Below are 71740 nucleotides of genomic sequence, written 5' to 3' on the forward strand. Positions count from 1 at the left end.
ATTTCTACCTGCAAACCCCAAGCCCAATGTTTTCTTCTTGCACCCACCCAATGTTTTCTTCCTGCATTTCATAGGTGAAATGACTTATTACCCTTTATTAAAAAATATGTAAAATCCTAATTTCATTTCAAGTTTTTCTAGGTCATTGTGCACGTCTATAGGTTTCATCGTGTGTGAGAAGCACCAACTTCTTCACCTCCATTGCGTCCATCCTAATACAAAATTATATTATGAATTGTATAATTTATAATATAAAACTATATTAATGATTATGTAATTTGGAATTCAACCTGGATTGTGGATTGTATTCAAAATTTGCATTATATATTGTACAATCTGAAATGTAGTTTTATTTCAGATTATCTTCTAAATTTGTATTATAGATTGTACAATCAAAAATATAATTTTGTATTACAGATTATACAATCCATAATGTAATTTGTTTTCTACATTGTCTTCTAAATTTACATTACGAATTATACAATCTGATATGTAAACTTGCATTATAAATTATACAATCTAAAATGTAATTTACATTTTGGATTTTCTTCTAAATTTGCATTACAAATGTAATATGTAAATTTGCTTTATGAATTGTACAATTTAAAATGTATATTTACATTTTGAATTGTACAATCCATAATGTATCTTTGCATTATGAAATCCAAAATGTATCTTTGCATTTTGAATTGTACAATCCATTATGCAAATTTACATTCCAGATTGGACAATATGGAATGTGTAAAATTTAAATTTTTGAATTTCGTATTGTGTAATCCGTAATGGAGTTCTAAGGAGCAACTTTGAGTTAAAAGGTTTTTTACCTCAAGTAAAGGAAGATAGTAATTTTAGAGTTTGTTATCTTGTTCATTTGTGTGTATGTTGATCTTGGATGGAATGGTTGGATTGTTTGCTTTTAAATTTCTTGATTTAGTTTAATATGTAGTAAACATTGTTGAGTTAAAATTTGGATATGAATTGTGAAACATTGAGGGTGGATATATGAGTTTGTATGATTGGCTTTTAACTAGCCATTTTAAACTAAGTTAGTAATGATTTTGATTGAGATAATGGATAAAAATGCTCATTAAAGCGAATGGTATAATATGATATTCATATTTCTTTTATGGTTTTACGTAGATTTGTTGGCAAGCCAAACCTCCATTAAACTAGCATTAAAAATAGGATCATAGAGAGCTTCAAATCCTTTCAATCACTAGGTCAGTCAGATCTTACATGGTGAGTTTAATTTAAACAATCTCCTAGAACCTAAGTCACTGGACGAGTGAATGAATCATGGAGCGAGAGTAAATTTCGGAAATGGTAGAGAGGCAAGAGAGGTTTGGTCATTGAGCGAGTCTGATTTTGCTGGAAAAATTTATATGTTTTTGGTTCTAGGCCTTGACTCATTGGACAAGTCACCTATTCGTTGAGCAAGTATATCCCCAATGGTAACTCGCTAAACGAGCAAGTGAATTTGCTGAGTGAGTTTGTGATTATTTAAAAAGAGGTATGTTTGAAATATAGAAATTTTAATGAGAATTATCAATGTTATGGAATGGTTATGGTTTTAAGTGGTTGAAAGTATATTGAAACAATGAAATAATTGGTATTTAGATGTTGGGTGCATTGTATGGATATGGTACTTCCTAAGGAGGAATGTCATATTGGTTAGTCTAGTGTTATGCATTGAGCAGTGGTCCATATCGTGAAGTCAAGATAACTTTACTAAACACACCGCCTTATATAGAGAATAGAGTTTATGTAATGAGAGTTAAAGGAGATTCCTATAGCAGAATTTAGGGTGAGGGACACCACTTATGACAATGCTATAAGTGAGTTAACCTCGTCATGAAAGTTTGAGACCTAGTAAATTTGGATTGATCTTAACATTTTATTTCATGATCACATGACAAGTGTATAACTTCATGAATATTCGGTTCAATGCATAAATATTTTTGAAATTGAGTCTATAATATATAATATATTATAGTAAGAGTTATAAAATTGAGAATGTATGTTATATGAATAAAGTGAGAATTGATATTTTTGTTTAAATATTATGGTTTTATAACATGTGGTATTATTAGTAGTTTTATATGTATATAGATGTTTTATGTGGTGTGACACATTCACACCGAAATTTGTGATATCCACCTAGAAACAACGTAGTCTAAATTAGGATATTACATAATAATACATTAGGATGTTACATTATACATTTGTGACAATTCATTTATCTAAATCAGCTTAATTAACTAATTAAAATTAATTAGGTCTCTTTCATCTTAATTTATGAGATAATTTAATAATTAGAGAAAATTAAGAAAGTCTAAATTATTGTTAAGATGTTTATTTCAAATAAAATATATTTATACAATCTTATATTAATCACAAATACACAAAATATCATATGGAAGTCTTAAAACGAAATAGATAACATGTTATAAAAGAAAATAAAGCTTATTCAAAAACTACTTCATTAAAGAAAGTACGTAAAATACTCTTAACATTTTTTTGAAAAGAATAATACAAATATAACTGAAAGATTTTTTTATGAAATAAATTACTTAGTAATTAAAATTAAAATTTATATACTAGCAATAAATTTTAGCACTTTTAAAAATTATCTTTCCTAAACATTTTGTATTACCTTTATTATCATAAACTAGGTTCTAAGATAAATATAGTATCATAAATATAATATCATATGAAATAAAAATATTATATTAAGATACATTTTAATTAGTTTTAAACCATTCAAAATGAAATACAATAAAATTTGTAGTTTTTATGAAATTATTAGTGTTTGGTTGACCAGTCGTTGGTCCAATTTCCAATAGATTCTCTTTCCAACTACAGTACTATACTAGCATAATAATTTTCTGCACTTCAAAATTAAAATCATTAAATCTCGCAGGAAATAAATGCATATTCGGAATAAATTCGAAGCAAATTTTTAAAGTATATTTAGCTTAAATTGAATTAAGGAATGACAATATTGTATAAATAAATTAACTTTATTTTGGTATGATAATTTTTTGTTAAATTTAATAATAAATTATATAGAATTGTAGATTATCATAAAAATAATTATTATAGTCATATGTATAATTTTTTTAAAGGTTTAATAAAAATATTTTTTTGAAAAAAGTATTTGTTATAATTGGAATAATCCCTTTAAATTAATTCAGAATCCGTATTCAATTATTTCAATAAGTTAAACAATTGAATATAAATTTTGAAATATTAAATTTAAATTATATATGATTGATTGAATTAGGCCTAATACTACTCATTCTTTTCTTGTGAGAACTTTTCTCTTTTTCTTTTCAATTACAAAGATTTTTTCTTATATTTACTCAAAAAATACTAATTTTTTTCTCGGCCTAAATAATATTTTTCTTCATGTAATCTAACACCTTTTGCTATTTTCTTTTTTCTTTTTTGTAATTTTTAGCCTTACTTCTTAATATTGTCAAATGTTTATTTTAAGAAAACATTTAATAACTTTACTAATAACAATATGCTACTAATTTAAATCTTAAAATCTACACTTTGTTAACACTCTAGAAGATATTTTAACAATAACTAATGTAAAGGAACAAAATAAAATAATTAAAAAGATGACATTTGTGACGTCCCATTTTTAATAGATTAATCTACCAAATAAAGCGTCATAAAATTTTGATAACGGGAGCCAATCGAATAAACATGAAACGTAAGAAGGGTAACTATTACAGTCATCTGGAGTATATTGTGAAAACAGATTTAGGCATGCCACCATGCCATAAACAAAAACAAATCTAAAGTTTAACAGTTGGGCAAAAGAAATGCTCTAAGAGCATGGAACTACAAGGCACTAGGGCCATAGAACTTCTTCGAAACCCATATCAACGGGCCCACTAGACTGCGCCGCTACCACCATCAGGCCTACCTCCAGAAGTATTCCCATCTGCTCCCACCAGTGGTGATCATCGCAAAAGAGGAAACACAACAGGACACAAACAGAAATGCAAGGGTAAGCTAGTGTAACTTGAGACTTATCATATTGTCATAAACATTCACAGGCATACAACACAGTGACACATAAGTCATGTTATGGCAAACAAGCAAGACACTATGACTCAATTATCCGGATACATATACTAAGATCGGATTCACTGGACGCTTGCACTTGTGGTGGCCTCTACTGCTCTGCAGAGCCATTGCCAATGGGTTTCACCCTACCACACACAAGGTTAGCCTTGAAGCGTCTAAGGCCATTATCCTGCCAGAGACTAGGGCCTCCCGCTACTCTCACCACTTGGGTCAGCTTGCTCTACCTGAGACTCACTTACCCTTTAGAGTTTCGGGATGCGATCCTTACTTGAATCCATATCTTAATATATACATTACACGCCACCATGAGGTCTCCCCACGAGACTCATGGAATTACGCCTACCACACCAAATTCATATTTCATACCATATACACCACCTTTGGCTTGAAACATCCAATTCTCATGCAAGTTCTCAACCAACCAACTAACCCAAATCCATGTGTTATTCATGCCAACATACCAATTTTTAGTTCATAAGATTCAAACCACCACATAAACATATCCTCATGCTTTAGGTTTTGAAAGAAAGGGGTAAATAAATAAATCACAAAATTCACTCATCAAACAAGGAGAGAAAACAGAATTGGAACCACCCGCCGTAGCAGCCTCGCTCAAGCTAGGAGTAGTCGCCCAGGCGAGAGAAGTTGTCTCGCTCAAGCGACTGGCTCTCGCTTAGGCGAGTCTACTACGTTGGGTCCTGGAAGGTTTCACGATTTCTCGCTCAGGCGACGCTGTCTCGCCTGAGCGAGCTGACCTGTCGCCCAAAAATGCAGCCCCTCGCCTGGGCGAGTGCTTGAGGCAGAACCAGGGTGAGCATTCTGATACTCTCGCCTAGGCGAGGCGAGCTCGCTTGGGCGAGAATAGCAGAGCTCACCACTGTCAACCCACATGCAGTGGCGGAAATCGCCCAGATCCACTCCCAAACACACATGCAAGGTAGGAAAATGACACAGAGCAACATCCAGAACATAGCCAACCATTTATTTTCACGATTCAACACCATTCAAGCACTCACAACATGGAACAGAACATAAGCATGCCACGATAACTTTAAACTTAAACACATAGCTCCCCTTACCTCTGTTTTGGAGTACCAAAAGCAAGTAGACTCTAACTAAGGGGATATCACAGATCCAGAAACTCGAGTACGGCTGAAACATGGAAAAAGAGGATAAAAAGAAGTCAAGAACTCAACCCCAACTTGACCCACGCGTTTTAAACGGAGAGGAAAAGGAAATGAACGGACCAGAAGCCCCGAAGTTCACTTACTTGGAAAAGAAAGGGCCTTGGTAGCTCGGAGGCGTGTGGCTGGTGTGCCCCAGCAGAGGACAAGAGAGCAGAGGGAACTGTTTTCTGAGAAGGGAGACAAGAGCAAATGAGTGAACACTGCAGGGTATAGGGTCCTACTGTAGGGCTGGCCTTGGGCCTCCGAAAAAGAAAGGCCAGGCCCAAGGTTCTAAAGCACTGGAAAAGAAGAGCTTACAACATTAAATAAAAGAGCAGACTAAAATAAGGAAATGTTATTTTACATAGATAAAAAGATATTTAAGATTTAAACACAGTACATAAATTCAAATAAAATAAAACATTTTGATCTAAAAATAAAAACGAATATAATTCAAATAAGTTTAAAAAAAAACTATCTCATTTAAAATTGAAGTTATTTGATTATGTTGAACAAATTACATTGCTCTTCATTTAGTTGATAAAATGACTCAGGTTGTGATGTTATTTGAAAAATATAAATACATAATAATATTATAATATAAAGTTCAATTACTCAATTATTGATTATAAATTTGTTTGGAAAACATTAATTGATGAATTTTGAAACTTAAAATCGGTGAGGTGTGAAGAAAACTTTGATGTTTGTGCCATTGACAACTTTAACTGCAGGTGTTTTGATTTACAGCATGTGAAGATACAGAGCCAAGTGAATAAGACAAAATGAAAATTGCACTATACTGCATTAAACTATTACCATTGATTCTGCCATGAAAAGAAATAATAGTATTGAAATACTACACCATACTTGTTTTCATTAATTGTTATGTGTGCATTTGTTTTGGCAGAGAAAACAATATTATATGATCAATTCAAACTTGGGAGAATCAACCCCCATGTTAGATACTCTGCACATCTTCATAAAGGAGAGAGAAAAGGGTACCCTGGACTTTGACAAGGGCCATTACTTCTCTTCCTTTCAAAGGGTACCCTGAAGTTGAAGTTGAAGTTCAAGCAGAGACACAGAGAAGTAAAGGGCATTGAAAGTTTTGTTTTTTCAGCAAAAAAATGGTAGAAAAATGAGGTAACTTCATTGTTTTCAGAGCAGAAGTGTTAGCATTATCATACAAAAAAATGATTGGCTTAGTGATGTGAGAGTGACTTACATTTTCTGTGCTGATATTGTTGCTGTTTCCTTGCCACAACAGTAGTTGCGTGGCCAAACTGGAAGCTGAAACTCATCTCCCCACTTTCACATTCAAGCAAACACCTTGGATGCTTCACACATCACACCACAACAATCAGTACAACTGCTATTGTTGTAGTACAACACACAGCTTCAGATGCTAAAATCCAAGTGATGAGTTTGTTTACCACATGCAGAACTCTTGTGTCTTAGCCTTTTACTGTTGGATTGCATTTATGTTTCCAGGACCAAACAAATGCTGTAGGGTCACAATCAGTGCCACACAGATACATTATTCAGGTCTTGGGTACTCTAGCAGCAAATAATAGGTTTTTTAAGACCTACCATGCCCCACATAAACAATAGAAGAGCCTTTGCTAATTATTAAGAAACAAATGTTGCAGAGTGTAGAGTGTAGAGTAATATGCTATGTATATCCATGGTGAGATCTAGCCTAAAGGTCACTGCAACTGCCTTTGTTAGCCATCTTTGAAGAGTTTTTATTCATGGAAAGTGAAAGAGAGGACAACAACAAAGGCACTGATTCAACACACGCTGCCATCTCTAGCACACTTAAAATTAAGATTGTGAGCTGCAGCAAAAGTGGGGAGAGTTTAGACAACTCAAACTTACCCTCACCAAACATAAGCAATGGCATAGAGTCATCACCTTATGGTTCTCCTCTTGTGTCACCACCTTCATCAGCATTTGTTTCTGCATTGCAGTCTCCATATATATCTCCAAGGGCCATTATTCCAGACCCACCTAATGGATCTCCTTTGGAAAACCAACCAGAACTACTAACAATAGCCACTTCCACCACCAACCCTTCCACCCCTGAAGATGTGCCTAGCAGTTCCTACACTCCCCCTTCTGATCAATATGAGTTCTCTGATGACGCTGCTGACACAAGGCTCAAGTATGTGACATGTGTTCCTGAACCGGCTCCTCCACGCATTTCATTCTCATTTCCAGTCCCTAGAATTTCCTTTGCAAAAGGCCCTATCTCACCTGCAACCAATGCCAAACTCAGAAGCTGTGATGTCTATATTGGGTTTCATGGCCAGAATCCCAACTTGGTGCGCTTCTGCAGGTGGCTTAAGTCTGAGCTTGAGCTTCAAGGGATCGATTGCATGCTTGCTGATAGAGCAAAGTACTCAGACAGTCAGAGTCATGAGATTGCTGATGGAGTCATTTGCTCAGTGGCTTTTGGAGTGGTGGTTGTTACAAGTTCCAGCTTCCTCAACCATTTTAGCATGGAGGAGGTGAGATTCTTTGCTCAAAAGAAGAACTTGATTCCCCTCTTGTTTGACACGGGACCTGCAGAAATTATGGCTCTTCTCAACTGCAAATCAATTGACAAAGAATGTAAAGAGGCAATAGATGGACTTATGAAGTGCAATGAATTCAATCTAGAAGCCAATGATGGTAATTGGCGAAGCTGCATAGCGAAAGCTGCCGGTATTTTAAGAGCAAGACTTGGTAGGAAGAATGCTGAGCAGAAGGATAATGTACAAGGACTTGAGAACTTACCCTTTCCAAGGAACACGTACTTTGTAGGAAGAGAGAAGGAGATTATGGAGATTGAGGGTCTTTTTTTCGGTCGAGGGAATGGCATGGAACAAGTCCAAGATCATTGTAAGGCATTCACCAAAGGAGAAGCTAGTGGAAGTGGACAATCTGAAGGCCTTGCAGATGAGGAAAGTGAACCAGTGATAGCTAGGTGTGGGAGGTATATCAGTCTAGAAATGGGGAGAAGCAAAGAACCAACTTTAGAGGCTTGGGTTGAACCGATCATGGGAAACAACTCTTTGAAGAGGTTGAAGAATAAGAAATCAAAGAGTGGAAACTACAAGAGCGTGTGCAGCAGTGTGATTTGCATTAATGGGGTTTCTGGGATTGGAAAGTCAGAGCTGGCACTAGAATTTGCTCATAGATATCACCAGAGGTACAAAATGGTCTTGTGGGTTGGTGGTGAAGCCAGGTATCTGAGGCAGAACTTATTGAACTTGTCTCTCAATTTGGGATTGGATGTTGGTGCTGATTCTGAAATGGAAAGGGGTAGGATTCGTAGCTTTGAGGATCAAGAATTTGAGGCATTCAAGAGAGTGAAGAGGGAACTGTTTGGTGAGACTCCTTACTTGCTGATAATTGACAATCTTGAGACAGAAGAGGAATGGTGGGAAGGGAAGGATCTGTATGACTTGATACCAAGAAACACAGGAGGAACACATGTGATCGTTACTACAAGATTGTCCAAAGTAATGAGCTATGATACAATTCAGCTTCCACCTTTGCCATTATCTGATGCAATGATTCTGATGATAGGAAGAAAGAGGAAAGAGTATTCGGCAGATGAGATAGACCTGCTTGAAAAAATCAATGAGAAACTTGGAAGGTTGAGCTTTGGTTTGTGGATGATTGGTTCACTGCTGGCTGAACTTTCAATAGGCCCTTCTTGTCTCTATGAGGCCATTAACCAGGTGCCACTGGATGAAGATTCAAACTCCTGCTATATGAGCATTGCAGAAGGGCAATGGTGCAAGAGCAACCCTTTTCTCATGAAGACCCTTCTCTTTTGTTTGGAAACTTTGGAGAAAACTAAAGCTAAAGGGAACCTCTTGGCCATAAGAATGCTCCTTGTAAGTGGCTGGTTTTCCCCTTCTCCCATTTCAGCCAGTTTATTAGCCAATGCAGCAAAGAGTATTCCTACAGTGGAAAACCGTCTCAAAAAGTGGACCAAATCTCTGAGCCTAACAAGTTGTTTATCACCACGGACATGGAAAAATGAAGAAGAATCAGCAATGATTCTTGTGAAAATGGGACTGGCTAGAAGGGCTAATCACCATGATGGATGTTGGCTTCATTTCCACCCCATAACACAAGCATTTGCCAAAAGAAAAGGTGGTTTGCAATATGCCAAAGCTGCAATTCAAGGAGTGAGGAAAATGGGAAGCCAAGTTAACTCAGATCATTTGTGGACCTCAGCTTTTCTTGTTTTTGGGTTCAAATCTGAGCCTCCTCTGGTGCAGCTGAAGGCAATTGACATGGTTTTGTACATCAAGAGAACAGCTCTTCCTCTAGCAATTCAAGCCTTCACCACTTTCTCAAGATGCAACTCATCCTTGGAGCTCTTGAGGGTGTGCACCAATGCTCTTGAGGAAGTTGAGAAATCTTTTGTGTCTCAAATCCAAGATTGGTCTTCCCATGGTTCAGTTTGTTGGAAAAGGAGACTCCAAAGAGGCCAAAAAGTAGATGAATATGTGTGGCAGGATGTGACCTTGTTGAAGGCAACACTGCTGGAGACAAGAGCAAAGTTGCTAGCAAGAGGGGGGCATCTAGACAGTGCCAAGGAACTGTGCAGAACATGCATCAGTATCAGAACTGTGATGCTTGGCCATAACCATGCACAGACCTTGGCTGCTCAAGACACATTGGCAAGGTTGGTGAGAATGAGGAATAAGATATGATGATGAGAGTGTGTTTGTTGTGTCATCACTTTTACTGTTAAAACTTCATACAAACAACACCTTCAGTGAAGTTGTGTAAATGTTGAATTTAGATTTTCTAATGGTTTTTTCTATGTTGTTTCTATGATGTACCTTTCTTTGAAATACACCGATAGACACTAATTTTAATGTTTTAAAGTATATTAAAAAAAAATATATTAACATCAATGTACTTTTAATATTCAATTAAAAAAATGACACCACAAATTAGTAGAGAATTTGAACATGTAACAATAAACATCACTGTGTATGAATGTACTAATGTTCCTTGTGAACCTCAAAAAACAACCATTACTGTGGCAAATTGTTGTTCTTTGTTAGAGGCATCTACTGTAATGTTTGGAGAATCTAATAGTTGTTTTGAAGCACTATTACATTAAATTTTGAAAGTGAAAAAAATGCAAAGTATGTCCCTCAAAGTGTTGTCTTACAACCACTTTAATCCAAAATTTTAAACTGTAGTTTTTCTTTTAGTTTAATTATTTTAATTTCATTTTTACTTTCAATTATAATATTTTTTATATTGTGTTTTTTACTATTACTATATTTTAAAAAAATTAAATAAATAAAAATGACATTTGTTTTAAGTAAAAATCATACTTTCAAAGTACTAAAAAAATAATAAATAGTGCAATGGTTGCAATATTAAAAGTATTGAAAATAGCAATAAAATAAATTTTTCATCTATGAATATCAATAACTTGAAGTATAATGTTTGAATAATAAAATAAATAAATATCATAAATGATATAATAGTTAAATTAAGCAATATAGTATAAAAATAACCGCGAAAGACGATTAAAATTAAAAAAAAAAACACACATATTATTTATTATATATACACTGTGGGAATAATAAATATTATAAATAGTATAAAAGTGAAAAGTGAAAAGGATTGTGTAATATAGAAATATCAAAAAGAATTAAAAATAAATAAATTTATTATCTTACATGATCAGTATGCCATCAATAAATGGATAAAATAAAATAAAATTCTACAAGAAGAAAAAATGATAGCATTTTACCTTATGAATAAAATTATATTATTTGTACAAGTTGGAAATGTTATATTCACGTAGTAATTAAAATGACTTTCAATTTTCACCTTAATTTATTTTTAACTAAAAAATTAAAGAACTCCAAAGAATGAAAAATGTTCACCAATCATTTTTTGTGAAAATAATTTTTAATATTAGTCACATGAATATTATTCTAAATATTATTAAATCTGCTTAAGAACAAAATAATTTTTGCATGGCCAAGAGGAGAATGTATATATTGTACATATAATGGTCAAGTGAATCTGTTTGTTTAATTTAAAAGTTTTTCATAAAATAAGTAGATTTTTATTTTTTGCTTTTGTTTGTCTATTTTTTTTAAATAAACCGTTTTTTCTTTTCTTTTAAAAAGCAAATCATAAATAATATTTTAACAAATAGTTATTTTAAATTTAACCAAATGACTCTGTATCTATTTAAAAATAATTTTCACCAGACAAACCAATCTATTTATACTTTCACTCATCTATCCCATTTCACTTCAACAAAATAAAACATTAAAAAAATTATAAATTATAAATTATAATGCTAATGTTGTATAATTAATTTAAAATTTTAACTTTCATAGTTTGTCAGAAAATTAAATTAAGAAGTACTATTTTAAAAAACTATCATTTAAGTATAATTCATATTTTATGGTTATCTTTTACACCTCTATATATTCCATTATATGGTTATACCTCCATAAATTTCTTCTTATATCTCCAAAAATAAATAAATATATATAATCTCGAAATGTAAAATTTACATTCTAAAATGTATAATTCAGATATATTTTTATTTTGTATTCAGAATCCAAAATATAATTTTTTGTAATTTAAAGCACAATGAGACATTGTATTTCGAAATGTACAATTATTTATTTATATTTCTGAAATACATTTTTTTATTTTATATTTTGAAATGTAAAATACATAATACAATATATATATATATATATATGGAAGTGCAAGTTGAAATTACGGTGGTACAGAAGAAATGGCCCACTACAGGTCCTTATTGTATTCTCATCCTTTCATGTCATGTCCATAAAAAAAAAATACCAGTGTGAATAAATACTTTTAAAAGACAGTGACCTTATAAACTTTCCAATAACTTATTAGAAGAGAAAAATAAATTAAACTTACAAGTCTTTTACAAAAACAAGATAGCATGAAAATACTTCACGATAAAGACTGCAATCCACTAAAATAAACCAGTAGACCTAAAGTTATTCATAAATTAAGTGAAAACATAGCATAAAATAAAATCTAATGCATAAATTAATTTTAATAAGTAACCCAGCAAGAATTTCAATTCAAAGCCATTGTATTAAATAATGGCCAGATACTTGGGCAAATGTGTTACAATGGAATATTTTACAATTTTGCATCATCAGACACAATTCTCCTCTAATAACCTTGTAATGGCAGAGGCATTAAAAAGAGATAGTAGAACATTAGGGCAATATAGAATTCAGCTTACATAGTACATAATTCCAAACAGGAGACAAATTATAATAATGAAAAAAGAAAAACAAAGCAGCATTTCATTTTTGTATAAAGCTGGTGACTAACAGAGAACCATGGTTGACTAGTACAAAACATACCACTACATAAATGTCTCCTGAAAGGACTGAATGACCAGAGAGATCAAAAGTGCTTCTGATAATCCTGTGATGGAGGTTGCTCCCATGGCCGAAAAAAACCTACACAAACAGCAATCAAATTAAGTACATTGCATATGTGAAATCTGCACACCAATATTTTTATATTGTTGTTTTATGAATTCTACAATTTAATAACAGCACCACATTAAGCTCTCAATAATCAATTATGTTTCAATTCTTCATCTGACCATGCTTCAAGTAACAATCCATGATTCATATGTTCAGCGCTTCAGGCTCATGTCTATGCAAGCAATGTTTTAACTGTTAATGCACTCTCATACACCCCAATATAACTGTTCCTATGAGATTCACTTGTTAAACTAGTCTAAAAATCCTTCCCAATATAACTGTTGAAGTTTTAGGACAGAGAAGGTAAACAAGAAAATCCTCAGTAAACTAAAGCTTGCTATGCTGCAAGCTTGTTACAATTACAAGTATATACATGAAAACCTTCATTATTTTGCCAAACAAACGCCTCACTTAAATATATATATATATATATGAATATTTAGGAAAACAAAATGATTTTATAGATGGTTACCATCTTGAGTTTTCTCTCAAGTTTGCACATATAAAGCATATGCACGGCACATGTAAGTCATATGCATCGCACTTGTTTGTTATTAACGTAGATAATCCAAGGATCACTAAATGACTAGTAAGATATTTTGTTAGTCATTTAAATGACCAAAAATAAACAATTACTGAGACAATATCTATTTCATGAAAAGGCAACCTAGCTCTATTTGTTTGGTTGGTCCGTGCAGGGAAAATAGTTTACCTTGCATAGATGCGTGCAGGGGTTACTTGATTGTCAGTTTGTCATATATCAATAGTTTTAGACAACAGAGATCACATGTTGCCAATGCAATTGATACTTTTCTAATATACAAGATTACCTACGAAGTACCCTAAATGTCATGGAGATATGGAAAATATATAGAAATCCTTCTCCTTGTAGTTTTACTGAGAATCACATCATCCCAGTGACTGTCACACGGTGCCTGATGAAAAAGATATATCATGTTCACAATAAACGAGATATCTGGTCACATGATAGTGAACTAGCTCAAACGCCACCTAGTTTCTAGCAATGACTCCCCCTTGTTAGATAGAAACATGACATTTAGATCACAGGTGTATAAACAGATAGTAAGTTTGTTATTTCAGTATCCTCAAGTACATCTAGTCCATATTTTCTGCACGAGAATGCAACAATATATCTACCCAGAATCATGAAAGAAAGTATGCTTTCGAGTTGGCGCATATTTTCTGTATCACAATCTGCAATAACATTGCAACATCACCCACATAGACCACCAAATAGATCTTGGTGGTCACTACTATAAATCATCTCAAACTCCTGAATAATAATGTTATATCTACCCAATAATGGCTAAAATGCTGCCCTGCCACAATATACAAGGAGCATTAGGCAGTCGGCAGACCAATCCAAACTTCTTATGATGTTTCTTCATATAAACCTCTATAGCAATTTCTAACAAATTGTGAAAGCAGACGGCAGCCATGAAGAGAAAGACGTAGACAGAAGAAATTTTACCTGGTCAGAAGGTATCATCTTATCCAAACCCCACATCTTTGTCTAGCAATAAGCAACCAAACCATACTTTGAGAAAACCAATCTGGCCACTTGGCCAACTTTACTTGTGTATGCACACAAACAGCCAAACGTATCTTTGGAAAAAGATCAAACAACCAGCCACCAAGTGCCAGTAGAACACAAAGCAATCATCCTGTCCAATCCACCATTGTTCTTGCAACGCACAATGGCACAAAGACTTCTAAGCAATCTTTGGTATAGAGACAGGATGAAAAGAACTGCCCAAAGTATAGTAGGGTGAAGATAGAAACGGTGACTCAAAATCATCCATGCAATTCAGACCAGGAGTGGAACAAATAACATTGCAATAAGAAACAGAAAAACTAGTTACCATAGATGGGATTGTGCAAGGTAACAGAATTGGATAAAGAGAGAAAACAGGTGCTTTAAGAGGTCGGGCAATAGGATTAGGATGTGAGCAACAACAATTAAAACCTGAACTCTGAAGAAGAACCAGTCAAGGAAACATGAGGAGCCCCATACAAAGGGAATGCTCAGCAGAACTTTTGAAGGAGGTTGCATTTGCATCGATTAGGTAGCAGTTTGCAAGAACATCAATACCCTTTTTGAAGAAAAGAGTACGCTTAGAACATAAATTTGTGAGCCTTGGCACAAAGTTTGTCCCGTTCAAGGTCAAGAACAAACACATGCACGGTGCAGCCAAACCCACAAAGGGAAGAGAGATACAGATGAATGTAGAAAAAGGGTAATCTGATTTAGTAAAACCAAAGGGGGTTAGCAACGAAGTAACCCACAATGAGAACTGCATCACCCACCACAAAATCTCAAAAGAACATTAATGAAGTGTCCCTGCCCTATGTCGAAGTTGGACTAGCTCAGTTAGCTAATCTCCATCCGGTTTTCCACGTCTCTCAATTAAGAAAGTATGTGTTTGACCCGTCACATGTGTTGAAGGCTAAGAATGTGCAAGTCAGGGAGGATCTCACAGTGGAGGTACAACCAGTGGATATAGAGGATCGCCAAGTTAAAGAGCTCAAGGGAAAAGACATCAGTCTTGTCATAATTTTCGAGGTCGAAAATTTTGTTGTTGGGGAGATTGTAAGTCCCATTTTTCAGCTCAATAAGTGATTTGGGCTTGGCCTTTTCGTGGGCCCAAGGCCAACCCATTAGGGGACCCAATACCTCTTCCTAACCCCTTTCATTCTGTCTCATTTCTAGAAATCAGCTCTCTCTTTCTCCCTCCCTTTTCTCCACCAAAGTGCTCTGCTAGGGTTTTGAGCAAGCATTCTCTACGGGCTAAGTTACGAGTTCCCTCCAAGTAAATAATCCTATCAGTCTCTGTTTCACTTCGTCTTTTAGCTCATAAGCTTTGGTTTCACCTAAGTCTTGACCTTGGTCTCATTTTTGTCCCTCTATACTTCTGTTTTCAGCTTCCTAAGCTACTTGGTTACTGTTGCTCCTCTACTAAACATCCTATTCGTAGCTTACAATCCAAAAAGGTAAGGGGAGCTAGGGTTTCGAGTTTTTAATTTATTCTACTTGTTTTTAGTTCTGATTTGTGTTTTTGATGATTGTGTGGTGCTTATGATGGTATGAAAATGCTTTGTGTGATGTTTTGGATGAGTCTCTGGTTTTGCATGCGTGGAACAGTGGCGAGATCTGATATTCTCGCCCAAGCGAGCTCGTCTCGCCTAGGTGAGAATAGCATAACCTCGTCCTGGTTTTCTGCTCGAGCTCTCGCTCAGAGATTTGAGCGACGAACCATCTCGCTCAGGCGAGAGAGGCTCGCCTAAGCGAGAAATCGAGGAAAACCTGTGTGTTTTTGTTGGATAGTAGCTTAGGCGAGGGACTTTAGTTTTGGGCGAAGAGCGATCTCGCCCAGGTAAGAAGACCCCGCTTAGGCGAGAATTCGCAGAGTGCTCACTATACCACTGTTGCAGGTCTCGCTCAGGCGAGGATGCCTAGCTTAAGCGAGACAGTCGTTGTCGCTTGGGCAAGGCTCCTAGCCTAAGCGAGAACGTTGCAAGTTTGATTTTTAATTCTTTGATTTATCTATGATTGACTATATATCTTGAATATGCATGGTTATTTGATTCCTATGAACTAAAATTGGCATGCTTGGTATGAAATTATTCATGGATTTGTTGGTTGGTGGTGTTTTGGTATGAGGATGGGATGCTTGAGGTGGCATGTAGATTTTGTTGGTACAAGAGTTTCAAGGGAAACTCTTGGTGATGGTGGTTAGTGTATACCTTGATATAGGAGATGTCTAGATAAAAGAAAGTATTCTGAACTCTAATAATCACTCACGCTCACATAGAGCAGGACGACTTATGTGGTGAGAGTGGCAGGAGGTCCTAGCCTTGAGACATATTGGGCACAAGACATTATAGGATTAACCTTGTGTGTGGTTGGGTGATAACCCCTAGCGTCTAGACTCTGCAGAGTTTAGAAGCCAACACAACGCATACTTCCTTTAAAATTCTATATCAAGAGTATGATCCGGATATTGAGTCGACAAGTCTTGTAATTGTTTGTTTCACATGATTTGGGTGCTTACTGCTTAGTTTGATTATGACCTGTTTTATAATTTGTTTGCTCGATAACATGTTAAAATATTTTACTCTAGCTTACCTTTCTATTTGTGTTTTGTCTTTTGATAGACTTTTCCTTTTTGCAATGATCAGATATGGAAACCCCAGGGTGATGATGATGCAATGGTGTGTAAACAAAGCAGAAAATTATTCATGACCATATCAAAACAAAGATGATATATCAAGGTAGAAATTTGATTGTGAAAGTACAAAAGGAAAGCCTATCAAATATTTTCATTATGATTATGATAACCTAGTGGGACAAGAATAATCATCAATAAATATCACAATACTATAATTCCAATATTAAAAAAAAAAAAATCAAAGTACATTGACTAAAAGTACTGTCTGATAAGAGCTTATAAAGGTTAGGCAGGCCCCTCCTTTTACAAACCAATTTGGTAGGAATGAGTTAAACTCAATTTAAGATGGTATCAAATCTTATCTTAGATTTACTATTGGACCATATACCATGTCATCTACATACTGTAGAAGCAGCTCAATTAGGATTGCCGATACCAGAGTTAACTAGTTCAAACGGAGGAGCAACTCAATTATCAAAACAAAAATGAAAATATTGGAATTTGTGGCAGTTTTCTATTTAGCAGAAACCAACAGTAATCAGTGTGACCAAACCTGAGACAGATTTGATTATTACCAAAATAGCCACGAGCAACTATCCCTACATGGTTACCCCGTTCAGAAAAATGGCAGAAGCAGGAATTGATGAATCTGTATCAAGATATACAGTAGCATGTACAGGTGAAAAGGAGAGATTTCACAAGGTGAGGAAAATCCAGGAAACTCCATAAATATAATGGTTAAGCTTTGGTATCATATGATCAGTGACAGCTGACACCTAACAGCAAAATGAGCTTTTGGCTCCAGCAACCTTAATCTAGCCTTAGTACAGTTTTGAATAACCACATAAAAGCGTTGACAATAAGTGTATAAGATTTACCCTTCCTCCTTAACTCAACTATTTTTATATCGACAAAACATGGGGAGTAGCTGGAGATAATCCATAGTAGGCTATATTCAACTAAGCATCAACTCTATACCAAGTAGGATCGCAAACATGAACATCAATAAAAAACTTCACGATTTTTCTATGTCATGACATTCATTGATGATGTTTCTCATTATGCTTAAGTTTTTTTAATGAAAAATCATTCTGATGTTTTCTTTTATATTTAAAAAAAAAAATACGAGACTCAACTAATTTGGGATGGCTGTTAAAATTTTGTGAACAAATAATGCTAGAGTATATTTGTTTACTGAGGTTTAATCCTTTTTCACTTCGTGAGAAATTGTTCATCAAACTTTCTATGCTAACACAACACAAACTCTTCTTTGCTGTAACATCCCTCTTTGCTTCTAAGGTGCTGTTCACCATGAAGAGAGAATTAAACCTTCATCTTCTGATTCCACATAACAGGTTTACAAGAATTTTGTGCTAGGATCACATACATGGTTCTCTATTAATAAGGAATAATAATGATAAAAATAAGAAAAGGAAAGAAAAATAAAATGTAAACCCTAAAATAAAGCTATACAATATTTTCCTATTTACAAAATCATATCTATAAGGAGAATAAAACCCCAACCTTTGAGAAGTAAAATTCTTTGACATTCATGCCAACTTGAGTTTTAACATTATTTCGTCTCAGTCCTTAATTATAAGACATTTTTTTGAAATTTCTGTCTTTTTAACTAAAGTCTTCTCTAATTGCCCCCTACAATGTAAATCTCGCTTTTTCATAAATTGGGATCCAAGCACCTTACTTTACAACATTTTCTTAGCCTTTGTAATCTTGTTAAACAACTTCCTAAGCCAACTAATACTTTCCATACGAAGACCCTTCTACACCTCAATGATTATGTTATCCACACTGTTAAGAAGTGAACTTTAAGCCTAACTCAACTTACAAAACTGACTTGTAAGATGAGGTTTTCACTCACTTATATACTTTAAATTGGTTTTATCTCTAGTCGATGTGAGACTTCCAACACACCCCCTCATGCAAAAGTATATATATATATATATATATATATATATATATATATATATATATATCATGCATGAAACTAGACATTAATGTATGGTCCTATGGCAGCCCGATAGAGGGTGAAACTATATGCCCAACAAACACAAATCTCACTGCTAGGATAAGCTTTAAATAATGACTCTGATACCATGTTAAGAAGTGAACTTTAAGTCTAACTGAACCCCACAAAATTGGCTTGTAAGGTAAGGTTTGCACCAACTTATATATTCTAAATTGATTTTATTTCTAATTGATGTGAGACTTCCAACACATACCAACAACTTTATTACTTACCATCCCCTTCAGTGCATTGTTAACCTCATGCTGCCAAATTATAAGATAAAAGGCATAAATTTGGTCCTCATCCATTGTTAATAGCCATTTGAATGTGAATAAAAAAATTATCTTCATTACAAAGCTTGTTGAAGTGATTTTCATCCTGCTGACATTATTTTGTTATCAAGACTTCAACTTCATTCTTAACTCATTCCACTTCATTTCCCTAATTTTAAGTTGTAAACGGTTCATTCATCATCTTAAGTACCAATCAAAAGTTGAAGTGGTCAACTCATTCACCACCTTCTTGGCTTCATTCTTAGCAACTACATACCTATTCCTCCCGATTTTCAACATTCTTACATGAATCCACACCATATGACTTTCGATTTTAACCTTAACTTTATTTTTCAGACTTGCATTTCTTCAACTGGATTATTTACTCTTAGGGCCCCAACCTCTTGATTCATCATCAATCCGTTACTACCTTCCTAATCCCTTTAGCCATTTGTCCCACATATTTTCATAAAAAACCTGAAGGATTATTTCATTTGTGATAGCTCTTTATTGAGTCAATAAATGGAATTAAAATCTACAAAGCAATTGTAGGGAGGCAGTGCTACCTTAGTTTTAATGGAATTAAAATCTACAAAGCAATAGTAGGGAGGCAGTGCTACCTTAGTTTTTTCTATCAAAGTAAAGTCCCTATTAGTATTCCTTTTCTATTAAATAAATACTCTTTTGGATATTTGAAAAAAGAAATATATTTAGCACTTCCTTTGGCCTTCCCAAGAACTCTTCATTGAAAGTTCCTTCACATTTTTAATTCATTTGTTTGCCACCACTTGATCCTTGAATTCCTACTGGCTTTCCTCCTTACTACATCCATGCCCCAACTCAATTGGGTAGTCAAGGTCTCCCTGTGTAAGACTTTGCAATCCATGCAAAGTTTTCTTCCTGATCTAGAAATCAATTTGCAAGCATACTACCCAACTTTTGTGGAAAAAGATTGTGTCACGCATCAACATCAAGTGACAGGGCCAACATGTTATAGAAGAACATGATAAGGTAGATGCAACAAGATTGGGTAGGATGCTTGATCAAGGATGAGGCAATCTAAATGGTAGAATCAATCAAACTTCAAAGCATTCAGGACCAAAAATGTGTGAGCTGCGTAGGGTACACAATCAAACATGTGTGATTGGAGAACACATCCAAACAGGATTGCTAGAAGGAGAACAGAAGAAGGAAATAATTAGGGCTAATCACCCCACTCGCATCTCCTAATAAAATGCAGAAAATAAAAGGAACTTAAAGTGAGCCCACATACAGAAGTGTCTGGCAATATATATGTGTCTTGGTGTTATTAATGATAGGAAAAATGCATGCACACATTCTACAGTTCAAGAGAACAGCTATGCCTTTATTAATATATAGAACAAATTAATAGATAGTTATATCTCAACCACCTTAAAAGTCCACTAAGTATTAGTGCAATAACCTACCCAATCACCACTCATAACTGCAGCATCAAATATCCACTTAAACTAATTACATGTACTTTTAACCAATAGGAAAACAAACCATTAATAAAAATCTGGCATACTTAATTCTCCAAGCGACATATATATTGAATCATCCTCAGCAAGTGTCCCCTGCAACCAAAAAGAATGAATTATGTGGATGTCATCAAATTTGATTATTAATAAATATCTTATCAGGACAGAGAATCATTTCATTATAGACCAAAAAGGCATGCAGCAACCATCAAGTCAGCAAAGGCTGTTAAACGGACTGGTATAAAAAAAAAAATATATCTAGATTTGAAGGTAGCATTGTACCGTTCCATTATGAAGGCCCATTTCGTTGTGCACAGAGTTTATGTCACCGGGTACTGAAGAACAGTTAGTGAAATCTGGCCCAAGCAACTCTGATATCATAAGCCCATATCCATCCTGAACATCATGTATGTCAGCAGCATTTTGAGCATGGTTGGAAAAACCTTCAAGGCCAGGAAACATAGTCTCTGTCCTGTGATTTCAAAGACAACATATTACATAGAGTGGTAGGATAGATTAAGGATGTTTAAAAGCCCATGCTCTAGCTGGTACTTTCACTAAGTAACTGAAAGAAGCAGTGAAAAATAGGAAGTTGGAAAGCTAACATAAAACTTAAGAAGGGAAGGAAGTAGGAACTCATACTTTCTATCCATATTGTCAATTGACTTTTCTTCTTGAATGGAATCATTTTCTAAATCAATTACTTCAATCTCTTTGCCATTTGCTGCGTGAGTGTTGAATTTGTTTGATACACTAGCATGACTCATGCTCAGATCTATGTCAATTGGCACCGCTTTCTTTGCTTCAGAGACCGCGGGGGGGTAAATAAGAACTGGGTGATCAACATGACTTTCATTCACTTCAGACACTTCAATGAGATTCAGATCACAGGTTCTAAACGAACTCGGCAACGAAGGCTTCTCGTCCGAACACTGAAGAAAAGGTCTATCTCCACCTACTGAGAACTGAGAACCGCTACCCATCAGGCTCCCCTGATCAGAAGTCATAGTAACTTTGTCAATGTGTGAAATACCATCTTCTACCTGGCTCTCTTTCACTTCTATTGGATTACCATGCAAAAAGTAACCCCCAGTCTTAGGAACAAGGGAAGGCAACCATTCCCTCAGTCTCTTGTTGTCTTCCCTCACATCATCGTCGTCATCTTCCGCAACCCGCTTTTGACCCTGTTCCCCATCCAAGGAACTGCAAACTTCATACCCCGGTAGTGTACCACTAGACTCTTGGTTGTTATCCTGAATAAAGCTTCTATCCTGACCAGGCTGACATCCTAATTCTTTCACATCCTCGACTTTAGACACAGCATCTAATTCTCTCACATCCTCAGCTTTAGACACAGCATCCAAGTCTCTCATATCCTCGGCAACACAAACAGGTTCTACCTCGGCAACATCCGCATCAACATGCACTATATCATAACTTTTCTCGCCTAGTAACTCACCCGATGAGGAGCCTTTAACAGACTCATTTTCAGCCAAGACTTCCTCAGCTGAGTCAGCTACTTGAAGCTCCCCAATATCATGTGCACTCCCAGCACCATCTCCTTTGTTCCCAGCTTTCAAATTCTTGCGTGTGATCGAAGAGCGCGTCCTGGTGGGCACCTTCACAGACTTGCAAAGTGAAACCAAATCAGTAACAGCCCCACCAGAGCTACTATTCTCCTGATCACTCAACTGCGCAGACACATTCCTCAATCTCTCACTATCATCATCGCCAGCACCACCATCCTTCACCTCCTTAACCCCAACACTCACACCCCCCAAATCATTACCAACACCAACCCCCGTATCCACATCACACACATCTTTCCCTACACCACTCTGCTTCATCTCCGACAGTTCAACACTCACCTTCTCCTTATCTCTATCCTTATCCTTACCATTCAAATCACCACCATCCTCACTTCTGGCCGAAAATTCATTCGAATTTGATTTTACCAAAGCATCGTCACTACTATTCACGTGTTGGTGCTGATGTTGGTGCTGGTAATGGTGCTGGTCCTCCTCATCTTGATGTCTAGCACTAAATCCACCACTTTCATAATCATCATCCTCACCATCCCTAACATCGTTGGGCACGCGTCCAGACCAAGATCCATTCCTCCTATACTCCCTCCCCCAATCCATCCCATTGCTCCTGCTGAAGCTCCCTCTCCTCCTCCCCTTCTGCCCAAATTCATCAAACCCCAATTTCCTCCTCCCATCCACGCTCCCGAGCCTCGCCAGCGCCGACTGCCGCCCGCCACCCTCCACGGGAGCCTTTTGGTTCTGCCACTTTGTCGGCAACGCGTTGGGCGGAAGCAGCCCCTGGGAAACCAAATACTCCGCCGCTAGCCGTCCCGCCTCTACGAAAATGTCCCCTCTCCGTCCTCTCCCCAGACCCCCCTCACGCTGCCGATACTCTGCCGTGTAAAACCCTCGCGGACTGCGTTGCCGAGCCTGCATAGTGCCCTTTATTCTCCACTTTCTCTCTGCGCGATCAGATCAACCCAATTCAAATTATTTCCCACGAAATCTTCAATCTCTGAGCCATACAACAAATCAAGATTCCCAGAAAAGGATAGAGGAGTTAGGTTTGAGGGTTCTGGTGAAGTGGTTGTTGATCAACAGTGGCAAAAACAAATTGAAGAGTTGATCCACCGATTAAGATTTTTGCAGAAGACGAAGCTATGATCGCTCGTGAATGGAACAAATTGAATTGTCACTACTCATTGTGTTAGAATTTCCTTTTTCTTCCTTTCTTTGTGAAAAGCCACTGCCCTAAGTCAATTCCATGGTTTCAACATTAATTTGCTATTACATGACACCTATATATACGAATCAGTGATGTTTTCCCATGTTTTACCTTTCAAAAATTAAAATGTTTGTGAACAATTTGATTTTTGTGAATAAAAGAGTTAATTATATTTTCATGCTTATAATTAAGGTATCATTTTTACTTTTGTAAAACTTTAATTGCTCCATAACTTCTTAATTTTCTAAATCAATTAATTTCGGTTTATAACATGTCTCACTTTCCTAATAAGGAAGTCTTTTTTTATTATTTTCTTTTTTCTAAAAACTAAAGCGTGTTAATTGATTTAATTTATAAAATATTATTTAATTTAGATATTTTACCTTATTAAGCATAGTTTTTATTTGGTATAATAATAAGAATATATTTATATTTTTTTTCTCCTGTATTGTATTCTTTTTGTAATTTTGAAAATAATTAAAGAGTTAGACGACCAAACATTTTTCATTTTATTGTAAATATTTCTTTCTCAATTTTGCCCTTAAATATATGTTTTAAATATTTTCTTTTAAAGTTAACGATTTTTATTTCATGTTTTAAAATTTAATTATTTTTTAAAATTAAAATAACTTTTATAATAAATAATTATGTACGAAAAAAAATAATTATTATAAAATTATTTATATTTATTTTAATAAATATAATAATAATAATTTTATTATTTTTATTATCATAAAAATTGTGAACACATGTGTATGTCTGTGTATTTTCACTAATTATTAATAAAGAAAATTGTTTTAGTATACACAATTTATTATCTATCTCTCCTTGTCAATATTAACAAAGTGAATTATTTTAGTATACACAACTTTAAATTCATTTATCTTTATCAATATAAATTACCTTATTAATAATTTTACCTTCTAGACTTTGTATCTACATTTTTATAGTTATTTTCTATAATATGTTTTGAATAAATTTAATAATACTTTTTATTTTAATGATAATTAGAAGAATTAATTTTTATTCAATAAGAGTGAGCATATATGTATATATTTAATATTAGTATAACAATAATTATATTATTATTTTTAACTTATTATTGTTGCATATCATTATTATTATTACAAATAAATATGTTTTTATTTTTTAAATTTTGACATAAAATTAAAATTTATTTTTGTTCCAAATTTTGATATATATTGGTCTTCAAACATTAAAAATAAATGAATTTAGTTCATTTAATCCAACAATGTTGGTTAAAAGGTGTTACAAACTAGCATTTCTATTATTTTTTAAGTTTCATAACTAAAATATATTAAAGTTTTGGACAAAAATTAATTTTAATTTTGTGTAAAAGATTAGAGACTAAAAATATATTTAACCTTAATTATTATTGCTACAAACATTGTTTGCCATTTTCATAGACACTACCATCTCACATATAATTATGCAACAAATAAAAAAAGTTTTGAAAAACTAATGTTTAAGAGAAAGGATTTTCATAAAAATAAGCGAGCTCCTAAGAATAAAAATGAAAGAACTCGTTGGGTATGGTTAGAGAAAGGAACAATTCATTATAGGAATATAAATTGTGTAACATGTTTCTATTGTATGCAAAAAGGACATACTTCTAACAAATGTAGAATTAAACATTTTGATGTTCCTAATTGAAGATATGTTTAGAATTCTATTATAACGTAACATGTCTCTAACTTCAAAGGACCGAGATAAGTTTTTCGGGACCAAAATTTTTCAATTTTGCAAGTTAATTTCAAAACCAGGAGCACTTTTTTTTTTGTATTTGGGTAAGTTCTATGATCTTAAAGGGATTTGGCAATATTAGATATGTCCAAAGTGGTAGAAATAATTTATTTTAGTGTTTTCCAAAAATCTCCATTGAGATAATCGATTATCTCAACAAAGCTAAGAAATTATGTTCTTGAGTATGAAACAATAATCGATTATCTTGAACTGATGATCGATTATCTTGAACAACGCATATTTTTTAATTTTTGTATCGTTTGAGTGAGTTTTTAAAAAACTTAGATCATGAGCAAACAACTCGATATTTCATAAATGCAAATTAGTATGTTGGGACTTGTTCCTACTGAGTATAGATATACTCGCGAACACAAGTTGTAGGAGCCAATGAACCTTTAAATGCACATGTCCACCTTCTTCACTTCAGTGCCTAAGTCCAGGAGCCGAGGTATCCTCCCCCGATGATAGGTCCCACTGGCGGCAGAGCCTGCAAAGTCACTCTGACGCTCAAGTCAGTGTCAAAGCAATAAATGACAGTAATAGTAAAAAATAGCATGGTCTCTTTACCTCATGAATAGTGCCTTTTATACTACTTTAATGGGTCAAACCCTATGGGCCTAGGGTTTGCAATGTTTAGTTGGTTTTAGGTTTTACTAACTATGTTTACTTAATCTAATTCGTTTCTTACTGCTCCATCCTTTCAGCACAAGTTCTCAATCCTTATTACAGTTTACTCAGCAGAGGTATCCTTTGCCCTTGTTCAGAAGTCATCTAGACCTATTCCCTAGTTAGTCATAACATCATGACATCCTCACTCGTCTTCACATTGCCTATCTACTTTTGACAAGTTTGTGTAATATGAATGTTTTGCTTATCAGGCTGAAGTATACTCGACCCTTCAAGCTGTAACCACTTCGGTGGTTTTAGGTATCCTTTTCCCCAATATGTACAAGGCTCATTTTGTTAATATAACTTTGCCCTTTTTAAACCCTTATTTTTTTTTCCTCTATAATCTTTAGAATCCTTCTTGATTTAAGGAGAGTATTTATTCTTGAAAGGTTTGGTTTTATGAAAAGAGGAATATTACATGTAGGGGGTGTTTAACTCTTATTTTTTTTTTTTCATAAAAAGGAGAGAGAGATATACAAGTCTTAATTAAAAGGGAGTTTTATTTTATTAAGTTATCTTATTGAGGGGAGTTGTCTAAAATCATTATTTTTAGTATGATAAAAAAAAGGGAAAAATATATTTGTGTTGATATCTTATGATAACTTGTACCTCTTTGAGGGGGGAGATATATGTTTATGTTTATGTATTGTAATTAATTGTGTTTTAAAATGGGGAGAATTTTTTTTTTCTCCTTGATTAACTACTATTTTCTCTTAAGTTGTTGATTAAGAACAGGACATATCACAAGTTTTTAAAAAAAATTGATCATCATAAAAAAAGGGGAGATTGTTGACAAAAGAAGATGGACATCTTGTTTCAATAATGAGTTTTGATGATGATGATTTATGGAGAAATGTGGAAGACTTAATAATGATTCATTGAGAAATGTTGAAGACTTAAATGAATGCATGGAACTTGGATTCAAGAGATACATTTACGACTTAAAAGTTTAGTTGTTTACGCTTTTTAATATGTGTATGTTATTTAAAATAGTTAAGATAGTATGTCAAGAGTTAAACAATGTTTTTCAGAAACTGCTCTAGAATAATCTATTATCATAAGTAATAATTGATTATCTTTGGCAATTGTGACTTAACTTTTCATATTCTTAACCTAATTTTGAAAGTGGCTTTTATAAGTGAAAGCGAGAGTTCATCTTACAAAATACAGAAGTTAGAGAAGTCTAAGTACTTGAGAACTCTATGTGGAAGGCTTTGGAAACTTAGTGTGGGTAGAGCGATGACTTTCATCAAGTAGGATCTTGAGTGATCGAGTGATGTTGTTGTTGCTAGGTGAAGTCGTCCTTTGTGTGATTCAAATGAGGTGTTCATTCCTTGTGTGGTTCAAGGAAGGTGTTTCTTCATCTCTTGTGTGATTCAAGAGAGATGTCTTCATCCTTTGTGGGACTCAAAGGAGGTGTTCATCTCTTGTGGCTTCAAGAGAGATTTTTTTCTAAACCCTAATCTTTCTTATATGTGATTGTATTTGTGATTTATTTTAGTGATCGAGTTAATCTTGTTTTTTAGAGATTAACAACTGGACGTAAGGTTTCTTCTTCTACTCTATTTACTTTATTGTGATTATTAAAATGAAGGAAAATATTTTAATTGAACTGTGATATTAAGAGGGAAATTTTTTTAAAAGCATAATTTTTATTAGGGTTAAATATGTTTTCGGTCCCTTAAGTTTCAATGAATTTTGGAATTAGTCCATCTTCGAAACTTTATACCAATTTAATCATTCATCTTTAGAAATGCGTGAATTTAGTCATTCTTACCAAATTTTGTTAAATTTATTTGACATTTTAAACGCATTTTATGATTGTATTTGAATTGTTTACACCGTTTGACACATTTGACAATAATCTATTTATATCATTAACATATGTCCTACTAAAAGATTAGAAGGAAAGGTGCCCTTGGAAAACTGGTTTGGAGTGAAACCAACAATAGGTCATTTCATGGTGTTTGGATCACTAACATTTCAACATGTGCCTGACCAATGAAGAACTAAACTCGAGGATAAAAGTGAGGCTATGGTTTTTGTCAGATATCAATCTACTAGAGCTTGCAAACTCTTTGATATAGTCATTGAGAAAATGGTGTTAAGCATACATGTTTTAGTGTTAAAAGATGGGCAATGAGATTGGTGTAAGACCTGAGAAATAATTTAATTAATTAATTAATAAACGCAGACAGTGTGAGCCTTTATGACATCTAATACTGACTTATATGATGTGGAATAAAATGAGTTCAAATGGTTGAGAGTACTTAATTGTGTTAAGAGGACTTAGGTTTGAGTCCTGTGTGTTATTTAATGGAATATTATTTTAATAATAATATGTTTGATTATTATGAGTGATAATATAATGCTAGATTTATAAGAGTTATCACGAAACATGTATTGATTGGATTGGTTGTGCACTTACCTTAAGATTGGATGAATATCTTGAGATCGGATGAATATGTGTTCGATCCTTGTCTTATGAAAAAATGTTAATTGAGTGTGAAGGTAGGCATAATTGGTAATTACACCTTATTTATATGATTAATTGGTCATTTATAAATGATTATTCCAACATTATAGTGGTTTCTCAAATAATTTAGTTGTTATGTACTTTTTTATGTATACAGCAAAGAGATCATTAAACTAACTTTTTTAAATTTAAAGTTACGTTTTGAATATAGTTGATATCTCACCATTTTTCTAATATTTAGTTAAAAAATGTCAAAAACATTGTACTGTGAGTGACTATTAAATTGTAATTGTTATATAACAATTAAATTATGTACCAATTATTATACAACTATTTTTGAAGTGCCACAAATTGGAAATTATGAAAAAAAAGGGTGGACGTTGTTTTCAATCTTGATGAAAACACGCTTTCTGGGAGGGGAAGAAGACAAGGCAGAGAAGGTTGTGTTGTGAGAAGTAAAGAAGACGCAAACAGTGTTTTCGATTTTGATTGAATGCTAAAACAAAGTGATTGGAAACGTGCCTAACGCCATTTCCATTTTATGCGTCACATGGAACAGTGACTCCGCAAGATCCTTTCCTTCTCCTAGGCTCCATTCAAATGGGTTTTGAAATCCACGAGATTTGAGACACGGGTTTTGGAATTCACGCGATTTGAGAAGTGGGTTTTGGAAAGCGGGAGCCTTTGGTTGATGGGTGTGGAAGGAATCTGAGGGAGTTTTTCGATGTCGGAGAACGATCAGCGCCGTCTTCTGGGGCTGTCGGAGGATGACGTGGAAGCTCGAGGGTCGGAATTGGCCGTCGTCAATGGCGGCGGCGGCGGCATCAACAGCAACAACAAAGGTTTGAGGGATTTGTTAAGGTTGCCGGGTCACCGACAGAGTTTAAAGCGCGTTGAGAAGGAAGAAGATAGAGATAGAGACAGGGATAGAGATAGAAGGGAACAGAACCGGCATCACCACGATGTGGATCTTGATTCTTCTGTTGAGGTCCTTGGCGACAGTGCACCTCCTGAATGGGCGTTGCTACTCATTGGTGGCCTCATTGGACTCACAACTGGCCTCTTTGTTGCCTTTTTCAATAAAGGGGTATGCCAAAGTTTCTATCTTTTTATCTTGATCTCTCAGTTATTTTTGACTAATAGATCACATGATGGTGGACATAGTCAAATGAATAGTTACCAAGGTTTTAAGATGTAGTTTAACTGGGATCCTTGACTTTGTAGACAAATGTGGATGCAATTATGGTCGTAGAGAGTCCAAAAACCATGACGTTGTGTCAAATTATCTGTCGAGAAATCTGGGTACTTACGGAGTTTTCTCCACCAACCCTCTGTATTGCCTACCAAAATTCACCTAGCACTTAGCTGTGTTATAACGGTGATTGGTGGAAAGCCACAATTCTGCCATATAAACATGCCACTATGGCCTATGCCTCCCCTCTCACACTTGCTTTAGGTGGTTGGCACTTAGTACATGTTGGATTCTCTTTAAAGGAAGTCTTCTAATTATAATGTAACACGTGATGGACAGGGTAATTACAAGAAACATATACCAGAGCCAGGTGCTTGCCAAGTATGATTCCAGTTGCTGGATGTAGAGGGAGACCTATAAAAACTATTGTTGAAACCATTAGGAAGGATTTAGAGGTCTATAGTTTGTGCGTAGACATGATTTATCGTTGAATGGGGTAATTCTATCTGTGTCCCAAATCCTTTCGTTGGTAAAGGCTTGATGGTTATTGCTTTTGTTAATCTCTCTCTAAAGGAGGGTTTTTGAGTTGCTTTGCTTGAGTGGATTTTAGCTTGTTTTTGCGCTGGTTGCTTATAGTGGACTACAAATAAACACTATGGTGCCATTTAATTCATGTAGCCAATTCCAACCATTAGTAAAGTAATTGATGGTCATCATTGTTAATTTCTCACTAGGTAACAGTTTTTGAGATGCTTGCCATTGTGGATTTATGGATGAACTCAATAGTGTCATCTAATTCATGTAGCCAATTCCAACCATTAGTAAAGTAATTGATTGTCATCATTGTTAATTTCTCACTAGGTAACAGTTTTTGAGATGCTTGCCATTGTGGATTTATGGATGAACTCAATAGTGTCATCTAATTCATGTAGTCAACTCTATCCATTAATGAAAAGGTTAACAGTGGTTGCTGTTATTAGTCTCTCACCAAAGAACATATTTTGAGTTGCTCGCTTGTTCTTAGCATTGGTTGCACTTTGTTTGTCTTTTTGTTATACAAGTTCATTTAATGGATGCAAGATGTAATGATAGCGTGGATCTCAGTGGATAGGAACAAAAACATAACATAGTATAATGTTAGTAGAAAGAGTTAGTAAGACTTGTGTTTCAGCAACCCAGATCTTATTTAGACTGTTTGTTTTCTTATTGGACTGCAACTATTGTAGAGCTGTCAAAGTTCATAAGAATTTCTCTAATAATGTTTAAACTTGGAATTGAAGTAAGTAGTGTCTTAAATTATTAGAAGTAGAGGTGGTTTATGAATTAGACAACCCATAATATACGCTGTAGTTATCTTATCTGGTGTATAAAGCATGTGTCTGAACACTTCACCCAACCAGAGTGGCCTTGAGGGTGTATGCATCTTTTTTGTTTTTGTGGATTTTTGTTAGCTTTTATCCTTGTGGAAATTTGCTATCATGTGCTTTGTTGGTCTGCCTCTTCATTGGCTAGCTTCTACGTAATATATATTTTCTTTGGCCAGACATTCTGATCTATTTGCAAAATCCAAGAACAAACATGATATGCTAGAGCTTTGGTGAGTTTGGTCTTGCCCTGCATAAATTATGATTGACTGAAATGATTACAAGTTCCCTTTTTCTTCTATTTCTTCGTTGGAAGCTATATCATCTATAAGTCTTTTTGTAGCTGTTTTTATTTGTTTATTACTTCAATTATTGAGATTACTTTAGTTGGTTTAGTCATGTGTGTAGAGGACCAACTCCTACACAAGCAGCAGTAAGGCAAATAGCTCAGATGGAGGTAGCCTAGTGTTTAGAGGAAGAAGGAGACTACTAAAAATTTTAGGAGAAACAAGTACAATCAAACATTATGATATCATTTGAGCCATGTAGTCGACCCCATCTACTGTAAAAAGGCTTGCTTGTAGTTGTAGACTTTTGTATTCACAATGTTGTCTTGTGAGAATTTGGGCATTTATAAATTATGTTGTCATGGTTGGCAAACTATCTTTGATACCTGTTTTTTTTGTTTCTATCATACATCAAACACCGGAATCATTTGGTTATGGGCTATCTGGTTATACAAATTCTAATTTTACTAACGATCTTTGCCAAACTTGTTGAGGAAGATGATTTATCTGACGTATACTGGAATGTGGTAATCTAGGTGCATATAATACATGAATGGGTATGGGCTGGTACTCCAATTGAGGGTGCTGCCTGGCTTCGTATTCAGAGATTGGCTGATACATGGCATCGAATCCTTTTAATACCTGTCACTGGAGGAGTCATTGTCGGAATGATGTGTGGTTTACTGGAAATACTGGACCAAATAAAGCAATCCACGGCCTCTCAAACACAAGGTTTTGATTTTCTTGCAGGAATCTTTCCGACAATAAAGGCTATTCAGGCTGCAGTTACTTTAGGTACTGGCTGTTCATTGGGGCCTGAAGGTCCTAGTGTTGATATTGGGAAGTCATGTGCCAATGGATTCTCGCTAATAATGGAACACAACAGAGAAAGGAAAATAGCACTTGTTGCTGCTGGTGCAGCCGCTGGAATTTCGTCAGGTAGCCTGCAATATTGTCAAAGTCACTTTTTAAAATGCATTTGATGTTTGTTCATGCTATAATTATAGAAATAAGGTGCTAATCCCATACAATAAGGAATATTGTTATCATTATAAAAATAAGGTGCTGATTCTATTCTATATAACGAGGAATGTCTAGATTATATATGTATTATTAGGATTTTTTTATTTATTCCCATATATCATATCTTTATTGTCAGAGGATATCAAATTTCCTCTATTTATTGTATTGATTCTTTTTTTTTCTCAATATAAATAAAATATCTGTGTTGTCTAAAATGTACATGGTTTCAGCCTAGTTTGTCTCTCTCTATTGGAGTTTAACAGTTCATTTCATATTCTGGTTATTTAAACCTCCTTGAATGTTTTCAATGGTGATTTAATCAACGAAAAATTGCTACAGGAGAAATTTATTTATTGGTTCACCATATGCCTGCCAAGATGTTTGTACTCATTGTAGTTTTTCCTTAATATATCCCAGTATACATGATGTGTTATTAGTTTTTTTCTACTCTTTCTTTTCATAAAAGAAGAATGACAACTGCTATAGCTTGACACTTGATAGTAACAACATAGCTGAACATACCCTGTATAGCATTTCTATTGCAGAGGGATATCTGATCACTATCTTCTGAAAAAATCCCAGCCCTTGCGACTGCCATTCTTCACAGGGTGGTATTTCCTTTTACTGATTAGCTCCCATCACATGTTGAAATTTTCCTTAAAAAATTGGTGTCAATAGGTGAGAACAAAACCACTTAATTACTCCACTGAATATGTCATACTTTTTGATATGGCACTTTGGCATCCCATAATTCCTGCATCCTTATCTAGCACTGCATTTTCCCAATGGCTGCACTCTTAAGTTTCACTCAGCCTTTTATTCAGAGCCTCCATATGCAGCCCTTTCTAACAACTAGTCCGAGATTTATCTCTCTTTTTTTCCCTTTTTTTTTTTTTTTACAAAAGAAACTTGTAAGGAAAAAGAGAATGGACAGTTGAGAAATTTTAAACTTCCCCCCTTAAAGAAACAAAAGAAAAATAACTGTACTGAGAGAAAACTAAGTACATGAACAAACTGCTCCATTCCCTTGAAAATGACCATGGACTGAGGTTTGGGAATAAGGAAACTGGCCTTGTCCCAGAAAAGAGGAGAAGAATTGTTGGTTTTAGTTTCTTTCCATTTATTCTTTTTAATTCTAGCTTAACACTCAGCTCAATATTTAGTTACCTGTTGTAAAAGGGTAGGGTCAGACAAGAAAAGAAACTTGGGGTGCTTATATCAGCTATTTTTTCCCCCCTGCTCCTCCCTTCTTGTGACCTAAGAGGATTTGTGATTGATCCTCCTGTTCCCTTTCCCGTCTTAAATTATTCTTTTATGAAAAAAATGTGTTGTTGATGTTATCTCATAAGTAATGAATTGTTTTAGCTAATAAGTTTGTAGCCATGTGGCATTTAATCTTTCTGTTATGTCACAGGAAATAAGTTGAACTGACCTTAATAACTTTTTGATGAGCATTAAGTTTACTCAATACTCTTTAGCAGCTTCTGAATGATTTTTTATATAGAGCTTTGAATTAAATATAATAAACTGTTATATACAGTTTTCAAATTTTAGCTTTCAATTTTCTTCTCTTCAGGCTTCAATGCACCAGTTGCTGGTTGTTTCTTTGCTATTGAAACTGTGCTGAGGCCTCTCCGAGCAGAGAACTCTCCCCCATTTACAACTGCCATGATTATATTGGCTTCTGTTATCTCATCAACTGTATCAAATGTTTTACAGGGGATCAAATCAGCTTTTACGATACCCGAGTATGATTTGAAATCTGCTGCTGGTACTTTTCTTTAACCCTGCTTTGTATTAATACATGCAGTTTTCGGTTTGTCATCATATGTGCCTTTTCTCATCTATTATCTCATATTATTGATTCTTTTGACGAGATTAATGGCACAATTCTTGAAGATTTTGGTGAAAGTATTGCATATATGAATTATGAAAAATACTTATGACTTCCTAAGACTTTCACATTTCTTGGTACCTGTTAGAATAATTATTAAAACTGAGTATGGTAGAGTAATTATTAAGTCTAAATCCAAAATCCTAAACCCAATATCTACTAGAATAATTTCTAAGAACATATTTAACTCCTCAACAACATATTGACCTTCAATAACAAAAGATGTCATGTCATGATTTGTTTGTTAAGAGATACAAGTTTATGGGCAAAATCTTAAAGTTGCTAATATCTTCTGCAATAGTAATCTAAGCCTTCTTCCTAAAGGATTTACACATTTTAGCTGTTCTCAGGGTTCCCAAGATATTGGGTTCCGCAGGTTGCCACAGTAGAGCACGAAGTTGAAAATCTTGCTTCTTCCAACACTTTTAATGATATTTCACTTTTATCCTTTTTCAAGTGATCACGGAAACCTTGATCAAGTACCTAAAGCTTAACAGCTGCAAACCAAGATAAATTTTGCCATTAAGCTTTTCTGAAGTAATTGTGGGAGGCACAAAAAAGAGTGGACGGTCCTAAAAACATTTTTGGGGAAGGAAAGGGTAAAAACAGAAACCCACTACACAAGGTGTTCAACATGCTCTACACTTCAACCAGTAGTGGAAAGTGAAAAGAGGGTTGAAACATGGATCAGAAAGGTAAACAAAACCAAAGGAAGTGATACGGCATTGCTTTGGTGACCAGAAGGTGGTGTGTGGATGTCACACCCCTTGATTGAGCCATGCGAAGAAGCTGCACATGAGGCAGGAGAGAGAGAGAGAGAGAGAGAGAGAGAGAGAGAGAGAGAGAGAGAGAGAGAGGTGTATCTTGCAACAAAAGTACAAAGAGAGAGATAACCAAACAATATAAAGTCCACCCTAGGACTCTCACTGACAGATACAACAGAAAACAACTCTTGCAAAGTTTCTTAAAAGATAACTTAAACTATTCTATCCAGTATTTTTGCCAAAAAACTTCAATAACATTTATAAATAGGCCACTAGTCAATGTATAAATGCAACTCTATAATAATATGTTGGAAATTGTGATCTGGCCATGCAAGTTTTTCTATGTGGTGAAGTGTGAGGACAGATCTTGTGATTTTGACTTCAACTCGAATAGGATTGTCTGTCCAAAATGACTTGACCAGTTCGACTTGACATCCCTTCCCTTGCTTTATATGCACTTGTGTTCTGTATTACTTACCAATATGGGACTTCATTTTTCCACAACTGCATCTAAGTATGGTTGTCCAGTTGTGATTTGCCTTCAATTTGTACCATACTTAACCCGTATGACATATATGTCTTGAGAAGGAGTGTTAGAGATGTGGATTATGTCTGTCAATGTATCATTAAATATAGTAACTAATAATTGTCTGGTATTTTTGTATTCATGAAGGTTGAGTATGTGTCATAATTGCGAAACAATTTTCATTATCTTCTCTTTTCTCTCTCTCTTACACAAATAGAATTATTTATTTTACTTTATTTTTTCTCGTCTTTTGAAATGTTTTATGCAAAAAAGCCTTGATGACATTGTATAGAACTGAAACGTTTTTGACTATGCTCCATGTACATAAGCTCTATTGTCTACCAGTATTAAGCTCAACTATTTGTTTTTCAATAGAAGAGAACCTTACCATGATTCTTGAGTCTGATATGTGATCATGATGTTGCTTGCAGAGCTACCTCTATACCTGATATTGGGAATGCTTTGTGGTGTTATAAGTGTGGCCATGACTCGTTTGGTTGCTTGGTTCACCAAATTTTTTAAGTTTATTCAGGATAAATTTGGCATTCCTACTGTGGTCTGCCCTGCTTTAGGTGGCTTCGGGGCTGGGATTATTGCTCTTAAATATCCTGGAATATTGTATTGGGGTTTCACAAATGTGGAAGAAATTTTACGTACTGGAAAGAGTGCTTCAGCCCCTGGAATATGGCTTCTAACTCAATTGGTAGTTTCTAAGGTCATTGCAACAGCTCTTTGCAAGGGATCTGGGCTAGTTGGTGGTCTTTATGCACCAAGTTTAATGATAGGTGCTGCAGCTGGTGCTGTATTTGGAGGCTTTTCCGCTGAAGTTATTAATTCAGCAATTCCTGGAAATGCTGCTGTTGCTCAGCCCCCGGCATATGCTCTGGTAAGATGACTATACTGCAAGAGTATGTTTGGTTTGGGGAAGAAAGTGAAAAGAATGAAAGGAGAAGTAAAGAAAAGGAATCAAAAGTAAGATGATTTTTTAAATTGTTTGATAAGGAAGAAAAGAAAAGTAAAATGTAGAATAAAAAACAATTATTTTAATGAATAAAAAGCTGATAAGTAATACTTTTATAATTTCATCATTGAAATATTAAAATATTGAGTCCTCAAATATTTTCTTCTTTTTATTATATATAATTGTTTTATTTCTTCTTTTTTTTATTCTTATATGTTTTGAAAATAAATTCTAACATTAAAAGAAAAAATTATTTTATTTTAATATTTTCAATTATTTATTATTCTTAAAATCTCACTGCAAAATGCAAAGTTTTGGGAGGCTGCTGGAGATCCTTCTTCTGCTGGCTTTCTGTCCAGTGTAGGAAGGATTTCTTGTAATGGGTTAATGCTAACAGTAATATTCATTTGACTGATAAAGATTCGATAGTTACAAGTTAGTCTAACTTCTGCAGGTTGGAATGGCGGCTACATTAGCATCTGTTTGTTCTGTTCCTTTGACTTCAGTTCTACTTCTGTTCGAGCTGACAAAAGATTATAGGATACTGCTTCCACTCATGGTAACCCTTCACTGAAATTCTCTTAGCAAAATAAGAAAATTGCAGTTTGTTGCATGTGTAGTTTTCCGCTGTTCTGCAAGTTTCTACGACTAAGAAAGATGAGTCAATCTCAATTGTAAAAAAGAAGTGTCTAGTGTAAATCTCTTTCTTTTTGGCAGCTGAATTATTAGAGATGATTGGTATACTGACACAATTCCAGCGTCATATCCATAATTCCATATATCTTATATTACACCGTCGCAAGAGAAATTCTTTCTTTATGATTTTGTTGTGTTTCGATATGAAGTTGAAATGTATATTATCGTTTTCATCTATGCAGTTACAGAAGAATTGCATAATTTTCTGTTACTTCAAATTCATGTGTAGGCATTATTACTTATGTTGGCGACTTTCTCTTTTCGATGCAACCTTCTTTCCTTTTCACACAACTCATAATGCCGCAGTTGCTTAATGAAATTAGTATTTTCTTTTTCAACATCCATGTTTGGTATCTCGACTTATGTGAATGAGAGAGAGCATTGATTGAGTGATGCTGTTTTGCATATTTTAGCAAGGGATAAATTATTCAAGTTTTTAGTTGTTGTGAAATTTGCCCAAATAGCAGATATTTGTAATTAGCGTTAATACTTCTGTTTCAACTACTCTACCATTGTAAATGCATGTAGTATTTTATATCAGTCAGAACCTGTGGCTTTAACTTTGAACCTCAACCTTGTTTTATTCAGGTTTCCCATCTCCCTTAACTTTTAAATTAGTCATCTTTTTAATGTAGTGAAAATTGCTTATATTTTATTATTCTCATATTTGTCTTTGTGAATCTTGCCCTCAGGCAGCTGTTGGATTGGCAATATGGGTTCCTTCAGTGACAAACCAGGCGAAGGAGAGTGATACACCCGATGCAAGTAGCTCATTAAGAGGATATTCTCCAGTTTCACATGCTGGAGATGATAATGAGGGTAACTGGAGACAAGTTAATGATGGGAATGATTTAGAGCTCCATGTTGTTGGGGATGGCGCTGATCTTGAAACAATTGACAAGGAACTTCTTCTTGACAATCTTCAGGTTGAGAAAAAGATTTTTCGCATTTCCTTTTGATGATTTCCGTTGTCAATCTTTCGGTGATAGCTCTGCAGTCTGTTGATTTCTTATCTTGTTTTTTGATCTGTAAATCCTGTTGCCTTGACTCTATTATTATTGGTTATCAGGTTTCTCAGGCAATGTCGAAACAATATTGTAAGGTTTTGTCATCTGCAATCCTGAAAGATGCAATAAAATTGATGCATGACAGCCAGCAGAATTGTGTGCTGGTAGTTGATAAAGAAGATTTTCTAGAAGGAATATTGACATATGGTGACATAAGAAGGTGTCTGTCTCAGGAATCTCATGACCCTTTGAAGAGTGGATTAGTGGTTGTGGATGTATGTAGAAAATGCCCCTGCTATTTATCTTTTTGAGAGCCATGTCTGCTTGTAAAATGTTATAGAAACATTTTTTTTTCTAAGTTGTATAATTCCTGCAAAAGAAAAACAAATGTTGGCAAAAACTATTTTCTGAATACTTTTTTGCAACAAACTGGACTTAGAAAACTGTCTTCAAGATTTTGGAGTTCTAATACTGCTTTTTTTAAATGAACTGCTGAGAAAATACATTACTGAAATTCATGTCTGGATCTTCATGCTATACTTCTAGGATAGGATTTTCACTAATTTATTCTTGAAGATGTTATTTATTATACTGTCTGTGTTCCATTGTTGCAAATCTCTAATGATAATTCAAATTGGATATTTGACAGTCAAACACATGCCTTGTTTCCTCTGTTTGTACTCGAGGGATGAGCTATCGTGGACGAGTGCGAGGAATTTTGACCTGCTATCCCAATACTACCTTGGCTATGGCCAAAGAGTTGATGGAAGCCAAGGGCATTAAGCAATTACCAGTGGTTAAACGTGGTGGAGATCAGAATAGAGAAAGAAAGAGGAGAATTGTTGGTCTTCTTCATTATGATGCACTATGGCAATGTCTCAGGTTTTTCTTACAATCTGATACTTGTTTATTATACTCTTACACAACACCAAATCTGGGTTTCCCTTTGCAGCTTATAAAGTGCTTTTCATCTGTGCCCTTTGGATCTTTATGTTGTTACTGTGGCTATTCTTTTTCCATTATAAAACTAGATAGCTTAATTAGTAGTTGAGCATAAAGAAATGATGTTTAATATCTTGCAACTTTCTAGTTTTTTGAATGAAAGCTGGTTTTTGAACAAGGGTTTGTTGGAGGAAACTTCTCCATAGGCACTTTTAGATGAAAAAAACTAGAACAAAAGAAATCAATTTGTTCATGAGTTAAAGTTAATCTATGAAAAAGTTAAAATCAGATTTTTGAGAAGCTAATGTAAATTAGTCTATGCAGAAGCTAATTTTAGTTTAAGGAAAAATTCTCTGAAATACATATCTTGAGTTTATCCAACCAAATTCTATCCATATATTTAACCTTTTCTTTTGATAGTCTTTAATACATTTGAAGAACCGAAGGACTCATTTTCTTACCTTTTGATTCCTACTTTCTGAAGTTTTTATGGGAAAAAATGAAAATGGAAATAAAAAAATTGCTCAGTGTTTCTTACATGAACTTTTGAGAATAGAAAACTAAGAAAAAATTAAAAATATAAAACCAACCAGAATTTCTTACATTTTCTGTGTGATGCATTATTTGTAGGAATGGCATTTAAATACTAAAGTAGTGTTACAACTTTCCATTTGTCCCTACTAGTTGGTGATTGAGTATGATTAAACACTTGTTTCTCTCTAAAGTCTGAATTGATTTTTGTATGTTTTATGTGCAGGAAAGAGATTAATCACAGGCAAACAGCATATCAAAATATGACAGATAACAGTTTGGCAGTGACAACAACAGATGGGCATTAATTTTGTGGTCAATCTTTTTGGTTGGCTTGAAAAGTGAGACTATATATAATTGATGTATATTGTAGTGCCAAAAAAAATGGTCATTTGATAAGGAAGAAAATATTTCCAACCCCCACAAGTTCTAAATCATAGCCTCAGATTCTTTTGCATAAATTAGGACACTGCAGCGTGTAAAGTAAGTAACTCTATAAGAGGCAAAGGACTATGGAATGGAATGGAATACAAAGGGAAATACAAAACAAGTGTTGTTTTAAACACTCAAAATGCTCCCTTTTGTACTTCTCATCTTCCTTACCCCATATAGGGGCAATTTATAACTATTTGTCTGATTAAAAAGGTAAAAATGGATCAAAGTTAAATTTTTATTGAGTTTTTTCTTTTTGGATAATTTCTTCTTAATTTGTTGAAAATAAAGAATTGAATCAAATTGTTTCTTCTTCACTGTTTTTGTTGTTCTTCAAAACCAAACGTTATATGTGGTAAAAAAAAAGTATTAAAATTAAGAGTTAAATATGTTTTTGATCTTTTAAGTTTTAGTGAAATTTAAAATTAGTCACTCTTCAAAACTTTTGACCAATTTAGTCTTTTATTTTTAAAAATACATGAATTTAGTCTTTTTAACCAAATTTTATTATATTTATCTAATGTTTCAAATGCATTTCATGATAGTATTTAAATTGTCTACACTGTTTGACACATTTTCATTTCAATGTTAACTCAAATATTATAATAAAATGTGTTTAAAATGTTAAATAAACTTAACAAAATTTGGTAAAAAGATTAAATTTACGTATTTATAAAGATGAAAAACTAAATTGAAATAAAGTTTTGCAAATGAATTAATTCTAAAATTCACTACAATTTAAGAGAACAAGAAAGTATTTAATCCTAAAATTAACAAAATTTCAAAACCTAGAAATGAGGAGAGTCTTTCTTTCTAGTCAAAACTGAGAGTAAAGGTTCTGGTCACGGCGGTGGCAACCACACTCTTCTACTTCAGTTTGATGAATGAACTTCTTTCAAAAATTTAAAAAACGTATAATTCTTTTATAAATTAAAATATGCAATAAAATAATTAATTTCAAAGTTTTCTCGAAACTTGAAAAAATATGTACAATCTTTTCCATTGAATTTATTATGGAAAATATTTTGTCAAAAAAAATATATTCAAGAGGCAGATTGGTGGTTGAGGAAAGAAATTCATGACAAGACAGCCAATTTTTTATAAATCACTATCTCATAACGTGACTTTAATGATAAAATATTATACATAAATTAGTTAAAAATATTAATAAAAATATTTAAAATCTAAATAAACTGTGTAACAATTCTGAATTTCCCATAATATAATAACTTAAGAAAAGTAAAATCATCATCTACTTAAAAAGAATAGAGGAATTTTTATATTAACAAATTTTAACTTAAATATATTTTTAGTTTCTAAAATTTGATATAAAATTAAAATTCATCTATATCTAAAATTTTATATATTCCTCAATTTTTTTAAAAAATATATAATTATTTTAACTCGCATTAATTTTTTTACGTATTTATATTAAATTGTTTCTTTTGAGTTCTAACCTTCCTTCCCTAATATAGGACAAATTGTAAGTACTAAAAAAATATCATGCCATTGCCTATCTTGAAGATGTTAGAAAGAGAACCGAGTCAGAGAAAAGAAGAAGTAGTTGTCTCATTAAAAAAAATAAAGAAATGGAACAAAATCAAATATTTATTGAGTTTTTCTTTTGGATTTTTTATGATATGATTTTATATATATTTACTATATATTTATATTTATCTAAACATGATAATAAATTAGTAATACAACTTTTAATTATAAGATTAAGAAGTCCATCCATTAATAATTAATTGATAATCGTAAAATAATAAGATTTTTCGAGAAATATACTTTATATATATTGTTCAAAACGCTTAGAGTCGGTATCACTATAGACTTTTAATATCATTATAGACTTTGACTTTGATATCTCAATCGACACTCAAAACATACATCTTTGATTATTTAACAATTTTTTTTTGTTATAAAATATTTTGCAATATTATTGTCAAGTTTTACTACCTTATAATAATATCAACTGTAAAAGTTTATCCATGTAAGCAACATTAGTTTGGATGTTTAGATTTGCGTTTAACTATGATATATATCATTATTGACAAATTTTATATTTTCTGTCAATTTTATTTTAAAAATTATAAAAAAATTTATAAAAAATTGCTACCAATTTTTTTTTAAATATTTTATATAAAACATCTTTTACAACAAATTTGGAAAAAATATTTGTAAATTTTATAATTTTGTAAAAAATAATTATCCATAAAAATATTATTTATTCTTAGGAAAAATAGTAGAATTCTTTTTTAATAAATTAAAACAAAAATTTGATATAATATGAAAATTTTTAGTAATATATATATATATATATATATAATTATAATTATTATATAAAATTTGATATTTTATTCCCAAATTTTTTATTATTAAGAAAAGGAAGTTGAATACACGTGCTTCATATGTGTTTTGACTGGATAGATAGATTGTGGAACATTAAAGTTTCTTTGCCCGCAAATCTAGGAAACTTTTTACATTAGAAAATGATTCATATACATTCGAAATAATTGTTAATACATAATACATGTATTTAGAAAAAAAAATTAATTATGTTTTTAGTATTAAATTTTGACTCAATCAAAATTGGAATTTGTTTCTGTCTGAAATTTCGATATATTTTAGTCCTTAAATTTAAAAAATGAATGAATATAATCTTTTAACTCAATTATGTTAATTTTTTTTGAGACATCAAACGTATTTTTTGATATGTATTGAATTAGGAATGTGTCAAACAGTTTAAATAACATAAAAAGAATTCTACATGTAAAAAAAAAATAACATAATTGAATTAAAAAGACTATATTCATTTATTTCTAAAGTTTAGAGACCAAAATGTATCGAAGTTTTGGACCGATACAAATTCTAATTTTAAATCAAAATTCAGAAACTAAAAACATACTTAAAAAAAATAAAGATCGTAAATTTAGAAAATATGTTATACATAGAAAGAAAACATTAAAAAAACACATTAGGTATAGGTATTTATTATTCTTCATTTACATTTTGGTTCAAATGTGTGTGTGGGACCATGTTGCATGTTTGCCACTGGATGAAAATGGTGAAAGTGTATACACATTAAACACCTCCAAGTTAGGTAGTAACAAAGAACTCGATCATAGGAAAAAGTAGACATGTCAAAGTGAGCCAACCCGGGTTGGCTCACCACGGGTCGGGTTGGAAATTGTTGAGCTCAACTCGACTCACTTTCTGGTGAGCCAGAAATTTTTCAACCCGGCTCAACCCACCACGGATTGGTGGGTTAAGTGCGTTGGCTCACTAACCCGTATAAAAATTAAAAAAAAGATTTTTTTTTTTAAAAAAATCATCGGGAACGAAAGGGAAAGTGGCTAGGCACAGGAGCAGCACGAGCAAAAGAAGCATCGGCTCGACCACCACCGAACGGCCAGTACCAACGTCGACCACCGCCGCCAAAGAACGACCGACGACCACCACCTCTGGGCACCACCGCCACAAACACGAGTGAGAGGGAAGGGAAGTGCGAGTGGGTCGAAAATGAAAATGAGAACAGAATTAGGTTAGGGATTGGGTTTTCTCTCGACGCGACCACCACCGAACGGCCGCCACCAACGTCGACCACCGCTGCCAAAGAACGACCAACGACCACCACCTGTGGGCACCACCGCGATGGACACGACTGAGAGGGAAGGGAACTGCGTTGTGTGGGTCGAAATTGAAAAACGGACACCACCGTTTTTCCTCAGCTCGACCACCACCGAACGGCCGCCACCCAACGTCGACCACCGCTGCCAAAGAACCACCGACGACCACCACCTATGGCACCATCGTCGCGACAGGGAAAGGGAAAGGAAAAGAGAAAGGGAACTGCGTGCTGCGTCACTGCGTGAAAACTGAGTTAGGGATTGCGTAAATTTTTTTTCAGATTCTAAAAAATATTAATTTTAAATAATTAATTTTACTAAATTAGGTTTTTTAAAATATAGGTGGGTTGGTGGGTCAGCTCACTATAACCCGGCTCGAACCCGCATAGCCCGTGGATTAAGTGAACTCAACCCGTTTTGACCCATTATCGCAAAAAAAAAAAAAATTCCAACCCGACCCGGCTCGAACCCGTGATGAGCCGGGTTGGCTCACGGATTCTGGCTCACATTGACATCTCTAGGAAAAAAACACACAAAAAAGAGTTTAATCATTTCTTTTTAATTACAATTTTTTTCAATTTAACCTTGATACTTTTTAATTTTATTGTTTGATTATTTTAAATTAGTTAATATCAAAATTGACAATGACGTGCTATTACAATAACTCGTTATTTTTACTTCGACATGTGTGTTAGATCTAAAGAATTAGATATTTATTTATGTCAACAAGTACAAGTAGTTATTATAATTAATTTATGAGGAAAAAATATTTATATTATTTTGTTTTTTGAATGTTTAAAATAGGAAAAGGAAATTCAAACAAGTTATGATATAAAAACCATGCAATGCAGAATTTAATCAAAGAAAATAATATGTTTTTAAATTTCAAACAAAGAAAAAAAAAACAAATAGAATGATATGTTTTTAAATTTCAAATTTCGATCTGTGAAATTCAAATCAATCAGAAATAATATTATTTAACAAAAAAGCAACATTTTTTCTATTTTTGTTTGATAATATACTCATACTCTTGCACATTGGTTTTTTTTTTTTATTAATTTCCTTTTATTCTATGATGATTTTTCTTTATTTTTTTAGGTTATTACTTTATTAGGTGGTGTGATAATCATAAAATAAAACCAATTTTACTGTGGCCGAAATAATTCAATTTAGTTACTTTTTAAAGAACCCGATTCATACCTATATTGATAAATTTATATCTAAATATTAAAACATTTTTTATCTCGTTATTTTATTTTAATAAGTCAACATTTAGTATTTATATTAATTTAAATTTTATATATTTTAAATAAAATATCCAATTATTTTCCTGTCCAATGCTTTTTGAAAGTGAAAGTCTGTCACACTCCTTTTCTCCCTTTACAAGTTCCACCGAAGGGTCCAAACATGCTTTTTGACTCTTTATTGTTGAATATTCTAAGATATTGTTTATATAAATATTCTATAATAAATACTTTTTTTTATTTTTAATTGAAATTCATAATAGATTATAAAACACGAGCTAAACAATCGATTAAATAATTGCCTCCTCAAATTCTTCTAATCAATCTTGTGCCAAGTTTAAGACATTAAAAAACAGGAGTGTTACTCTCTTTTTTTTTTTAAATAAAAATATGAGTGGGGGTAATCAAGTTCTCTATACCAATGTTTTTTTAATGAAAGTTATTTATATTGTGCCCCAAAATATTTCACCAAGATCTTCCCATTAAAATAAACATTTTCATTCCTTCTCCACTCATTCAAATTAAGTTCAATCAAGTTAACTTAAGCAACCTTACACATATACATATACATATACATATAAAACCACATCAATAAAACCAAAACCAAAACAAAGTATACACCATGTACAAATTAGGTTTCACACCATTCAGTCAACCAAAATGAATGCAACATAAAAAAACTATCAAATGTCAACCTATTTATAGGATTTGGATGGATCTAATAGTGGTGTACCTTCATTAATTAACATAATTGTATTTATCTAAACATATGATTATTAATTAATTCAGTTAATTTAGTTAATTTATTGGTATGATCAATATTTTGCTTTTTGTTAGAGTTTCGATTCCCAGGAAGTAATCTTCCAACATGTTTTCAGTTGCATTTCTTAATGTATTTTTTTTTATTGAAAATCATAATTGTTCCGGTCAAGAAAGGTACAAAGTAACCTTAGATCGAAAAAAAAAGTATTCTTACCTTAGCTAATGATTTACTTAGACCAAAAAATAATTTCATTTCTTGACCATGAAATTAACCTTCTTATTTATAAGTAAGTCAAATACAATATTTGTGGATATTCATAATCAAATATTCTAAATATGATATAATCAAAAGATAATTAGTAAATAACAACAATAATATCTCCTAATTTGGTTTATATTTATCTCATATAGATGAGATTTACTCCAAGATTCTCTTTTATATTCTCAAATATCTTCCTCTCAATTTTAACCTCCCACAAGGAGGTCGGTTTTGGGATGATATCTTCACAAATCTTTAAACCATCAACAGACTACCTCAGTGTTATCGGTCCTATGGAGACATTCATCTACACCTCTTCTCATCATTACTTAGGTGTCGACTTATGGCGACATCACTATACACCTCTGCTCATCGTTACTCTGGTGTCAGCTTTATGGCGACATCACTCTACACCTATGCTCATCATTATTCTAGTGTCGGTTTTATGGCGACATCACTCTATACCTCTGCTCAACATTACTCTGACGTCGGCTTTATGACGACATCACTCTACACCTATGCTCATCGTTACTCTTAACAACTCCTAGTAGCATTGGCCCTTAGGGAATCACCTCGGCAAAACATCGACGTGCTTGTCCTGATTGTCCTGATAGATACAATATTAAATTATAAAACCCAAGCTCATGTCTACTAAAATAATTGCCTCCTTAAATTCCATGTTTGACGAAGTCTGTGTTTGTTTCACCTTTCATTAAAATTAAGGATGGTTAATGATAAAACCCTCTTTGATTTTGTATTGTTATTTACCAAAATATCATGCGTTTCTTTTCACTACGTTTGTGTCGGAATTGTCGTCATCTTCAGTTATCAAGGAATGTTTTTCCACTAGTAGTCTCAACTCAATATTATATTTTATCGTTAAAAAAATTTATTGTTTAAAAAATATATTGGTCAAAATAATACTCCTCTTCATATTTGTAATTTTGAAGGGTATGTTTTTCCAGCAAGCAAATAAAATCTTTGTTTTAGAAATTAATAAATAAATAAATAAACTTTTAGTTTTATATTGTTCTCCAAACTTTAGAAATAAATGGAAATAATGTTCTTAATTGAATTATATTAAATTTTTTTACGTGTTAAACATGTTTTATGTTAACATTTAAGTTATTTATATAGTTTGACATTTTCTTATTTCAATATCAATTGAAAAATGCATTTGTAATTATTAATAAAAAATATTTTAAAATAAATTATTTTAATAATAAATAAAATGAATTTCTTCTTAAATTTATTTTAAGTCTTTCCTACCTTTAAACATCCTATAGTATTGGTTTATGTTAAACATTTTTTTAGCTGAAAATGGTCCTAGTGTACGCATAAAACAGCTTCAACCAAGTATAGTATATTCTATATATAGAATTCTATCATCGGAAAAAGACATACACAAAGAGTTAAATCATTTAGTTTTTACTATTTTTTTTTTCAATTTCTCCTCGATATCTTTTAATGTTATTGGTTTAATTATTTTGAAATTAATTAATATCGAATTTGACAATGACGGACTATTCCAATAACTCATTATTTTTTATCTTATATCACCTTACATTTTTTTTATTATAATTTTTTCAATTTGACCTTCATATTTTTTTTAAGTTATTGGTTTGATTACTTTAAGATGAATTATTATCAAATTTGGTGATGACACGCCATTACAATAATTCATTATTCTTTTCTTCATCACGTGGGTTAGATATAAAAAATAGTTATTTATGTCAACAAGTACTTGATATCATTAATTTACGAAGAAAAAAAAAATATTGTATGGTCTTGTTTTTTAAAATATTTAAAATAGGAAAAGAAAATTAAAACAAATTATGATATAAAAACCATTCAATGAAGGTTTTGACACACAGTGAAGCTTGAAAAAATGGAAGAAACTATAGTAATGTTTCCGGCAGCAGGCATAGGGCACATCATAGCAATGGTTGAACTTGCCAAGCTCATCCAAACGCACCGTTTCTCCATCACCGTCCTCCTCACCACCGGCTTCTTCGACCACCCCTCCATCGACGACTACGTCCGCCGCATCTCCGCCGTCCATCCCTCCATCTCCTTCCTCCGCCTCCCCGCCACCACCCCTGCCACCTTTGAAACCGCCGTCAGCGTCGCCGCTAAAGGCTTCAGCTTCCTCAAAAGAAACGCCCCCAACGTAGCCACCACCCTCACCGAAATCTCCAAAACCGCCACCGTCAAAGCCTTTGTAATCGACCTCTTCTGCGCCTCCACCATGGAATCAGCCTCTTCAATGGGAATCCCAGTCTACTTCTTCTTCACTTCCGGCGCCGCCATTCTCTCTCTATACTCGTACTTTCCCAAACTCCACCAAGAGTGGAGCGTGTCGTTTAAGAATATGGTCGGGGTGGAACTGCGCGTGCCGGGCAACGCGCCACTGAAGGCGGTGGAATTGCCGGAACCCATATTGGACAGGGACGACCCTGCGTACTGGGACATGCTGGACTTTTGCACGATCCTCCCGAAGGCGCGTGGGATTATAGTTAACTCGTTTGAAGAGCTTGAGCCTGCAGCGGTTAACGCCGTCGCGGAGGGCGCGTGCTTCCCAGACGCGACCCGTGTGCCTCGTGTTCATTACATCGGTCCACTCATCGGGGAGCCGCAACAATCAGGTTCGCTTTCTTGCAGTGATTTAAATTTGATTATAAGTCAATTATTAGAAAAAACAAGAATAAAATAATGATTAATAATTCATATTTATATATTTAAAAATTACATTACATCGATTTTGATAAATATTAAATGAGTATCAAATTATTTTGTAAAATGTTTTAAGAACTATAAATTTTCTTTCGATACTAACTTTGGAAATAAATTATTTAACAGAAAATTATTGAAGATGTCATGGTTGATTATTGAAAATAATATTAGTGAGTTGCGAAACAGAACGTTGTACTATTATAAAATCATTAAACACCGATACATATTTAATATGTTAGAACAGTGTAATAACAAATATTTGAGTATTTAAATAATAAAATTTATGAAATAATGATAATAAATGAATAATAAAATATGCTTTCATTATATTGTAATAATTAATCTTATAGAATTTCTTTACCTTTTATTATTGATAATGATAATAGTAATTACTAGATTATGGTTGAAATTTTGAAGTCAACTAATATGGATTTGTTTTAACTTTTTCTATTAGAATCACATTAATTATAATATATACTACATGCTCTATTATCATTGAATTTTTTATCTTCAACTATATATATTTTCTTTTAAAAAAGTATTAGGTATTTTGTTGACAACGTTATATTAGGTTTCGGTCAAAGTGGTTTTAACTAACCAAAGTTTTGCATATTATTTTATGATAATTAATATGTATTATAATTATTTTTCTTAATTTATAATATTAATCTTTAAAATCATGGAAGAAATATCCTTTAGTATTTTAAAGTGTAACATTTACGCATTAATTCTTAAAACTATTAAATAGATTTCATTTTTTATTTCACATTTTTAAGGTCTGTTTGGTTCGTTAAAACATAAATGACTACACAACATAAAATTATTTATTACTCAAAATGAGCATTAAATAACATAAAACAAGTAAACATAAAATATTTTAATTCATCAAATTAGATGACAACTTTTTATCTTATTTATAATAAAATGAAAAATCAAAATTATTCTTCTTAACCTTATGTAGTATGAATGCAGCATAAAAAAATGGAAATTATTGCAAAGTTGAGGTTCAAATAAGAATGGCAATACCTGTAATCAAATTCAAACAAAGAAAAAAAAAATAGAACGGTATGTGTTTAAATTTGAAATTTCAATCTGTAAAATTCAAATCAATCAGAACTAATACTATTTAACAAAAAATAAACCATTTTTTCTGTTTTATTTTTTGTTGGTTGTTATTGCTTTATAATGTGTTCTGATTATCCAATAAAACCCATTTCAATATAATAACTAATTTAAATAATAATTTATAAATTAAAAGTCTTCTAATTAAACTAGTTTTAAAAAATTATAATTAATTTTTAATTTTATAACAACAATAGTTTTTATTATAATTTGATTTCTAAATTGATCAATAATATTAGGTATCAAGATTTTGACTACCAAATAAATTATTCACTAAATTAATTTTTAATTAATTATTTAGATACCGATCTAGAAATCAATTTTTTTAGAAAAATGATTTTTGAATTATTAAATTTTGACAACTTTTTGTATCATTTTTTAAGTCAATCATTCAAAACTATTTAAAAAATAACACATTAAAAAAGTTGTTTTCAAAATTTAGTAGTCAAAATATCATTTCCATTCCTTTAACAGAACTCTACAGTAAAATAAGGATTACAGGAAGAATAATTCTTGTATCAATAACTCCTAATCTCTCAACTTTAAAGCTACCGATCTCCAACCCACTTATCCGCGTCCTATTGTGGTTTATTGAAATCTGAGTGTAAACAAAAGTTTGATGCAGCGCGAGAAGAATAAGAATTTACGATCTATCATCTGCGTGAAGAAAAAACTAATCATCGTATCATGAGCTACATGAATTTTAGTTGGTTACGTGAATCTCTTTTCGACATAGTAAACGAGTCTGATTCTGCGTTGTTTTGGTTTGTTCTTCGGAATGAGAAGCAGGAAGAGACAGCAAGGAATGTCTGAGATGGTTGGAGGAACAACCGAGCAGAAGCGTGGTGTATCTGTGTTTCGGAAGCCGAGGATCGTTCTCGGTGGCACAGTTGAGAGAGATAGCGAAAGGGTTAGAGAGGAGTGGGCACAGATTCTTGTGGGTCGTCAAAAAGCCAGTAGAAGAGGAAGGAGCAAATCAGATTCATGAAGCAGCAAAACCGGGGGATCAATTGGACTTGGCTTCCGTGTTGCCAAACGGGTTCCTGGAGAGGACCAAGGATCGGGGAATGGTGGTGGAGGCGTGGGCACCGCAGGTGGAGGTGCTGAGTCGTGAATCGGTGGGGGGGTTTGTGAGTCACTGCGGGTGGAACTCGGTGCTGGAAGCGGTGGTGGCGGGGGTGCCGATGGTTGCATGGCCGCTGTACGCAGAGCAGCACGCGAACAGGGAGGTGATGGTGGGGGAGATGAAGGTGGCGGTTGGCGTGAATGAGAGGGAAGAAGATGGGTTTGTGAGTGCAGAGGAAGTTGAGAAGAGAGTGAGGGAAGTTATGGAGACAAAAGAGATCAGAGAGAGAAGTTTGAAGCTCAAACAAATGGCTATGGCTGCTGTTGCAGAATTTGGATCCTCCACTACAGCACTTACCAACTTAGTTCATTCATGGACTTCATTTTCATAGTGGAGTTTTAGATTTGGTTGAATTGTTTTGTATTATCTTTGTAATCATCTTCATCATATCTATCTGATGATATAATATTAGTCATACATCTTTGATCTTAAAAACCAGCCTCCTGTATTATTTTAGGAAAACGATTAGTTGACACTTGAATTTTATCGCTTTTTTTACCGCTTTAAATGGCAGCATGTGTGGCTTTTTGTTTAAATCATCCAAGTTGTTGGCATAGTGAATCCAAATGCACTTTGCAACCCAGAACATTGGACCAAAAATTCTTCTCTCCTCGTTTTCTTTGTTCTGAACTATAGAAGCAGTAACCCAAGGTTTTGTTTTTCATTTTTTTCCATACTTTGCGCGTGCCATTTTGGGTTTTTTGGAGACGAAGGTTGAAATTGATATTCTTCTTCCTGAGAGATTGGGGCTTTTGTGCAATTGTGTGTGCTTTCATCTTCTCCTTCAACATTCGTTGTTCTTCCTGGTCAAAGATCGGGGCTTTTGCTATCATTGGCGTTTAGGGTTTGTAAATTAGGTCTAGGTGCATTTGGGAGAACTTGTCTGACACATTTTTAAACTTAACTTACAAGTTACAACTATAGATCAATTAACTTGTAACTCACGAAAGAGTTTTTGTCAAAATAAAATTGAAAGATTTCAAAAGTGAAGGAGAAAACACAATTTACTGCCTAACTAAAATGGTGGACCCTACTCGTGCACACTAATATCAAATCCCATCCCACTTGGGTCCACAAGCTCTAGGTGCATTTTGGGAAAAAATTGTCTCAACATTTTTAAACTTAACTTACAATTAAAGAACAATTAACTTGCAACTCACAAAAGAGTTTTTGCACAAAATAAAGTTGATAGATTTTGAAAGTGCACGAGGAAACACAATTCCCTTCATAACTAAAATGGTGGACCCCATATGTGCACACTAATACCACACCTCATCTCACTTCTTCTAAACCAAGTCTAGGTGCACTTGGGGAAAAACTTGCTTAACACATTTTTAAACTTAACTTGCAACTATATACCAATTAACTTGTAACTCACGAAGGAGTTTTTACACATATTAAAATTAACAGATTTTGACAGTGCAATAAGAAACACAATTCCCTCCCTAACAAAAATGGTGGACCTTACCTATTCGCACCAATGCCACTAAAATGGTTCACCCCATCCCACTTGGGTCGACCAGCTCTAGGTGCATATGGGGAAAAACTTGTCTAGACATTTTTATACTTAACTTGCAACTAAAGACCAATTAACTTGTAACCCATAAAAGAGTTTTTGCATAAAATAAAATTGACAAATTTTGAAAGTGTAGGAGGAAACACAATTCCCTCCCTAACTAATGTGCCAAGAAAGTTTTTCTTTAATAGTTTCAAAATCTGTCAATTTTATGTTGTTCAAAAACTCCTTCATGGATTACAAGTTAATTGGTATATAGTTTCAAGTTAAGTTTAAAAATATGTCAAACAAGTTTTTTTCCCAAATGCACCTAGACCTGGTTTAGAAGAAGTGGGATGGGGTGTGGTATTAGTGTGCACAGATGGGGTCCACCATTTTAGTTATGGAGGGAATTGTGTTTCCTCGTGCACTTTCAAAATCTATCAACTTTATTTTGTGCAAAAACTCTTTTGTGAGTTGCAAGTTAATTGTTCTTTAGTTGTAAGTTAAGTTTAAAAATGTTGAGACAATTTTTTCCCAAAATGCACCTAGAGCTGGTGGACCCTGTGACACCCTAATTACTATATTGAATAATTATTATTTGATAAAAAGATGGAATTTTTTTTTTGTACAATAAGGTTTTCCTTGAGAGGTTAACAATCCACATCCCAGTAGAATTGATTGTCCATGATGGTTAACACCAAAAGGGTGCGAATGGCATGTTGTATTTGTTGGTTAGATATGTAGTATCGAATGAGACAACATCACCAAAGTCCATTGAGGCGGCTTCACTCCATGCATCTGCCCAAAAAACATTAATGATTATATTTTCAGCATCAATGTCAATTTCATAATAGAAGTAATTATTCAACTCTCTCATTCTTGAGAAATGTTGCATCAAAGTCTGGCCATCTCCCTCCTTGCCAAATGCTCGTCTTTGTTGCCCGATGTAGTTCCTTGCGTCTCGCTCAACGAACTGTAAGTTCTTAAAACCTCCTGCATGACCTACCAAGGACCTAAAAGTCTTGTTCAAACGTACATCGACTTGTTCGTTAATATCAAGTGTTCGCTTTGCCTGCAAATTCAACATTCTATTTCCATGTATTAACCTCGATTTTGTAGAACTAATGTCATGATTGTGTTCATGAACCACAATGCTTACTATCCATGCTTGTGGTTTTTTCACGCTGTTAAGGATGCTGGACATTGTCTTCTTTGGGTAGGGTGGGTCTTCAATTCTGGTAGGATTTGGGACACATACTTCCCTTCCCTTGAGCAAACTAATTTCTGGTAACACAAGTGGTTATCATCATTTTGAGGTGCGAATTCGCGCCCCAAAACCACATTTGACAGCATGTTGCTTGTAGAAACTCTTTACGTCTTCTGCGGTTTCAAATTGTATTCCAACAGTGGGCGAAGCACCATCCTCACTATGGTTAATCACTTCAGCACTATCAAAGGTTTCCTCTCCATTTGATGTACCTAGACCACAATCTTCATCAAGTAAAGTAATTTCATCCAAGCATATAGGGTCATCTTGTTCCCCATTTTGCATCTACGGATGAAATTAAATTGACATTCAGTTAACTTGATCCATACGTTGAACATCCCTATAGCCATTCAATGAGTAAAGTGATTTAATTTTTTTCAAATAATTTTCCAAGTCTGTTTGTGATTCATGTGAAGGTTAGAAGTGGATTTCAGAAAAGAAATATTACTATATATCTATTAATTTCATCAAGTATAACCTAAATGGAATACATTAAAAAGAGAAAAAACACACCATTAAAAGTTTAAAAGTGTGGGAAGGTGGTTGTTGGTGGAAGTTAATGGTGGTATTTACTGCTTCTTTAACGTCTTGAATGCTTCCCAATAATTTAGCCACTTCAACATTAATGTCAGCTTGGATTTGCTTTAACTTGTTTTAAAGATGTTTTATTAATTTTTATTTTATTTTTCAACCTGAAAATTCAGACAATAACTTTTCATGCAATTTAACATTGATGGCTCACACGACAGCTGTGAGAGAGTGACTTATTTTAAAAGTAACAGAAGTAATGCAACGTCATGTAGTAGTGATAAAAATTGTCAAATATCGGTTGTTACTGTATCATTTTCCATCATAAAAATTAGTGTTTCAATGTATATTTTCCTATAAAAACCATGCAAAGAAGGGTCTCTCACACACGCTCAACCTTCAAAGATGGAAAAAACAATAGTTGTGTTTCCTAGCAGGCATAGGAAACCGCCGTTTGCATATCATGTGAGATAGATCTAAAAGAATAGTTATTTATGTCAACAAGCAGATGTTATCATTAATTTACGAGGAAAAAAAATATATTCATATTGTCTTGTTCTTTAAATGTTTAAAATTGGAAAGGGAAATTAAAATAAATTAAGATATAAAAACCATGCAATGAAGGGTTTGACACACACACGCTGAAGCTTGAAAAATGGAAGAAACAATAGTAATGTTTCCAGCCGCAGGCATAGGGCACATCGTAGCAATGGTTGAACTTGCCAAGCTCATCCAAACGCACCGTTTCTCCATCACCGTCCTCCTCACCACCGGCTTTCTCGACCACCCCTCCATCGACGACTACATCCGCCGCATCTCCGCCGTCCATCCCTCCATCTCCTTCCTCCGCCTCCCCACCACCACCCCTGCCACCTTTAAAACCGCCGTCAGCTTCGGCGCCAAAGGCTTCAGCTTCCATAAAAGAAACGCCCCCCACGTAGCCACCGCCCTCACCGAAATCTCCAAAACCGCCACCGTCAAAGCCTTTGTAATCGACCTCTTCTGCGCCTCCACCATGGAATCAGCCTCTGCAATGGGAATCCCAGTCTACTTCTTCTTCACTTCCGGCGCCGCCATTCTCGCTCTATACTCGTACTTTCCGAAACTCCACCAAGAGTGGAGCGTGTCGTTTAAGAATATGGTCGGGGTGGAACTGCGCGTGCCGGGCAACGCACCACTGAAGGCGGTGGAATTGCCGCAACCTATATTGGACAGGGACGACCTTGCGTACTGGGACATGCTGGACTTTTGCACGCTCCTCCCAAAGGCGAGTGGGATTATAGTTAACTCGTTTGAAGAGCTTGAGCCTGCAGCGGTTAAGGCCGTCGCGGAGGGCGCGTGCTTCCCAGACGCGACCTGTGTGCCTCGTGTTCACTACATCGGACCACTCATCGCGGAGCCGCAACGATCAGGTTCGCTTTCTCGTAGTGATTTTAGATTTGATTATAAGTCACATTAGAAAAACAACAATAACATAATGATTAATAATTCATATTTATATATTTAAAAATTATAGTACATCGATCTTGATAAATTTTAAACGAATATCAAATTATTTTTTAAATTTTTTTAAGAAATATAAATTTTCTTAATAACTTTGGGAATAAATTATTTAATGAAAATGGTTGATTATTGAAGATAATATTAATGTGTTGCGAAACATAACGTTGTGCTATTTATAAAATCACTAAACACCAACACATATTTCATATATTAGAAAAGTGCAATAATAAATATTTAAGTGTTAAATAATAAAATTTATGAAATAATGATAATAAATAATAAAATATGCTGTCATTATAATTTAATGATTAATCTTTAGAATTTATTTCCCCTTTTATTATTAGTAATAATTATAATAATAGTAATTTTTAGATTATGATTGAAATTTTGAAGTCAACTAATATGGATTTGTTTTAAATTTTTGTATTACAAGCACATTAATTATAATATACTACATACTCTATGATCATAAAAAAAAAACATTTTTTCTGTTTTTGTTTAATTGCACATTGGTTTTTCTGTATACATATTCTATTGAGTAAGATTAAATGTTTATGAATAGTTATAATAATAATCTAATAACGAATGTCATTATAATTCCGACACAAATTTCATTATTATTAGATCTTATAATATACTATACTAAAAGAAATAGAATTTAAATCTAAATTACTTTTAAATAATTTATTTCTAAAATTAAAATTAATCTCTTTATAGACAGTTCCACCTGCTCCTGGGCCTCACTAAAATCATAAACTTCACCAAAAGTGACACCAATAATGCAGTCATCACCCTCACCCATAACGGTTTATTTAATAGGTCTACAGTTATTTTTTTAAGTCTATCTAATCTTTTAATTTTGATTTGTAACGTAAAATTTGCATAAATTTATATATTATAAATTTATTTTATCACAAATAACGATTTTTGTAAGATAGACTTTTTATTAAATTATTCTGAAATCATATTAAAAGAAAAAGTGAATTTAAATTTAACAACTTTATAAATCTATGAAACTTTTTATAGAGGAAAATAATTCTTCTATCAATAATTCCTAATTCTCTCAACTTTAAATCTATGAAACTCCAACCCACTGATCGTCGTCCTATTGTCGTATTGAAATCTGAGTGTAAACAAAAGTTTGATGCAGCGCGAAAAGAATTTACGATCTGTTATCTGCGTGAAGAAAAAATTAAGGTTTTTTTTTATTTTGAAGAGGATCTTAACTTAAATTTGTAAAAATAGGTTTGTTAATTTTTTTTTTTAAAAATAGGATTAATGTGTTTTTTTTTATTAACAGATCTTAACTTAACTTAACAGTTTTTTTTTTAAAACTGTTTTTTTTTTTACGATCTTAACTTAACAGTTTTTTTTTTATTATTTTAAGAAAAAGTAAAATTATATTATAAGAGACCGGTTTTTATTAATGTGAGAATTGAAGTCGTCCTCTCGTAAATAACGATTTCATTTCTCAGTTTCTTTTTATTTTGCTTGTGTGTTGGTATTTTTTTGGTTTCATGTTCAACATTCTATAATATGACATGCAGATGGACAAACAACATTTAAAAAACAATCATATTTGCATCGGATATTGGATTCGAGAAGTTATTGTATAATCTTTTCTATTATTTAAAAAACAATTACAATAGCACCCACTCCATTAATAATCTACGGAGAACAAAATTTGTAAAAGAAATAGAAAACTACGTTAAAAAAAGTTTTAAAAGAAATTGAGACGTGAAGTCTTATGTACAAGAATAATTTCACTTTTTACGTCATTAGAAACTAATTTTTCACGACACGACTTCACTCTTTGAAAAAAATAAATAAAAACTGACTGGATAGACGACGATTTCATTTTTAATGGTGTCCTCTTATGACAACTTGACTCTATTTTATAAAAAAAAAATCAAAAAACTCATTTTTTCAAATTTGAATTAAAATCAACCAAGAAATACAAAAAACAGCCAAAAAATAACTAATCATCGTATCATCACATACATGAACTTTAGTTAGTGACGTGCATCTCTTTGTGATAGAGTGACTGAGTCTGATTCTGCATTGTTTTGGTTTGTTGGAAATGGGAAACAGGAACAGAAAGCAAGGAATGTTTGAGATGGTTAGAGGAACAACCGAGGAGAAGCGTGGTGTATCTGTGTTTCGGAAGCCGAGGATCGTTCTCGGTGTCACAGTTGAAAGAGATAGCGAAAGGGTTAGAGAAGAGTGGGCACAGATTCTTATGGGTGGTCAAAAAGCCATTAGAAGAGGAAGGAGCAAAGCACGATGAGGACGCAACAAAGCGGGGTGATCAATTGGACTTGGCTTCGGTGTTGCCAAATGGGTTCCTGGAGAGGACCAAGGATCGGGGAATGGTGGTGGAGGCGTGGGCACCGCAGGTGGAGGTGCTGAGTCGTGAATCGGTGGGGGGGTTTGTGAGTCACTGCGGGTGGAACTCGGTGCTGGAAGCGGTGGTGGCGGGGGTGCCTATGGTTGCATGGCCGCTGTACGCAGAGCAGCACGCGAACAGGGAGGTGATGGTGGGGGAGATGAAGGTGGCGGTTGGCGTGAATGAGAGGGAAGAAGATGGGTTTGTGAGTGCAGAGGAAGTTGAGAAGAGAGTGAGGGAAGTTATGGAGACAAAGGAGATCAGAGACAGAAGTTTGGAGCTCAAACAAATGGCTATGTCTGCTGTTGCAGAATTTGGATCCTCCACTACAGCACTTACCAACTTGCTTCATTCATGGACTTCATAGTAGAGTTGTAGATTTGGTTGAATTTACTTGACACTTTGCTGTTGGATATTTTAAGATATTGTTTATTTAAATTTTGTTTCTGGTGATTCTGATTTCAAATGGATATATCTAGATAATTGAGTTTAGTGTCAATTATCTGTGTGTAAATTATGTGGATTATAGAATTTTGTCTACGTATGACTTATAATATTGATACGTTTTAATGACTTTAGGAAACTCTTTTGTATACTAGCTTAGCTTACCATTTCACTCTGTGGTCTTGTGTTATTTTCTTCTTTTGCGATGATCATCATTTTGATGGAAACAAATGAAGATGCAGGTTTATTAAAGCCATCTAAAGGATGAAAAGTCTATAGTTAGAGTTGTGAGATTGCGACAGAAGTATGAATGGTCAGTGTGTTTGATATAAGATTACCTTTAAAGGTTTAATGTTATTGTATAAGTAGTATATTTTTATAGTCAAAACTCTCAGAAGACTGTGTTAATATACTGCTTATTCTGTTAATCTGCCTTTGAATATTATTATAAAATGTCTTATTTTATTAGTTTTATATTACTAAAATAGGATGTTACAATATTTAATCCAATAAAATAAATTTAATGTAAAATTTATATAATATACATCTAGTTATTGTCCAAAATATTATTTTTGAAAAAACAATTTCGCAATTAAATAAAAAAAAAGTTTGAAATTTGCTAAAAATTTAGTTTTCATGACTATCACTTATTCTTTTATGAGTTTTATTTCCACTTTTTCTGCCACTAGTGATTTTAACTTTACTTTTACTTTTTACATTTTATTTTAATTTTTGAAGTTCAGTTTTGGACATTTCTTATAACTTGGTTAATAATTCCATAAGTAATTAATTTATGAATTTCAATTTGGAATTTTCAGATACATCCTTTCTATAATGATGAGACCCAATGCTTATTTATTACGAAATATCCAATTGTTTATGTAGAAAATACGAAGGTAAGACAATTTTTAATTTAATTTTAATATTAGAGAAAGGATATCACAATAAAGAATTATTATTTCAATGTATACATTAACCACTTCCATCTAGAATTTTCCTTGAAATTCTATGATTCAAATATCAATTCATGTTTTCATACACACTAGTGAATTCACGTATCTTCATTAATCAATACATAAAATATTTAAACCATATTTAACTTATATATGTGTAGAACCAAAAAGACTCATCCAGCGAACACATCCTCTCATTAGACGAAAAACATATTTCGACCAACGATCAGGTAGTTCGCCCAACGAGTATTTACTAGCCCACCGAGTCTATATAATTCTACAGAACGACAATTTTGTAGAATTATGCTCCCTAACTCAATTTACCAAGACAGTTGATTTTCACATATATCAGATGCACACCAAAACTCTACTTTTACCGATGTATTCAATGTAATTTAGACTATCAGAACATAGTAAATTACAAGGTTTATAAGAAATTCACATAATAATCAACCTGTCAATGCATACTTATCAATCAACAATCAACAACTCAATTTCAACAGTCAAAACTCAAACAACTCATGAAAGTCTATCAATTTCACAGTTTTCACAAATTTCATCAGTCTAATTAGCTTCTTTTACATGTTATCCTGCTTAGATAGCTCTATAAACGTCAAACGTCTCTAACTTCACATGATACTCTATCTACATTTAGAAACACCACAAGAACGACCAGGACATACCATTATGATCATTGATCAGCAAAGACTCATATTGATGATTAAAACGCATTCACACGGAAGGGGGTTGACATGCGACAGAAAACGGGAAAAGACTAATAAGAGGGCGAAAACTCAATTTACTTCGCCGAGAGGATTTATCCTACAATCTCAGTTCTTCAATCAGACGACCAGATAGACAGAACCTCTAGAGAGAAGTCAGAGAACTCTAGAAAAATGGTTTCTAGAGAGATTGTGTGTTTTAAAATAATAAAACTCGTTTATAACAATTCTATTTATATTAAAACCTTTTAATATTAAAATAATCGAGTCTCATTATTTTTAAATCACCATCATCCCTAAGTTGTCATTTTCTAGGATTTAGCCGTATGTAAGTTTTGTAAAAGATAAAATATACCTTATCATGAAGCCTTGAAGTAGACTTTTAACCAACTTATTGTAAGGTCACATTAAGCCTTAAAGATAAGTTTATATCATATAGACAATTTTGTATTTTTTAATTTAAGTTTTCAAAATTTAATAATCCACAAATTAATTTCTAAATATTTTCATGTAATTTTGATTCTTTAACATTTAAATTATTTAGTAACTTTATTTAATTTTTAGTTTTAAAAACTAATTTATTATTTAGTAACAAGTTATATAACTACTTTCCTATTAATAACATATTGTCCCAATTTCACAATGTCTCATCCAGAAAGATAAAAAATTATGGATTATTAAACTGAAAAAATGGATAAAATTATAGATAATTAAAATCGAAATACCAAAATTTCAAAATATATACAGCTGGAAATAATAATTAAAAAGTACTACAGTAATTGCATATTATACAAAATATAGAATCAAAATTACAATTATCATCTTTCTCTATTTTCATTGCAATCAAATTTATGAACCATTATGGGACAAAAGGAAATATTCTCATTCTAACTTAACACCAACCCGTTTTATTGTGTGTTGAAATAATTTTTATTCGTGAAGGTAAATTTGGTTTAAAATAGGAATGTAATGGTGTATGTTGGGTAGTTCCTTCCTACACCTCCATACTTTCTTTTTGCACCTGTCTCCCCTTTCTTTCTTCTCTTTTTTCTCCACCTTCCATTCCTTTCTTCCTCAACCTCCATCAAAGCATTATACATTATGAAACATTTCCAGTATGTATTTCAGAATTAAAAATGAAAATAAAATAAAATAAAATTGTAAAGTGTAGAGGTTCTTAAAGAAATGCCCATAGGATGAATGCAAGGTTGATTATACCTTTTTTGTTTTTAAAGTAAAAATAATTTAAATTTATTTCTGTTTTTATTTTATTGAGAATGAAATAATATAAATGCACCACCTTGTTAACCCAAAAAACAACTTCATATGATTTCGAAGGTTTCACCAACCCAATCAACCAAAATGGAAAAGGACACAATTGTATTGTTTCCAGCACCGGGCATAGGCCACATTGTAGCCATGGTTGAACTTGCCAAGCTCATCCAAACGCACCGTTTCACCATCACCATCATCCTCACCACCGGCCTCCTCGACCACCCAACCATCGAACACTACATCCGCCGCATCACCGCCGCACATCCCTCCATCTCCTTCCTCCGCCTCCCCCACATCCCACTCTCCGCCGCAACATCCGTCAGCCTCGCCGCCAGAGCCTTCGCCTTCATCAAAGCAAATGCTTCCAGCGTGGCCACCTCCCTCTCCCAAATCTCCCAAACCACCGCCGTCAAAGCCTTCATAATCGACCTCTTCTGCACTTCCGCCATGGAACCAGCTTCTTCCATGGGAATCCCAGTCTACTACTTCTTCACTTCCGGCGCCGCCGTTCTCGCGCTCTTCTCGTACTTTCCGAAACTCCACGAACAGGGGAGCGAGTCGTTTAAGGATATGGTCGGGGTGGAACTGCGCGTGCCGGGCAACGCGCCTCTGAAAGCGGTGAACATGCCGGAACCCGTGTTAGACAGGACCGACCCTGCCTACTGGGACATGCTCTACTTCTGCACATGCCTTCCCAAGGCGCGTGGGATTATAGTGAACTCCTTTCCAGAGCTCGAGCCTCTGGCGGTTAACGCCGTGGCGGAGGGCGCGTGTTTTCCAAACGCCGAACGTGGACCTCGCGTTTACTATATTGGACCACTCATAGCGGAACCTCAACAATCAGGTTTAGTCACGTGCATGATGTTTTTTTAATAATAATTTCTCCACTTGTTCGAGATTGTTTCATCTTTTCTTAACATTCTATACAAATTAGTTTTTTCTTCTTACCTTCCATTCACACCCACCATGAATACCATGGTGGACTCTTCTGGAGACTAGTACTTTTTCTCAAGTGCACCATTGTAGCTTTATCTACAGAAAAATATAACATAATTGAATATAAAAATATATAAAGACAATGTCTTGTTTGGGACCCAGAGGCTTATATGCCTTGGTAAAGGCTCTTCCTTTCTGATACAGTGAGTGTGAACTTGCATTGTTTTGGTTTGTACGAAAATCAGATGCAGGAAGAGACAGCAAGGAATGTCTGAGATGGTTGGAGGAACAACCGAGGAGAAGCGTGGTGTATCTGTGTTTCGGAAGCCGAGGATCGTTCTCGGTGGCACAGTTGAAAGAGATAGCGAAAGGGTTAGAGAGGAGTGGGCACAGGTTCTTGTGGGTCGTCAAAAAGCCATTAGAAGAGGAGGGAGCAAATCAAATTGATGAAGCAGCAAAACCGGGGGATCCATTGGACTTGGCTTCGGTGCTGCCAAATGGGTTCCTGGAGAGGACCAAGGATCGAGGAATGGTGGTGGAGGCGTGGGCACCGCAGGTGGAGGTGCTGAGTCGTGAATCGGTGGGGGGGTTTGTGAGTCACTGCGGGTGGAACTCGGTGCTGGAAGCGGTGGTGGCGGGGGTGCCGATGGTTGCATGGCCGCTGTACGCAGAGCAGCACGTGAACAGGGAGGTGATGGTGGGGGAGATGAAGGTGGCGGTTGGCGTGAATGAGAGGGAAGAAGATGGGTTTGTGAGTGCAGAGGAAGTTGAGAAGAGAGTGAGGGAAGTTATGGAGACAAAGGATATCAGAGACACAAGTTTTAAGCTCAAACAGATGGCTATGGCTGCTGTTGCAGAATTTGGATCCTCCACTACAGCACTTACCAACTTAGTTCATTCATGGACTTCTTTTTCATAGTGGAGTTGTAGATTTGGTTGCATTGTTTTGTATATTATCTTTGTCATCATCTTCATTATATCATATCTGATGATATAATAATAGTCATACATCTTTAATCTTAAAAACCAGCCTCCTGTATTATTTTACCAGAAATTTCAATTTACTGTGTTAATCAATCTCAAGTCCAACAGAAAAGTTTTGTTTGATGTTTTTGCATAAGAATTTGGTTGCTGCATATGAATTCCTAATAAAACAATAGTTGGTCTAAGAAAATGCAGTTTTATAAGAAACTGGTTTAAGATTACAAATATCATCCAGAATATATAATTCAGGAGTAACTTTTATGAATTTTGAATTGATTGTTCTAGACTAGGATAACAGGACACTGAGCAGAATTTCACCATTCCAGCAAAAATAATGCGAGTAAAATGCGAAAAACAGAAATTTCAAATAATTCCAGGATTACATTTCTTTCTGAATAACCAAGAGTACAAATTCACAGGCATAGTAATAATGAAGAAACAAACAAGTCTACCTGCCATGTTTGTGCAAAATTGAGGCCAATGTTGAAAGTCTAGAATTAAAAGTATACATCACTTCAATCCTTCACTAAGACCTGGTGGCATTCCTAAGCTCTGTGCAAGATCATTCATCCTTTCCTTCATGGCCTACAAACATAAGCAATAACATTCTCTTTCAATTCCATAACCACAGATGCAAATGAATATTTGTTCTTCCTCTTCAAAATAAGGATTTTTACCAGTACACTCTTCTGGTGTGCATCCTTGTATGCCTCGGTGATTAATAGGGAGAGTTTCTGCAACTCACAAATGTTTGATAATAAATAATAGTTTTATTGTTGCCATTAAACACCAAATTTGGATTTTTTTTATAAATAAAACTAGGGTCATATTTGGAAAAGTTTCTTCGCAAGTACACAAGGGAAAAGAATAAAAAGATTAAATGAATTAAATTTCTTAGTTAATGCACTTCCAACTTCTATAGAACTAGTTCATTTAACATTTCCAAAAGTTGAAACGCAAGAGCTTATTTTAATTTTTAGAGACAAGTTCAATGCACTTTCTTTTCATGTAAAAATATAGGATAAGGTAAAATGAGAGGGACAAAGAACAGGAACTTTTTGTGATTTTAATAAATATTTCTAAACCAAAACATTGTTCTTCACAAATGACATGAATGAAAGAAAGAAACTATGATAATGAGATGATCTAGTATTTAATCTATTATCCTCCAATGCTTTTTGTTATCTTTGAAAGTGATATTCTAAATGCCTACTAGACCAGTTATACCTGACGAGTGTGCATCATTGACATAACACAAAATAGAGTACATAAACACAGCATCACTTGAATTATTTACTTACTTCAGATCCCAATTCCATAGCTGCCTCAGTAATTTCGGTTCTTACAGGTTGCTGGTTCCCTGACAGCGTTACCTAAAATTATACATAACCAAAAGTGACCAAAGAAAATTATATTTACAAATTAATTTATAATTATTGATAATTTAATGAAAAAAATCATGATCATGAATAAGGATAGAAAAACATAGCAGTCGAAAAAATTACATTTGGCACAAATAATGAATGACATTGTTCCAGGAAAAAAAAAACTCATCTAATGTACAGTTATAGCTATGAGAAAGAGAACAAAAACCATACCTTCACTAACTCACCCTCACAATAACCATCAAACTCTGCTCTGCATAATGGAACAAACGCTTGTTTATAAAAAGAAAACAAGCAAAGCTAAAATTGTATAATAAGAGAGCCATACGCTGCAAGTTCTTTCTGCACCCGCACTGCTTCAACTTGGACAACCATTTGTGCCTTCTTCACAGTCTCGTAAAGATTTTGCATGTTTCCAAGAATTCCTGCCTAGAACGATTCCACAATAAATCATCAACTATAAATATCCAGAAGAATTTTTTTGAACTCAACAAAAATACATAGGAATATTACATTCCTGTATTCACAATCTCTAAGCAGCATAGCAGATTGCAGAGAAACCATCACAGCAAAAAGAGAAGCCACGAGGGAAAAACTTCACAAATCTGTAAAACCCATAATTTTTTTATTAAAGTTAGATGCACTGGACTTTTCCTCTGTCAATGTCGCCATGGAAGAACTGACCCTCTGTCGCACCGATGACATTATCAGGAGAAGTGCAAGGTCTATTTTGTTTTACATTGTGGCTGAAAGGAACCATATTGATTTTTTCCTTATTTTGTGTCTATTCTTCATTGTGAATAAGAATATTCATGTGTATACACAACACATGGAATTCATTATATTTCTTCTCAATTTCTCTCTTCTCAGCATGATACCAAGAGCCTATCAAAAAGGACACCCAGATCCATGCTTTCCTTGTAAGCTCATTGCTTATAGGCATAAATATTTTAGAAAAATCATGTATGTTTATGGTTTTTTCCTTAAATGTCACTATTCTTGGCTTGCCATCATAGTCACTGGCTAAACCCGACATTTTTGTTCACCACTAGTGTCATTGTTCATAGTCGGCATTACTGTTTACCGTCAGCACTGTTGTTCCCCACCAGCTAATTTTCACTTCTGGAGTTACTGTTCATCATTCGCATTATTTAAATGTCCGTAATGTCTACCACCGACATTTTTCTAATGAGTTTCTTTTTTCGTTGAGTTTTTTCCGGTTGGTGTTTCTGCTCATTGCAAAAGTTCTGCAGTGAGTATTTTTCACTGCCAACATTTTTCCGGTGAGTACGAGTATGAGTATGGTTTACCGTTGATGTTTTTCCAACAAGTATGGATTAACATCAATATCTTTGGGCCAAATATTGTTTGTATTAGTACATTTAATCGTATATTTCATTTGGATGTGGTTATCTCTCTTTCTTGCCATTATGAAGTACAAAGTTGTTTAGGGTCTCCTATAGTTGATAGTAGGTACTATAGAGATGTCACTTAGACTCGGATTCCTTATTTCTTATAAAAGGAGCATGTTTGTGTAGGGAGTACCCTAAACAAAAGTATTTCTACATTTTACAAATATTACCTCTTGCTAGAGAGTGTTGTGTCCAAGACATGGACACAGCATCAAAATCATATCAGTTCATACAAATTTTTCAAATAGCATAAAATTTATGTCCAGTAACCATTATCTTGAATGTGAATGAAATAAGTAATCCACGGAGAAAGATGGATACAAAAGCATATATGTGATCCTGTGAGTATAAACATGAAATTGACCGCACGAAAACACTAACCTTAGAAGGAGTATCATCACTTTTTCCATTATTGTCTTTCTTCCCTCCAAATAAGGCATATAACTGGAAACCTCTTTGGCTATGTCCAACTTTCCGACAACCACACCGAGATAGTATCTTTACATCAACTATATTTGAGCTGGAGCTTAATTTACCTATTTAACAACAACCAACTATGTGTAACTTTTGGATAGCAATTCAATTTCGTGAATCAAAAGCAAACATGGGCTCACCTTGCATAAACTCTTACAATGTTCTAGTTCATCACTATATCATATAAGTAAACATATTCTCAATCAAGAAGGGCAAATTTTCAATCAAGCCTTAACTGCATTCTGAATTAAAAGACAACTATATGAACAAAAACCCGACCAAACTCTCAATAACTCCAGTTCATTTTCATAATTTGATGTTGGTTTCACTCTAAACAAAATGAACGAAAAAGGGGCATTTAAACATGGAAGAATTACATCATCCATCTATCCATCATCATATACACATCAATATAAACAAGATCTCCTCCCCCAACAACCCAAAAAAGCCACACATAGATAAACCCCTTGAAAATTAAAAGTAAGCAAAGAAAATAGCACAACAATTTAGACAAACTAATTGAAACCCCAAAACCCAAGCATGACAAAAACAAAGACACTGGCACAGATACCGCAAAAAAGTTGCAATTTTTACGAATCTAGAAATGACCCAAATGAAAATGAATGAAGAGAAAGACTGACAGAGAGAAGTTGACAAAGGGGCATGGTTTCTCCAGTCACGGAGTCCAAGCGAGTTTGACAAGGCACCAGTGAGAGAAGGCGTGGCTGCCATTGACTTGCAGAAGAGGTTGGAATTTGGGTTTTGAAGTGTGCAGAGAAGAAGGATGAGATTGAAATGGAAAGTGTGGTATGATATTGGATAAATGTGAAACAAGAGGTTGGGTTTGGGTTTTGAAGGTTCAGCGGTGATTATGATTTTGGGACAAGTTTTTGTTTTTGGTTGTGTCCCACATTTGCAATGTCAGCACTGCATAGGCATACAAATCAAAACTTCTTAATTTTTGTTAATATATAATTTAGGACTCTAATTCTATCTGAATTTTTAAGAATATATTTAATTTTTTATTTGTTTAATTTAGTCTTTTAATTTTTTTAAAATGTTTAATTTAGTCTTTTTTGTTAAGTTGGTTTTAATGTCGTGTCTATACATAGAGATGGCAACGAGGCGGGCACGATTTCGCTATCATATATCCATTTTCGTAAAAAAGATTTATTTTCATCCTCATATCCAAACCCAACCGTTATCAAACTTTTATCTCATCCACATCCCCACCCGGTAACGGTATAATCTCGTACTCATATCCATACCCATTTTCTTACTACTTCAATATTAATTTTAACTAATTTTTATAAAATAAAAAAAAATTATAATAAAGAAAACATAATATTATCAAATATTCAATATTAGAAGGATGGTTGTTTCTTCGATATCAAATACTTTAAAATAAATTATAATTGTTTACATTTTAGATTATAATATCAAATAAAATTTCATTTATTAAATTTACAAACATTAATGAAACCTAGTTGATAAGATTTAAAAATATTTTTTAAAAAATATAAAAGGAAAACAAATATTCAAATTAAAATATATTTTAAATGTTTGTTTATTTCAATCTTTTAAATTCTAATGGATCTCTTTTTTATATACTAATAAAAGTTATAATACATCATTTGATCAAAATGATACAAAGAACAAATAATAATCATAATAAAAGTTTAAAATAAATTATAATTGCTTATATTTTAGATTATAATACCAAATAAAATTTCATGAGAACCAACACATTTATTAAATTTGCATACATTAATGAAACCTAGTTGATAAAATTTAAAAATATGTTTTAAAAAAATATAAAAGGAAAACAAATATTCAAATTAAAATGTATTTTAAATGTTTGTTTACTTCAATCTTTTAAATTCTAATGAATCTCTTTTTTATACAATGATAAAATTTACAATACATTACTTGATCAAAATGATACAAAGAAAAATAATAATCATAATAATAAAATTTTAACATAGATCTTGTATCTTTTGAACTTCAATTATGTTGGATGGTGATAAAAAAAATATTCATGACAATTACATTAATTTTTTATATTGTAGTAAATAAAAGTTATTTATACAATTATAGTGACAAAATTACAGTATGATTGATAATGAGTTAGAAAATAAAAAATAATTAAATAAAATATATCAAAATAGTATTCTACATAATGAAAATAAACAAGAAATAACAATATTAAAAAATTAATAAATGTTTACAAACAATTTGAGAGACTATTGAAAGAAATCACACAAAAGGAAACAAATATATAATTAAGGGTATGATAAGTTGAAAAATATCTGATAGATTTAAGAAAACTTTTCATATATCAACATATATACTTAGTAGTTTAGAAATAACAAAAATTGTTTTAGTGAAACAAAAGAGTTATTCAAATGAAATTAAAATTAATAATAAGAATAATAAGTAAATGATTTTTTGTTTATATTATCTAGTAAACAAAAGGTTTCTGCTATTAAATACTTAAATTGAGAGTATTAAACATTCTAATTTGAAAAGAAAAATATACAATAAATAAAAATATTAAAAAATAATATAAATATTCAAATGTTAGACATAAAAAAATTTAATTGACATACATCTTTTTAACATAATTACATAAAGGTTATGATAAGATGAAAAATATATTTTGAAATGCGAATGAGTTTCATGACAAACCAAGTAATTAGAAGAAATAAAAAAACAATATATATATATATATATATGGTTATTTAATTAATTGGAAATATTTTAATAATTTAAATGGAGACGAGTATTATGGCGGGGATATGTACATCCCTATACCCATCTCCATACCCAATTAAAAAAGTCGGGGATTCTCCATACTTACCCATACCCAGTCAATGTGGAGATTCCCCGTCAAAGCGAGGACGGGTTCGGACAATACCCATGGGGACAGATTTATTTGTCATCTCTATCTGTACAGTATCATGTTTCATCTCAGTGCTTATTCTCAATTTAGTCCCTTTATTTATCATTTTCATCCAATTTGGTTCTCTTTTTTTTCTAAAATGAAGCAATTTGGTACTTCTATAATTTGAGATTAAATTAATAACTAAACTTAATTACAACTTATATAAACATGTTAAAATACTTTTTTAAACATTTATATATCAAATTATTCCACCAAAATATTCAAATTATTCTTTTTATATTTTTTTACATAAAAAAATCCCTATTTAAACTTATAATTTTTTAAAATATTAAAAATGTAAATGTAAGGTGACACGTGTAATTTTTAAATGTTCAATGTGACAAATATTTTTATTGTGACAAGTGTCACTTTATATTTACATTTTCTAATATTTTTAAAATATTATAAGTTTAAATATGGATGATTTTTATTTAAAATGTAAAAATAAAATAATTTAAATATTTAGATTGAGTGATTTAATATATAATTTTTTTTTAAAAATTATCATGTAAATATAAATGTATATATAAGTTGTAATTACATTTACATTTTTAATATTTAAAAAAATTAGAAGTTTAAATATAAATTTTTTATGTAAAAATATAAAAAAATTTGAATATTTAGGTGGAATAATTTGAACTAATTTGGTCTCAAATTAGAAAAAGACCAAATTGCTTCATTTAAAAGAAAATAGAAGACCATATTGGATCAAAATTATAAATAAGGGAACAAAATTGAAAACAAGCAATGTCATGTGACAATAACATGACATGTGATACTGTACGGATACAACGTTAATGTTAATCTAATGGAAAAGACTAAATAAATTGAACAAATAAAAAATTAAAGGTCTTTTAAAAAATTTAAATAAAATTAGAACACCAAATTAGATATTAACCTTTTTTTTCATTTTTTAATTTATTTATTATTTAAAGAAGACAATTTTAAATTTTGTGTTCAAATTGGAGAAATTGTGTTGTTAAGATTACAAATTTCAGCCATTTATTTTTCACTTTTATTTAATCTAATTATATAGTTTGATATAGTTTCACTTGAAATAGCCTTTGACCTAGAAAAAAATAGCGCATTTCAAACATTTTGACATATACTTTTGAAGATTACTTTCAAACATTTCAATTTATATTTTCGAAGACATTTTAGACATTACAACTCAAGATCACTAGCTTTATATATGGACAACCATATATCTCAAGCTTTATATTTGTAACACCCCATTTAATTAATAAAGCTAATTAAAGAAAATGTCACACAGTAAAATATAAGAAGCAAGATCGATGGAGTATAATATTATCCCATTCAAAGTACTTTTAGAAAAATAATTTAGGCACACCACGATGTCAGTACAGAATAGGGTAAAAAGTTTAAAGTATCTAAAATACAGTGCTAAATAATGTAATACATGGGCCACAACCTTAACAAAAGACATAATGAGCAAAGCCCAAGTCCAGATGACTAAGTAGCGAAACCTCCATCACCATGTTGGCCACGATGATTTCTCACATCTACTCACATCAACAAATTGATGATCATCGCAAAAGGAGAGAACCACACAAGCAAGACATACAACAAACAAAAGGGTAAGCTAGAGCAGAAAACAATTTATCATACCACACATACAATTTTATAGTTCAAGATGCATAAGCCAACCAATCATGTTATGACTTACAAACAATACACTAAGATTCAGACACAACTCATTTGGATACATATAATTAGTCGGATCCAGTGGATGCTTGTGCTTGTGGGTGGCTTTTACTACTCTACCGAGCTAAATATTTCTGGTGTCTCAACCCCCCAACACAAGGTTAGCCCTTAATGGGTTCCAAGCCTCCTGCTACTCTCACCACTAGGGTCAGTACGCTCTATGTGAGACTAACTGACTCTTTAGAGTGTCAGGATGCAATCCTTACCTTGAATCCTTACTAAATTATATAGATGAGGCACCACCATGAACTCCCACTAATAGGGGTCATGAAATTACGTCTCGATCAACCGAGGCACCACCATGAGGTCTCACCTAGAGGCTCATGGAATTACGCCCTAACCAATGAGGCACCACCACAAAACT

At 33.4% G+C, this 71740-nt stretch overlaps 6 protein-coding genes, 1 long non-coding RNA gene and 2 pseudogenes across 11 annotated transcripts; 5 read left to right on the plus strand and 4 right to left on the minus strand.

Annotated features, from left to right (window-relative positions):
* Nucleotides 1–3649: 3649 nt before the first annotated feature.
* On the minus strand, nucleotides 3650–6632 carry LOC114181417 (uncharacterized). 2 transcript variants are annotated; one of them, XR_014984538.1, is made up of 4 exons: nucleotides 6493–6632; nucleotides 5372–5455; nucleotides 5181–5253; nucleotides 3650–3955 (listed from the first exon to the last, which is right to left on the minus strand). It is a non-coding gene; the product is annotated as an uncharacterized LOC114181417 (long non-coding RNA). The 2 variants fall into 2 exon arrangements; XR_014984542.1 differs by having other exon boundaries at nucleotides 5372–5566; nucleotides 6493–6631.
* A 386-nt stretch (nucleotides 6633–7018) lies between these two features.
* LOC114173117 (P-loop containing nucleoside triphosphate hydrolases superfamily protein) lies at nucleotides 7019–10159 on the plus strand. Its single transcript, XM_028057346.2, has one exon. The coding sequence runs from the start codon at nucleotides 7019–7021 to the stop codon at nucleotides 9980–9982; it is 2964 nt and encodes a 987-aa protein (XP_027913147.2). The 3' UTR covers nucleotides 9983–10159.
* A 2210-nt stretch (nucleotides 10160–12369) lies between these two features.
* LOC114173197 (uncharacterized protein At4g26450) lies at nucleotides 12370–23534 on the minus strand. Of its 2 annotated transcripts, none has more exons than XM_028057457.2 (4): nucleotides 21429–23534; nucleotides 21069–21258; nucleotides 20834–20882; nucleotides 12370–12766 (listed from the first exon to the last, which is right to left on the minus strand). In XM_028057457.2, the coding sequence occupies exons 1-4, from the start codon at nucleotides 23246–23248 to the stop codon at nucleotides 12711–12713; spliced, it is 2115 nt and encodes a 704-aa protein (XP_027913258.2). In that variant the 5' UTR covers nucleotides 23249–23534; the 3' UTR covers nucleotides 12370–12710. The 2 variants fall into 2 exon arrangements, with proteins under 2 accessions (XP_027913258.2, XP_027913263.2); XM_028057462.2 differs by having other exon boundaries at nucleotides 20812–20882.
* A 5353-nt stretch (nucleotides 23535–28887) lies between these two features.
* CLC-F (chloride channel F) lies at nucleotides 28888–40310 on the plus strand. The gene is made up of 9 exons (XM_028083018.2): nucleotides 28888–29533; nucleotides 31826–32228; nucleotides 33889–34083; nucleotides 35928–36382; nucleotides 36912–37016; nucleotides 37846–38079; nucleotides 38223–38435; nucleotides 38810–39042; nucleotides 39860–40310. Exons 1-9 carry the CDS (start codon nucleotides 29171–29173, stop codon nucleotides 39939–39941), a joined length of 2283 nt encoding a protein of 760 aa, XP_027938819.2. The 5' UTR covers nucleotides 28888–29170; the 3' UTR covers nucleotides 39942–40310.
* A 7503-nt stretch (nucleotides 40311–47813) lies between these two features.
* Nucleotides 47814–51479, plus strand: LOC114186935 (UDP-glycosyltransferase 88F5-like; annotated as a pseudogene). The gene is made up of 2 exons (XR_014993004.1): nucleotides 47814–48604; nucleotides 50604–51479. The product of XR_014993004.1 is annotated as a UDP-glycosyltransferase 88F5-like (transcript).
* A 1650-nt stretch (nucleotides 51480–53129) lies between these two features.
* LOC146888564 (protein FAR1-RELATED SEQUENCE 5-like) lies at nucleotides 53130–53990 on the minus strand. Its single transcript, XM_085675525.1, has 2 exons — nucleotides 53777–53990; nucleotides 53130–53722 (listed from the first exon to the last, which is right to left on the minus strand). The coding sequence occupies exons 1-2, from the start codon at nucleotides 53988–53990 to the stop codon at nucleotides 53130–53132; spliced, it is 807 nt and encodes a 268-aa protein (XP_085531651.1).
* An 855-nt stretch (nucleotides 53991–54845) lies between these two features.
* Nucleotides 54846–58705, plus strand: LOC114186948 (UDP-glycosyltransferase 88F5-like). The gene is made up of 2 exons (XM_028075033.2): nucleotides 54846–55645; nucleotides 57828–58705. Exons 1-2 carry the CDS (start codon nucleotides 54889–54891, stop codon nucleotides 58487–58489), a joined length of 1419 nt encoding a protein of 472 aa, XP_027930834.2. The 5' UTR covers nucleotides 54846–54888; the 3' UTR covers nucleotides 58490–58705.
* A 2868-nt stretch (nucleotides 58706–61573) lies between these two features.
* LOC114186917 (UDP-glycosyltransferase 88F5-like) lies at nucleotides 61574–63529 on the plus strand (annotated as a pseudogene). Its single transcript, XR_014994233.1, has 2 exons — nucleotides 61574–62360; nucleotides 62698–63529. The product of XR_014994233.1 is annotated as a UDP-glycosyltransferase 88F5-like (transcript).
* Nucleotides 63530–63797: 268 nt separating this feature from the next.
* On the minus strand, nucleotides 63798–67615 carry LOC114186953 (nucleoid-associated protein At4g30620, chloroplastic-like). Its single transcript, XM_028075043.2, has 7 exons — nucleotides 67349–67615; nucleotides 66615–66769; nucleotides 65150–65250; nucleotides 65035–65074; nucleotides 64738–64809; nucleotides 64114–64170; nucleotides 63798–64021 (listed from the first exon to the last, which is right to left on the minus strand). Exons 1-7 carry the CDS (start codon nucleotides 67437–67439, stop codon nucleotides 63947–63949), a joined length of 591 nt encoding a protein of 196 aa, XP_027930844.2. The 5' UTR covers nucleotides 67440–67615; the 3' UTR covers nucleotides 63798–63946.
* Between the last annotated feature and the right edge of the window lie 4125 nt (nucleotides 67616–71740).

This window comes from Vigna unguiculata, chromosome 1 (genome assembly GCF_037176805.1).
Source record: "Vigna unguiculata cultivar grain cowpea cultivar isolate G323 ecotype 2 chromosome 1, ASM3717680v1, whole genome shotgun sequence".
Taxonomy (NCBI): domain Eukaryota; kingdom Viridiplantae; phylum Streptophyta; class Magnoliopsida; order Fabales; family Fabaceae; genus Vigna; species Vigna unguiculata.

Excerpts from the sequence above, each read along its gene's own strand:
- CLC-F (XM_028083018.2), top strand. The coding sequence starts at position 29,171 with ATGTCGGAGAACGATCAGCGCCGTCTTCTGGGGCTGTCGGAGGATGAC. Across the intron at positions 34,084-35,927 it reads TGATTTGAAATCTGCTGCTG|AGCTACCTCTATACCTGATA; the intron begins GTACTTTTCTTT and ends TGTTGCTTGCAG. Across the intron at positions 38,436-38,809 it reads GTGGATTAGTGGTTGTGGAT|TCAAACACATGCCTTGTTTC; the intron begins GTATGTAGAAAA and ends GATATTTGACAG.
- LOC114173117 (XM_028057346.2), top strand. The coding sequence starts at position 7,019 with ATGGAAAGTGAAAGAGAGGACAACAACAAAGGCACTGATTCAACACAC.
- LOC114186953 (XM_028075043.2), bottom strand. The coding sequence starts at position 67,439 with ATGGCAGCCACGCCTTCTCTCACTGGTGCCTTGTCAAACTCGCTTGGA. Across the intron at positions 66,770-67,348 it reads CCCTTTGTCAACTTCTCTCT|GTAAATTAAGCTCCAGCTCA; the intron begins GTCAGTCTTTCT and ends GTTGTTAAATAG. Across the intron at positions 64,171-64,737 it reads CTATGGAATTGGGATCTGAA|AAACTCTCCCTATTAATCAC; the intron begins GTAAGTAAATAA and ends TGTGAGTTGCAG.
- LOC146888564 (XM_085675525.1), bottom strand. The coding sequence starts at position 53,990 with ATGCAAAATGGGGAACAAGATGACCCTATATGCTTGGATGAAATTACT. Across the intron at positions 53,723-53,776 it reads GCAACATGCTGTCAAATGTG|AAATTAGTTTGCTCAAGGGA; the intron begins GTTTTGGGGCGC and ends TTGTGTTACCAG.
- LOC114173197 (XM_028057457.2), bottom strand. The coding sequence starts at position 23,248 with ATGCAGGCTCGGCAACGCAGTCCGCGAGGGTTTTACACGGCAGAGTAT. Across the intron at positions 21,259-21,428 it reads ATTGACAATATGGATAGAAA|GACAGAGACTATGTTTCCTG; the intron begins GTATGAGTTCCT and ends TTGAAATCACAG. Across the intron at positions 12,767-20,833 it reads TATGTCGCTTGGAGAATTAA|GTTTTTTTCGGCCATGGGAG; the intron begins GTATGCCAGATT and ends CTGTTTGTGTAG.
- LOC114186948 (XM_028075033.2), top strand. The coding sequence starts at position 54,889 with ATGGAAGAAACAATAGTAATGTTTCCAGCCGCAGGCATAGGGCACATC. Across the intron at positions 55,646-57,827 it reads CGCGGAGCCGCAACGATCAG|GAACAGAAAGCAAGGAATGT; the intron begins GTTCGCTTTCTC and ends AATGGGAAACAG.